General features: G+C 41.0%; 1 protein-coding gene and 1 long non-coding RNA gene across 2 annotated transcripts in view; one reads left to right on the plus strand and one right to left on the minus strand.

Moving 5' to 3' along the window:
- The first annotated feature begins 22,719 nt into the window (after nucleotides 1-22,719).
- On the plus strand, nucleotides 22,720-37,595 carry LOC123334728. The gene is made up of 3 exons (XR_006552801.2): nucleotides 22,720-23,133; nucleotides 30,571-30,733; nucleotides 36,127-37,595. It is a non-coding gene; the product is annotated as an uncharacterized LOC123334728 (long non-coding RNA).
- Nucleotides 37,596-50,162: 12,567 nt separating this feature from the next.
- The window catches only part of LOC123334611 (neuropeptide S receptor-like), a 29,855-nt gene continuing 7,928 nt past the window's right edge, over nucleotides 50,163-72,089 (minus strand). The window contains exon 2 of the mRNA XM_044946374.2: nucleotides 50,163-50,465. Coding sequence (XP_044802309.1) covers nucleotides 50,163-50,465 — 303 coding nt within the window. The remainder of the gene's footprint in view (nucleotides 50,466-72,089) is intronic.

Consider the following 72,089-nt stretch of genomic DNA (forward strand, 5'->3'; position numbering starts at 1 on the left):
TTATCATTCATACTTTAACAAATACATGAGCTAATATTTCTCTTCTTTGTCATTTATCTACGACTTCTCTTTTCTGCCCAAGAACTGTTAATTCCTCACTCTTTATTGTCACCTTTATTGGCAGTTAGTACAAAAAAGTAGTTTGTGGCTACTTTTCACAAAATAACAGCCCCGTATTACAAGTGTGCATGTGTATGTACGGACAGATACACAAAAAGACATCTAACAGAAATGTGACTGCTGGGCTTGTAGCTAACCTCAGGCCACTGGTTTAGTGATGTTTCTGTACACTACCCTTAAAGGAGGGTGAGCCCAGTCCAGCCTCAGTGAAATTAAAACCCATGAAATGTCATAGATCTCTGGTATGGACACCAGAATAGCCCAGAAGTGACCCTAAGATTCTGTCACAGATCAACTGAAGAGCTTCACCTGGGGATTCTCACTGAGTTGCCTGGATGAGATGCACCGGTGTGACGACAGTCTGTTTCCTCAGGTCAAGAGGCGGGGCTACACCTGGCAACTGGCTTTCCTAAGCAACAGACCTCTACACCATACTGGCCCGTACTCAGGTGGTCCTTTTCCTGCCACTGACCATGCCCTTCCTCCAACTGATAAACTTGCCTATCTCTTCATAAATAAGTTCAGTTCACTTCAGTCGCTCAGTCGTGTCCGACTGTTTGCAACCCCATGAACCGCAGCACACCAGGCCTCCCTGTCCATCACTAACTGCCGGAGTTCACCCAAACTCATGTCATTGAGTTGGTGATGCCATCCAACTATCTCATCCTCTGTCATCCCCTTCTCCTCCTGCCCTCAATCTTTCCCAGTATCAGGGTCTTTTCAAATGTGTCAGCTCTTTGCATCAGGTGGCCAAAGTATTGGAGTTTCAGCTTCAACATCAGTCCTTCCAATGAACACCGAGGACTGATCTCCTTTAGGATGGACTGGTTGGATCTCCTTGCAGTCCAAGGGACTCTCAAGAGTCTTCTCCAATACCACAGTTCAAAAGCATCAATTCTTTGGTGCTCAGCTTTCTTTATAGTCCAATTCTCACATCCATACATGACCACTGAAAAAACCATAGCCTTGACTAGATGGTCCTTTGTTGGCAAAGTAATGTCTCTGCTTTTGAATATGCTATCTAGGTTGGTCATAACTTTCCTTCCAAGGAGTAAGCGTCTTTTAATTTCATGGCTGCAATCACCATCTGCAGTGATTTTGGAGCCCAGAAAAATAAAGTCAGCCACTGATAAATAAGAAAGGTGAGCAACTGGGGAAGCTGGATCCCTCCCCTGGAATGTACCCTGTGGCCAGTCCCAGCACTCCCTAGGGTAAGACATTAGAGAAATGTGCTGTTTTTCCTATCCTTGCTATGCAAGTTACATTAAAAACTCTTTCTTTTACCCATAACCAGTGAGGTGAACTCCGTCCTGAGCCCAATAACATGATAGGCTTTCAGTGTCAACTGTGAATTCTGGAAACTGAGAATCCAAAGTGTTACATGTTTCTATTATGACACTACAATGCCCGCATGTTATCCTATACCCACTCCTTGCACATTCTATTCCCCTTACAATCCCTGCCTCCATTGGCCACCGGGAAAACTTCTGCTGGGACTTCAAGATCTGTCTGTGTGGAACTTACTCTTGTCCCCTGGCCTACATACAAAAAGTAGAGACAATCATCACCCATTCCTCTGTGTAATCAAAATGGCAACAGACCTAGGCAGTTCTCAGTACTGGGGCATTGGACTGACCCACCCTGGGAGCCAGAGATTTACAGATATTTAGTTTCTATGTACAGTTACTTTTTTTTTTATTACATAAGTAATATACAATGTTAAAAAATTTGAAAGTGTCAAAAAGGAAAATATGACCCACAGACAAACACTTTCTAACATTTTGTTGGTACTTTTTCAGATTTTAATAGAAATGGCCTGATGTAGTAACAGTTTCTTGAAACCTACTTTATTAATAGGCAGACATGGTAGACAGGAATCAAGACCATCCCCGAGAAAAAGAAATGCAAAAAGCAAAATGGCTGTCTGAGGACACCTTACAAATAGCTGTGAAAAGAAGAAAAGCAAAAAGCAAAGGAGAAAAGGAAAGATATAAGCATCTGAATGCAGAGTTCCAAAGAATAGCAAGGAGAGATAAGAAAGCTTTCCTCAGCAATCAATGCAAAGAAATAGAGGAACACAATAGAATGGGAAAGACTAGAAATCTCTTCAAGAAAGTTAGAGATACCAAGGGAACATTTCATGCAAAGATGGGCTCAATAAGGACAGAAATGGTAAGGACCTAACAGAAGCAGAAGATATTAAGAAGAGGTGGGAAGAATACACAAAAGAACTGAACAAAAAAGATCTTCACAACCCAAATAATCACAATGGTGTGATCACTCACCTAGAGCCAGACATTCTGGAATGTGAAGTCAAGTGGGCCTTAGGAAGCATCACTATGAACAAAGCTAGTGGAGGTGATGGAATTCCAGTTGAGCTATTTCAAATCCTAAAAGATGATGCTGTGAAAGTGCTGCACTCAATATGCCAGAAAATTTGGAAAACTCAGCAGTGGCCACAGGACTGGAAAAGGTCAGTTTTCATTCCAATCCCAAAGAAAGGCAATGCCAAAGAATGCTCAAACTACCGCACAATTGCACTCATCTCACACGCTAGTAAAGTGATGCTCAAAATTCTCCAAGCCAGGCTTCAGCAATACGTGAACCGTGAACTTCCAGATGTTCAAGCTGGTTTTAGAAAAGGCAGAGGAACCAGAGATCAAATTGCCAACGTCTGCTGGATCATCAAAAAAGCAAGAGAGTTCCAGAAAAACATCTATTTCTGCTTTATTGACTATGCCAAAGCCTTTGACTGTGTGGATCACAATAAACTGTGAAAAATTCTGAAAGAGATGGGAATACCAGACCACCTGATTTGCCTCTTGAGAAACCTGTAGGCAGGTCAGGAAGCAATAGTCAGAATTGGGCATGGAATAACAGACTGTTTCCAAATAGGAAAAGGAGTACATCAAGGCTGTATATTGTCACCCTGCTTATTTAACTTATATACAGAGTACATCATGAGAAACGCTGGGCTGGAGGAAGCACAAGCTAGAATCAAGATTGCCGGGAGAAATATCAATAACCTCAGATATGCAGATGACGCCATCCTTATGGCAGAAAGTGAAGAAGAACTAAAGAGCCTCTTGATGAAAGTGAAAGAAGAGAGTGGAAAAGTTGGCTTAAAGCTCAACATTCAGAAAGCTAAGATCATAGCATACGGTCCCATCACTTCATGGCAAATAGATGGGGAAACAGTGACTGACTTTATTTTTCTGGGCTCCAAAATCACTGCAGATGGTGACTGTAGCCATGATATTAAAAGACACTAACTCCTTGGAAGGAAAGTTATGACCAACTTAGACAGCATATTCAAAAGCAGAGACATTACAGTGTCAACAAAGGTCTGTCTAGTCAAGGCTATGGTTTTTCCAGTGGTCGTGTATGGATGTGAGAGTTGGACTATAAAGAAATTGAGTGCAGGAGAATTGATGCTTTTGAACTGTGGTGTTGGAGAAGACTCTTGAGAGTCCGTTAGACTGCAAAGAGATCCAACCAGTCCATCCTAAAGGAGATCAGTCCTGGGTATTCATTGGAAGGACTGATGCTAAAGCTGAAACTCCAGTACTTTGGCCACCTGATGCGAAGAGCTAACTCACTGGAAAAGACCCTGATGCTGGGAAAGATTGCGGGTAGGAGGAGAAGGGGACAACAGAGGATGAGATGGTTGGATGGCATCACCAACTCAATGGACATGGATTTGGGTCAACTCTGGGAGTTGGTGATGGACAGGGAGGCTTGGCATGCTGCGATTCAATGGGTTGCAAGAGTCGGACACAACTGAGTGACTGAACTGAACTGAACTGATAGTAGCTCATTGTTATTATTTTTTGCATTTACTTAATTCATGACATTAAACATTTAAAGTAGATGTAGTGGTGAACCTCATTTTCTTTTTGTGCCTTTCCTATTCACATATTTATGTTTATTTTTCTATGAAGTACATTTCTCTTTATTAATAATTTATAGGAAGTCCTTATTTAGTGAGTATATCAACTCTTTATCAGCTATGTAAATACTACTTAAATTGTAAATATTTAAATTGGTTTATAATTTTTTTATTTTAACTTTATAATTTAAATTTTGTTTTATATTTTTAAATTCAAAAATTATATTTTTAAATTTAAAATTAAAAATTTTTTAATTTCTTAATAACTTCTACCTTGATATCATACTTAAGAAAAATCTTTCTCCATCCCAATTTTTGACACTTTTTCCTAAAAATAATTTCATGTTTATACTGGAATTTTAAACTTATTTTAATCTTTATTTTAGTATGGTTTCCTCCTTCTTCCTTTCCTCTCTTAATTCCTCTAGCAGATGTCTTTCAGGCACCCATTCTGTTCAGGCAGTCAATTTCTTGGTGCTAAGGAAATAGCAATATACAAAGATGAAATAGTTCCTATCTATCTTCATGGAGTTAACATTCTAATAAGAAAAATGGATACTAAATGCAAAATCCAAATAATATAGATTACAATGTCACAGAGGGATAAGTTCTATAAAAAATATTAGGAGGGGTATTGATATTGAATGGAGTGGGGTGTGTCATATAAATAAGCCAAAGAGAGTCGCTGTATATTAGCTCTTAGGTTGCATGTTTCTTCATTGCAGGATGAGCTCTATTAGCTCAAAAGCCCACTGGCACCAAACTCAAGTTTTTATTACACTCAATTATTTTAAATATAGCCCAAAGAAACAGATTTTTAGCCACTGACAGCCATTGACAGACTGTGCCCAACATCTGTTAGCTTTACAGCCATAACTATAGGCATAGGCTATAAAGACCTCAAGCAGATGTCAGCTTCACAACTCCCTGACCCAGACTCCCGGCTATGCTGCAGAATGATATCATCTGGACTCATAAACCCCGATCTGATCCCACTCTCCCCTACTTTCCTCCCCTTCTGAGCAGTGATCCCTGTACCATAGCCAGTGGACAGTTTATGACTGTGAAGGACTTCCTCATGAAGCAGTCTTGTCAAAGGGGTATCTATTAAATAAGGCTTTTGTGTGTCATTGGCCCCTTGTGCTCTCATCTTTTTCATTGATTAGCCCTCAAATCCCTCAAGCCCTCTGCAGAGTGCTATTTTATTAATAGTTAGGAAGACCAAGGAAGAGCTCACCACGGAGGGAGCATTAAACAGAGACCAGGAATAGCTGTGGGGGAAGGTTTCAGGTTAGAGGGCAGAGTAAGTCAAGAGGGCCGCAGGCAGCACAGAGTAAATGACAATATGCTGGAACACACATCCTGTTCTGTTTATTCAGCCAGGTTTCTTTCCTCCTGTTCATTTCAAAAGCATTTTTATTATTTCCTAAAGTCCTAAGTATCTTTGATTTGGCCTTTCATTCTGTTTCTTCACTTCCCTGGTGGCTCAGATGGTAAAGCGTCTTTCTACAATGTGGGAGACCCGGGTTTGATCCCTGGGTTGGGAAGATCCCTTGGAGAAGGAAATGGCAATCCACTCCAGTACTATTGCCTGGAAAATCCCATGGACAGAGGAGCCTGGTAGGCTACAGTCCATGGGGTCGCAAAGAGTTGGACAGGACTGAGCGACTTCACGTTCACATTCTGTTCCTTCACTGAGTCTTAAGCCAATGCAGCCTCATTCCAAGATGAGCAGTTACATGTTACTTATTGTTTTCCTTCTGATGAATGTCTTGGAAAATATCAAGAATGTGTGTTTCCAGATGTGCTTTAAAATAGTATCTGCTAGTTTTAAAATTAGAAATTCAATTGGAGTCTTCATCTGAATTGCATGGAACTACAATTTTAATTGCAATCTTTACATTGTGGGGTTTCTGACCAGAAACATTGAATGGATTTTAAATTTTAAAAATGTCACTAAGTAAAATTCTGTAATTTTCTTCATATAAGTCACTACATTTAAAGTGTATTCATATGCATTTTGTGTTACAACTGCTATTGAAAATTCAAATTTTAGGTTTTTATTATATTTTTAATAGGTTATTGCTAGTATATAGAAAAGCTAATTGCTTTTTATATTTGTTGGTTTTATAATCAGCCATTTTAATTAAATCTCTTACTAAAACCAATGATTTTCTTGTGTTTCCTTCTAAAATAGTCACATCACTTGCAAATTGATAATTTCACTCATTTTTTCACTTATACCATTTAGTCTGTTGTCTTCTTATTGGGTTGCATTAGCTAAATTCCTTAGAGGGTTTCCTTTTAAATTACAGAGTCTTTATATGTATTCACTGATTTTTCTATCAAAGGTTGGTATATATTTTTTAAGATGTTTAGACTTTGTAAAGTTCAGGGATATACCTTTTCAGTGGGATACAATATAGTCTTTTATTCACGAGGAGATGGAAATTTTAGGACACACAGAGGCAAACAGAGTTCAGTCAATGGGTTTTGCTCCTCTATGCCCTCTCAATTTGGAGAAGGCGATGGCACCCCACTCCAGTACTCTTGCCTGGAAAATCCCATGGACGGAGGGGCCTGGTAGGCTGCAGTCCATGGGGTCGCTAGGAGTCGGACATTACTGAGCGACTTCACTTTCACTTTTCACTTTCCTGCATTGGAGAAGGAAATGACAACCCACTCCAGTGCTCTTGCCTGGAGAATCCCAGGAACAGGGAAGCCTGGTGGGCTGCCGTCTATGGGGTCTCACAGAGTCGGACACGACTCAAGCGGCTTAGCAGCAGCAGCAGCAGCTCTCTCAATTGGGAGTCTCCAGAAACCCCTGCGCTGCCACAACTCCCGGGCAGGTGAGACACTTGAATAGTCTGAACCCTGGGGCTGACAAGCCTCGTGGGGAGAAGATGATGTGCTCGGAGGGTTTTACTCAGACCTGAGCCTCCAATGGGAGAAATAGGTAATGGTTCTTGCAAAGGGTAGGGGTTAAGACACCTACCTTACTTGGTATTTGTTACAATCAATTAACCTACATTGACACACCATTCTCATCCAAAGTCCGTGGTTTACATTAAAGATCATTCTTGATGTACATTCTATGGGTTTTGATGAATGTGTATAATGATGTCTACCATTGCAGTATCATACAGAGTAGTTCCACTGACTTAAAACCCCCTACCCTCTGCCTGTTCATCCCTCCCTCTCTCCTAACCCCTGGCAACCACTGATCTTTTTACTCTTTCTAGTTTAATTTTAGAATAGAATTTTAAAATAGAATAGTTTTAGAATGGTTTTATCTTTTCCAACATGTCATATAGTTGAATTCATGCAATGTGTAGCCTTTTCAGATTGGCTTCTTTCACTTAGTAATATACATTTAAGTTTCTTCCATGTCTTTTTATAGCTTGATAGCTCATTTCTTTTAGCACCGGGTGGTATGCCATTGTATAAGGTGTTCCACAGTTTGCTTATTCATTCACCTACTGAGGGACATCTTGCTTGCTTTCAAGTTCTGGCAATTATGAATCAAGCTGTTGTAAAAATACAGGTGCTATTTTTTGGTATGGACATAAATTTTCAGCTCTCTTGGGTAAATACCAAGGAGTTCAGTTGCTGGACTGTGTGGTAAGAGTGTGTTTAGTTTTGTAAGAAACTACTCTAGTGTCATCAAAGTGGCTGTACCATTTTGCATTCCCACCAGCAATGAATGAGAGTTTCTGTTATTCCACATCCTCACTAATATTTGATATTGTCTGTGTTCTGGATTTTGACCATCCTAATAAGTGTGTAGCAGTATCTCATTGTTGTTTTAATTTACAATCCCATAATGACAAATGGGGAACATGCTTTTTTTCCATCTGTATATCTTCCTGAGTGAAGTGTCTATTCAGGTCTTTTGTCCATTTTTTAAATCAGGTTGTTTGTTTTCTTACTGTTAAGTTTTAAGAGTTCTTTGTATTTTGGTTAGCAGTCTTTTATAAGATCTTGTGGCCTATCTGTGGCTTGTCTTCCCATTCTCTTGACCGACTTTCTTTTTATTAACAAGCTAGTGCCAACAATTAGCTAGCATAGTGCACTGAACAATCTCTTCACTGGGTTTTGCCTACATTCTGGGGACAACTGTTCTCTTGACTGCATAAACAGTTCTGTATGAGGGTTCTGATTACAAGTACAGGTTTGGGGATGTGTTATTGGGCTTCCCAGGTGGCCACTAGTAGTAAAGAACCTGCCTGCCGATGCAGGAAACATAAGAGACACGCATTTGATCCCTGGGTCGGGAAGATCCCCTGGAGGAGGGCATGGCAACCCACTCCAGTATTCTTGCCTGGAGAATCCCATGGAGGGCTACAGTCCATAGGTTCGCAAAGAGTTGAATACGACTGAAGCAACTTAGCATTAACACAGGCATCCTGAGTTTAACTTGGTTCTACAGTCGTGTCTGACTCAGTCCATGGGGTCGCAAAGAGTCAGATACAACTGAACAACAGTTCATGCATGAGGTGTGTTACCTCGATAAATTAATCTCGCTGTTCTCAGTACCCTCCATAGCAAATGGAGATCAAACCAACACTCGTCCTAGGGTGGCTGTCAGGATGTGTTTTGCTGTGCTCAGTTGTGTCCCCATGGACTGTGTGACCCCATGGACTGTAGTCTGCCAGGCTCCTCTGTCCATGGGATTTTTCCAGGCTGTCAGGATAGAATGAGCCAATTCCAGTTGGGAATTTGGCACAGTTGATGGGACATAGAAAATTTTCCAAAAGTGTTATTATGGGTGTTATGTATTGTGATGTCTTTTTTTTGCCTTTGGTGTCTTAATTACTAAGTTTTACTCTTAGAAATATGTTTTCTTTTTAAAATATGAGTGATTTCAGGAATGGTAATGAAAGTTGTATCTACAGTTACCTTGGTGGCAGTCAGCATTCTACTGTTCTGAGAGCTCTGTTCAAAGGTTTTGGAGGTCCCTTCTTTTTTTTTGTTCCTTTTTAAAGTGAAATTTAAAGGGGCTTCCCTTATGGCTCAGGTGGTAAAAATCTGCCTGCAGTGCAGGAGAGTTGGGTTCCATCCCTGTGTCAGGAAGATCCCCTGGAGAAGGGAATGGTAACCCACTCCAGTAGTCTTGCCTGGAAAATTCCATGGACAGAGGAGCCTGGCAAGCTATGGTCTATAGGGTCGCAAAGAGTCAGACATGCCTGACTAACTGAGCTAAAGTGAAATTTAAATGGATTATTAATTTGGGCAGCTTGATAACACACGCTGTTTGTTACCACTAGACATTTCTCTCACCTAACCCCATGGGCAACACATACGGTGATTTGTGCTTAATTAGTTCTGCCCAATAAAATAAGGACTTCACTGCATATTATATTACTATCTAACTTTTCATATAATGATAATAATTACTTCCATTTATTGATTACTTACTGAAATGCTGACACTGTGCTAAGCACTTTGCATATGTACATTATCTCATTAATGTATGTATATTGTTATCACCGGAGAAGGCAGTGACACCCCACTCCAGTACTCTTGCCTGGAAAATCCCATGGACGGAGGAGCCTGGTAGGCTGCAGTCCATGGGGTCGCTAGGAGTCAGACACGACTGAGCAACTTCACTTTCACTTTTCACTTTCACTCATTGGAGAAGGAAATGGCAACCCACTCCAGTGTTCTTGCCTGGAGAATCCCAGGGACGGGGGAGCCTGGTGGGCTGCAGTCTATGGGGCTGCACAGAGTCGGACACAACTGAAGCGACTTAGCAGCAGCAGCAGCAGCTATGATGTGGCTCAGACGGTAAAGCGTCTGCCTGCAATGCGGATACTCGGGTTTGATCCCAGGGTTGGGAAGATCCCCTGGAGAAGGAAATGGCAACCCACTCCAGTACTCTTGCCTAGAAAATTTCATGGATGGAGGAGCCTAGTGGGCTACAGTCCACGGGGTCACAAAGAGTCAGACACGACTGAGCTACTTCACTATGATGCCACTATGTGCATACCACCACCAGATACCGAGTTGAGATTTCAAATCATTGCTCCAAAACCAGTTGGGTAAGGAAAACTTCAGAAAGGGAAAGTGAAAGTCACTCAGTCATGTCTGACTCTTTGTGACCCCACGGACTACAGTCCATGGAATTCTCTAGGCCAGAATACTGGAGTGAGCAGCCTTTCCCTTCTCTAGAGGATCTTCCAACCCAGGAATCGAACCCAGGTCTCCTGCATTGCAGGCAGATTCTTTACCAGCTGAGCCACAAGGGAAGTCCAAGAATACTGGAGTGGGTAGCCTACCCTTTCTCCAGCAGATCTTCCCAACCCAGGAATCGAACAGGGGTCTCCTGCATTGCAGGCAATTCTTTACCAACTGAGCTATCAGGGAAGCCTGAGGAAAACTTTGGGGGGTGGTTTAAAGAAATCCAGCTTTCTGGGTGCCCCATCCCACCCCAGACCTACTGAATCCGGCAGTCAACTTTCTGCCCCTTACTGAACTTATCGTATACCCACAAATGTTTTACACTTATCAGAGGAAAGAAACCTTCCAGATCCTGGGAGGAAAGAACAGATGTCAGGAAGTAAAGTTGTGTGGGCTTATTGGTAGAACTAAATGAGTTTATATCCAATTATGAACAAAGGCTGCCAAACTCTAAGGGAAAACTTACATAATATGTTTTCTTTCCCCAGAGTTCTCTGGTTTGTTTTTTCTGAATCTGTTTCTGTGGCAATATGGCTATACTTTTTAGAGGTTTTCCTTTATGCTAGTTATGCCACTTTCTCAGATCTAGTTATAGAAGGGGGTGAAAAGAAAGTCAACATTAACTATTCTTTTTGAGAAACCAGCCAGTAACTCAGGTTTTGATGACTCTGAGGGCAAAGGTCAAAGTGAATGTTCAATAGGTCTTTCTTGATAACAGCATATTCTTTAAAATAAAAGCCTAACTCCTCAGCGTGGGAGGTAGATGGGTTTTGGTTCAACCAGACAAGACAGATAAGTTTTCTCTCTGACATCTGTAGAAATTAAGTTACCTTCATCATGTTGTTGTAAAGTTGTTAGTTCATCAGTGGTTCTAAAGATAAAACAAGATAGGTTTAGGATCTGGCAAACTAAGAGCTATTCATGTTATTTCCTATGGTTATCATTATTATTGTTATAAATTATAACTAGTAAGAAATGTTGAATAGAATAAGTGAAAAACAAGTCTTTTTTTTTTTTTTTTTTTTTTTTTTGAGGAAACTGCAGTGCAGATTTGGAATGGAAATCCCAGTGATTCCTACTTCAAATGTCTGCTAAAGATAGATAATTACAAGCCACTTTGTTTTGTGCCATTTAGAAATTTGTGCCTCCTTCACCCTGAATATAAAAGGATGCTTTGTTCAAATCCTGGGGCGCTTGGAGTCTTCAGGGAGAGCCTGTCAGTGTGATGGATCTTCCTGTTCTGACAGGAGCTCCTATCTGCTGGATGGTATTTTGGATCAGGTCCTTAGGGAAAGGACCCTTCAGTCCCAGTGAAGGTCACAGTGATTATTACTGGGCAATGGGACATCATTCTGTTATTGTAAGTCATTGGAGTCAAATAAAAATTTCCTAGAAATAGTAACTGTGCTGTGAGTGGCTGGTCCAGAATTTCCGTGAGTTCTCCATTCAGGTGTAAATGAGGCGCTCAGCAGAGAATAACCCTTTTCTGCAAAGCAGCCTAGGGCAGCCTGTCCGGAGATTGCTATAGCGAGGACGGATGGATTCATTTTGACATAATGTGCTCTGAGTTTCCAGAGGGAACTGTGCTTTCCGCTCCCTTTGAAAATGTTAATTCAACTTCGGTGGGTGTGTTTGCAGTTTGGCTGGGAAAGGCCACTGTAAGACAGGTCAAATAATGGAATAAACACTTCTGGCTGAAATGCCCTTCCTTTCCTTTCCATCTGGCTGACTCTTCCTTACTTTAGACTCCAAGGAAGCATGATTTCTTACTGCACTGTAATTATCTGCAGCACCACTCCTGTATCTAACCAATCTCCAGCCCCATCAGTTCTTGTCTTTGGAATTACTCAATTCTACCCATTTTTGCCCATTCCCACTGTCTGGCTTCTAACTGCCATTATCTCTCATCTGATTTGTTTCAATTACCTTGTCTCTTATACTTGTCCTGCAATCCCATCTCTACCCTTGAAAATCTAATTATATCACAACCTTATTTAAGTCTCCTACATGCAGCTTGGGCTTCTGAGGAGGCACGGTGGTAAAGAATCTGCTGGCCAATGCAGAAGACACAAGAGACACAGCTTCGATCCCTGAATCAGAAGATCCCCTGGAGTAGAAAATGGCATACACTCCAGTGTTCTTGCCTGGAAAGTTCCATGGATAGAGGAGCCCGGCAGGCTATAGTCCATGGGGTTGTAAAGAATTGGACATGATGGAACACACACGCAAACATGCAACTTGCAAAACAACTGGAAAATCCAGATGAACCCAACAAACTAAGATAAAACAAAATTACAAGCATGCAAAATCTTGCCATCTAGATATGTTAGGGGAAGCACACTGATTGAAACCGCCCACCCTGGCCAGGCACCATAGTAACTATTTGCATGAGTTGTTTTATGACAGGAGATCCTGATAAGGAGTACGGAACTAATAAGCCACCACCAACCAGAAGAGTTTGGGAAAGGTCTAAAGGAGACACCATGTGTCCGTCCACTTCCCAGAATCCCTCTCGATAGCATCCATCTTGGCTGAGCAATGTGTGCGCCACCAGGAAAGACTCTGAATTAGAATGATTGGCCAAAGACCACCCAGAATCTAATCCCATCACCATAAAACCCGAGACTGTGAGCCACACAGCAGAGCAGTTCTCCTGGGTTCCCTTACCATACTGCTCTTCACCCAGGTGCCTTTCCCAATAAAATCTCTTGCTTTGTCAGCACATGTGTCTCCTCGGACAATTCATTTTCGAATGTTAGACAAGAGCCCAGTTTTGGGCCCTGGAAGGGGTCCTCCTTCCTGCAACAGATATAACAACTATTAACATTTAACTGCAGAAATTACTAGAATTTATTTTCTATTTACACACATATAATTTTTTCTAAAGTAGGATTAGACTGTAAACACATGCTTTTTTTTTTTTTCAACATGGCAACATATTGTAAACAAATAGGACAGGAGGAAGAGAACCAAGCATGGCTCTCTTGACATAAGAGAAACCATTTTTGGCTTAATCCATTTTCCATTCTAAGCCTAGCCACAAGGCTTGCCTTTGAACAGTTCTCAAGGTTAACAGTTCTCAAGATTAAGCATCTTAAGGGAACAAACAACTACTGTCGGGCAAAAGAATTTGCAATAGCAAAAATAATCTCTTACTCCCGGTCAGTTGCTCAGTGGTGTCTGACTCTGTGATACCTCGTGGTTTGTAGCCCACCAGGAGAAGTCCATGGAATTCTCCAGGCAAGAATACTGGAGTGGGTTGCCATTCCCTTCTCCAGAGGATTTTCTCAACCCAGGAACTGAACCCGAGTATCTGATCATTTGTTAAAGACTCCCAGTTCTGATTAGCAGTAAAGATTAGCCTGAAGTGCTCAACCACCAAATCAACTAAAACCTAATGGATGGTGATGTCAACATTTTCTGACCCTAGTGACCTCAATCCACTAAAGTTTGAACTCAGTGGCCCACCTAAGCCCCTTCTTGAATATGCATGTACGCTTAGCTAAAAACTTCCCCTATTTTGCTGTTAGAGAGACTCTGCTTTGGGAAAGAGCCCCGGTGTCCTCTTTACTTGCTGCAAGTAATAATAAATTCTTCCTTCTCCTGATCTTAGTTGTGTCTTTGGGTTTGACACCTACCAACAGGCAAATCCATTTTTTCGGGTAAAAATGCCACAGCTTCAGTTCAGTTCAGTTCAGTCGCTCAGTCGTGTTCAACTCTTCGCCACCCCATGAATTGCAGCACGCCAGGCCTCCCTGTCCATCACCAACTCCCAGAGTTTACTCAAACTCTTGTCCATCGAGTCAGTGATGCCATCCAGCCATCTCATCCTCTGTCGTCCCCTTCTCCTCCTGCCCCCAATCCCTCCCAGCATCAGAGTCTTTTCCAATGAGTCAACTCTTCGCATGAGGTGGCCAAAGTACTGGAGTTTCAGCTTTAGCATCATTCCTTCCAAAGAAATCCCAGGGCTGATCTCCTTCAAAATGGACTGGTTGGATCTCTTTGCAGTCCAAGGGACTCTCAAGAGTCTTCTCCAACACCACAGTTCAAAAGCATCAATTCTTTGGCACTCAGCTTTTTTCACAGTCCAACTCTCACATCCATACATGACCACTGGAAAAACCATAGCCTTGACTAGACAGACCTTTGTTGGCAAAGTAATGTCTCTGCCACAGCTTATTACCCTATAAATGGACTTGATCTACATTGTTCTATTTTGTTTCATCATAAATATAAATTATTGTTTATATAACCAATGCCACCATTGTTTTATTCTTATTCTATTTTTTTCACTTTGTAACTAACATTGTAAATTATATTCTTATTTAGAAACCATTACACATCCTTAAATAATTCTTTGGCAGAAATATTTCTACTCATAGAATTGTTGAGGTAAGGATATGTATGTTTATATATATTCTTTTTCTTGTATAATATGTGATGTATATTTTCAGTTTACAACCAAATGTAGAAATTATTTATGAAAGTGTATATTTTAATAATTTTAGGACTTCCATACATGACTTCTTCAATTTTAGGCCTTTGATTCTGCTCCAACTCTCCATTAGTTGTCAAATGTCTTTATATATATTTTTAAACATTCAATACTAATATGGCTTCACACCACTGTGAAACCAAGCAGAATCCTATGGGACTCTCCCAGGTACAAAGCCCCTATGTCCCCCATTTCTTGTTTGTAGGAAAAAAAAAGATTTAATCTCCTAGGCCTTCTCTGAGTTCCAAAGAGCAGAGTCAACTAGTTACTTAATAAGAGAAGAGAGGAAACAGAGAAAGGAAGGAAAAGCAGTCAAGAAACAACAGTTCAATGATGAAAGAGTCCTAGTTCCTCCTGAAGGATATACATAATAATCTGACATTTATCTTCAAGTTGTTCTGCAGGAACAAAGACTTTCCTACCCAGAAGGAGGATGGTGGTATATCCCTGACTGGTTGGAACCAGAAGGTTGCTGGTTAGGATTCCTGAAACACCACCCTGTTACCTCACCAGCAACAAGTCAGAAGGTCCATGAGCTGATCACCTATAATCCCCTCCCCTAATAATGTCTTTAAAAACCCTTGCTGAAAGTCATGGAGAGTTTGGGTCTTTTGAGCATGAGCTGCTTTTTCTCCTTGCTTGGTGCCTGCCATAAACACTGTACTTTGCTTCACCCCAACGTGGTGTCAGTAAATTGGCTTGGCTGTGAGGTAGGCAAGTGGATCCAAGTTCAGTTGGTAATAACTTGCCGGGGTCCAGCCCCAGCTGATCCAGGGTATTCGAAGGAGAGACGGCATAGGCGAGGGTCAGGAAACAACTGCTTAATTAAACGTTAATTAAGGAATAGAATAAGGATAGCTCAGTAGGAAAATTCAGTGGAGAAAAGAGGCTGAGTAGCTTGGTTTACACGGGGGACCAATAAAACTTCAAGACAAGAAGCTTGCACCACTTACGTAGGCCGCAGGCGTCCTTCCGTTCTCCCGAAGGAGAGGAGACACTGAGGCCTCCCCGGTCGGATCTTAGAAGCCCAGGCATAATTAGTAAGCATGGTGGGTTCCGCGCTCCAGATGGAGACTCAACCAGAGTGAGAGAGAGAGAGACATGGGGAGACCAGTCTTTCGAGGAACTGATCCCAATTCTTTATTTTCCATGGTCTACTTTTATACACTGAGATGTTATGCAAAAGTCACGCGGGGTCAGCAGTCCTGACTTTTATCAAAGTCAGGTGCTTCATACAAATGTATACAGAGGTCTTAGGGGTGTTACATCATCTTCTGGCCAGGGGGCCTGCTGACAATTTACGACCCTCTCCTTGTGACAGCGGTCAGTCAACCAGGACACTTATTTCTCCAGGGGTGATTATTCTTAAAACAGACGCCACCCAAATAAAGTTACATTCCTATAGGGTGAGGGTGTAGTGGGTTTTAGTTAAGGAAAGAATTTACTTAGCCTAAGGTCTAACGTGATTTATATCAAAGGTTAATACTTATTTCTTCTATATATTCATTAATGTGTATAAGGGCAGGGGATGTGGAGACTTAGCAGTAAACATCAGCTCAACAAATGAAAAACCCTTCACCAATACAATTTCTAATCAGCCCATTACACTTATACTAATAATTTTCTAACTTTTCTAAAGAACCTGTTTTTAGAAGGTTTAAAGCATCTTGTGCCTCTCATGGTTGGGAGGCTGTGAGCAATCACATGTGGCCGGACAAGCCTGTCAGGCAGGCTAGAGAACCTTCAGAGGAGTTTGTAGGTTAAAACACTCCTATCACGCCCAGGAATTATTATTAACTGGAGCTCTAAGTTAACTCCTTCTCCGAAAGAGGTGGTGGGGGACAGCCCCCCGTAAAGCCAGAGGTGTAGGTGAGAGCACAAAGTAGTAAAGTAGGCAGGCTCTGGTTATGGGGGTAGATACCCGAGGATTTCCAGGGGGACTCCTGAGGCTCGATCCCGCCTTTGCATATGTCGAGCCTCCTTCCTCATGACCTTTGCCATGGGTGGAGTGCCTCACGCCGGCCCCCAACAATAACTATATATCTGCATTTGTCATTTTGTTATATTCATACAAAAAAAGGTAACTTGGCAGCCTATGAATCCCTGAGCCCCCAAACAACCCCTTAAGATGATGGATGTCTTCTAATGATCTGATATTTGGTTTACTGTGGGTATTATAAGTAAACAATTTTGTCCTGCCTGAATCTTTGAGGGCTTTTCCTTTGACCTTTATAATTTTAGTGCCTGGTGCATAAAATAAATATTTGTTGAGTGAATGAATAAAAATGCTTTGCTAGGATGTTGAGTAGATGATGGTGGAGGTGGCGATGCTCCAGGTATGCTTTCAATTATTGTATCTAAAAATGATAAGCTCTTGAAACCTGCTTCCACAAGACTTTCTTGCCCTCCTTTGCAAGCGCAGGAAAGATTTCTTATAAGTTTGATTCTGCTTTTCTCTCATTGTTTCCCCCTTGTTTCTCTTCCAGGAACACCCTTGGATGTCTTTCATTCCTATTTCCTCTTACTTTGTTTTGACTTCTTATCCTTTCTTTTGGCATTCTAGAGGCTTCTCAAACCTGCCCTTCCAGTAATTGATGGGATTTTTCTGCACCATGAATTGGTCTTTTTTTGGTTGTCATTGCTGCAAGTGTTGTCTTAACAGCTCCATTCCCCACAATGGCTCCTTTCATGACATCTTCTTCCTTTCCTCTCCCTGCCTTTTTGTTTATGATGCTGCTTATGCCTTCTTACATCTTTGCATGACACTAAAACATTTCCTTGAAATATCTTTTTTCTATTCATTGAGGAGTATTTTTTTTAGAGACATCTTTTTCTTCTGAGCCTTCCAGATGTTTTTTTTTTTTTTTCTTGGTATAAATTATGCTTCTGCAGTTCCAAATTACTTGATGGATTTCTTCTTTTTCTCAAAAAAATAGCCAGATTTCTTTTCAGATTTAATGCTTAGAAGCAGATACAGTAAATGAATGACTCTCATTCCTGCTCTCTGCTCAGCATATGATGAACCAATAATGCATGTGTGCTAAGTCGCTTCAGTTGTGTCTGACTCTTTGTTACTCTATGGACTATTAGCCTGCCAGGCTTCTCTGTTCATGGGATTCTCCAGGCAACAATACTGGAGTGAGTTGCCATGCCCTCCTCCAAGGGATCTTCCCAGCCCAGGGATTGACCCCACATTTCTATGTCTCCTGCATTGGCAGACAGATTCTTTACCACTAGCATCACCTGGGAAGCCCAGACCAATAATCAACACCCTTTATTTCATTTGCAGGCCAGGTCAACATGCACAAACAGCTCCAGGCCAACTCCAGATTTCTGATGGGTCTTTATCCAAGGGAAGTCATCCCTCTCTTTCAGTTGCCTGATTCTTTAGGACTCTTAATTATGGTAGTTAGGTATGTACACCCCGCACATACACCCCCTCACATACCACATCCACATACATGCATATGCCAAATGCATACCACATACACACACACAAATATATACCACATACACACACTGCATATCACACATATATATTCACTCATTATATCAAGCACATACCATACAACACATCACACATGCCACTCATTAGACATACTACATGCTCACACATGCTGCACACATATACTGCACACCTCACATGCCACACACACACCACACAACTCCCACCCACTCCCAACATGGTCCATTATGAGGGGACTTCTCTCTGCTCATACAACCAGCTCCTCACTCATGGGACTGCACATGACATTATACCTTGAGTCTTCGCCTACCTTCTGCCCAATTTCCCCCTGGGACTTGTATTCTTTCTAGAGAGTAGTTAATGGGCTAAAGAGTCCATGCCCTGTTTGTCTCACAGCCCAACAGCTTCTAAGGATGAGCTTAGCTCAGGCCACAGGCAATGCCTCTGTCTCACATTTGTTGACAGTCTGTGTTTTATGTGGAGCAGAGAGCTCTTTGGCTTGGTGTGTCTCAGTGCAGCTCCATCTGCTTCATAAGTAGTGTCTTTTCCTCTTTGATTCTGATATTAGATTGTCTGTCAGTGATTGTTTTCAATAATAATGAGAGTTTTCATTTTTTCCCCACATTTTTAAAGTGAGAAATGGGACAGGTTGTATTGAAGACTGTTGTCCAGGCACAATCTCAAGTTGAAAGTCCATCTAGATTTTTTGCATAAGAAAAGATAGACAAAATCTGTCTGGCAGCAGTATGAGAATATATTTGGAATCCTTATTAAAGAATCAGGTATGGAATATACATTTATTTAGCAAGGTGCCAGCTGTATGAAAGAACCTTTTCTTGTTTCCCATAATATTTCTGAAACTTCTAAACAGTGCATACAGACAAAATATCATTATCCAAGGATAATGTGTTATCACTTTTTTCTTAGGGCAAATCTTTTCCAGGTCACCTGCTGCTTAACATAGCTATGAACAGTCTAGCATGCTAACCATCTGACTCCATTCTCCTAAGTCATGAGAGAGAAAATGGATTTGCAGTAAATTATGCCAGGCATCAGCATCTAAATAAAATGGAGAGTCCCCTCTCCTGCCCCTCCCCTGAGAGATGCAGGGGTGGGGATGATGTTTGCTTACCCAGCACATCTGCTCTGAGGGCCTTTCTCCTCACTCTAGCCCTCTGACAACCAACGAAATTACCTTCCCATTTTCCACTCATTGTACAAACACCCTCCTCAGTTATTGGGTATTGAGCACTCATTCACTCCTGGCATTGTCACCACATGCCATGAGCTCTGGTTAAACTTACAGAACAAACCCCATCCCCCACCATTCTCTGCTCTGTGCTGACCATGGACCCCTTCTCTCCAAGCCAGTAGGATGAGGAAAAGCATGGGATTCAAGATCAAACAAACCTGGATTCCAATTAAGCACCTTGCATCTATTGAGCACTTTGTTGAGCACGTGACTCCCCATTGCTCAAAGAGAGGTAACTGTGTCCCCTTGACTTTGCATGTCTCATGGCATTATAGAGAGAATGTGTGTAGAATGTGTGTAGAATGTGCATGTGAGTGAAATAAGGTCACATCTGCAATGTGCCTGGATATTATCTCCATTTTGCAAAACAGGAAATCTCAGAAGGATGCAGTGACTTTTCCCAAGGTTGTAAGGCCGTGAGGTGGCAGAGTTGGGTACTTTGCACTCTGTATTCATTAGGCTACAGCTACTTCCCCTCTGGTTCCCAGATTCACAAACACGGAGGTTCAGCAAAGATACCTACAAACACTCTGGGATAGAATACTATCCCAGTCCATAGTCATTCTACAAACTCCAGAACTCCCTGGAGTCTTCATCTTAGATCTAGGAGTGTCCTTAATTATGGAAAAGCTATTTCTAACTTTTTCTGAACCTCTGAGACTTGCATGAGGTATTCAGGGACTAAGGAATGGATAATTTCAGATCAGCCCAATCCCAGAAAACAGTCCTCTAACACAGAAGTCTTCAGGTGGGGTCTAGGGACACCTGAGGTCCCTTGAAACGTTTTTGGGAGGGGGGTCCTGCAAAGCCAAAACTATTTTTACAACAGTGCTGAAATGTTATTTGCTTTTTTACTCTTCCTCTTTCATGTGGTGTTTTCCAAAGTTACATGATGCCTGCCTCTGATTCTCTGACACCAACCAGGTATCCAATGATTGAACTCAGTTCTGACACTGACTGCCAGAGTTGGTGTGGACATCACAGATTAAGAATTCAGTCCCACAAGATTGCCCATTTCAGACGCATACCACAAACGGGGTGCCAGGTGACCCACACTTCTGCTCGGCTGGCTGCAGATTTGGGAGTTCCTACAACCTTCCCTTCCCCTTTTGACAATTCATTAGAACAACACAAAAAACACAAGATAACCCTTTACTTACGTCCACCAGTTTATTACAGAGCCTACAACTCTGGAAACAGAAGAGATGCACAGGGCAGTGGGCAGTGTGCACACACAGCGTCCATACCCTCTTTAGGAACACACCCTTCACCACTTTGATATGTTCACCAACCAGGGAGCTTCTCGAACCCCATTTAGGAGATTCAATGGATGTTTCATTGCATTCGTTACATTACATTAAATCATTGGTCATTGTTGATTGAACTCAATCTCCAGTCCCGCCAGAACTCAAGGGTGGAGCTGAAAGTTCCCACCCTCTAATCACAGGTTTGGTTCCTCTGGCAACCAGCTCCCATCCTGAAGCTATCTGGGGCCCTCCAAGAGTCACCTCATTAGTATAAACACAGGTACAGTTGGAAGGGGCTTCTTAGGAATAACAAAAAGTGCTTCTCTTACCTCTATCACTCAGGAAATTTCAGGAAGTTTAGGAACTCTGAGCCAAGGTGGAACAAAGGTCAATATATCTATTTCCTACTATACTACACATGTATAGCTGACTGATAAGAAACCAAGCAATCGTTTTTTTGTTTTGCAAAAAATAGTTACTTTCCATAATGCATGTAATTTCTGTTTATATTTTATTATTATTATTTGAAATAAATGGATAAAAATATTTTTTAATTCCTCAATTTTATTTTCTAAAACGGTAAATACTTCTAGAGATAAATTAACTCACGTAAACACAAGTTTTTTGGGAGCCTCAATATTATTTTAAAGTGTGTAAACTAAAAAATTTAAAACTTCTGCTCTAAAATGTGATGCCTGAATAATTCCCAGATAGATTTGCTCATCCATTGTGTTTATTCCTATGCTAATACTCCCCTAAAAGGCCACAGTGACCATTTAGAAGGCCAGGGGATTCCAGATCCTTTAACCGAGTGGGAGGGCAGGCATTTGACATGTTTGATGGGGAAGTCCAAGTTCTCCATGCAGGATGTGTCTTGATAAAAATGTCTTTGGTTCCAAAGCCCACACTTTCTGGATGAGCACTCTGATTACTCTCTGTTCCCTGATGAATAACTGCTCAGATAACCATTATAGACTCTGCAATCCCAGGATCTGAAAGTAATTTCTTCCTAAAATGAGACCCTGAGAACCTTATGGGGCCTCTGGGGATACATCTCATTTGGGGACACGACTCATTCAGAGCAGCCTTGGTCCAAATGGTACCTATACAGTGATTGTCTCTGAGGTTTCCAGGACTCTCATTTGGATTCTTTTTCTCCTCAGCTGCTTCTCAAATCCTCAGGCTTTTCATACTCTCTTATATCTCCCCGTTGTCTAACCTGCTTTCAGAAAAAAAATCTAAGAAATTCATTTATACTGAAGTATATGAAAAATGAAAGTGTTAGTCACTTAGTCATGTCCAACTCTTTGTGACCGCATGGACAGTAACCCACCAGGCTACAGTCTGTCTGTGGGATTCTCCAGGCAATAATACTGGAGTGGGTTGCCGTTCCCTTCTCCAGGGGATCTTCCCAACCCATGGACTGAACTCTAGTCTCCTGCATCTCCTGCATTGGCAGGAAGATTCTTTACCACTGAGCTACCTGAGAATCCCATATGACTGATAAGTCTTGCTATATATCTTCTCCCTGGAATTTTTATATTTTAACTAAATGAATGTGTCCTGACTTATAGGATTTTAGACATTAGAATGTGATAAAATGTTCTTGGTGGTGGGGATTTTCTGATATCTAGTAAAGCACACCAAGAAGGGCATTGTCTGGTCACTCTCCCTCTAAGAGAAGCAGCTGCAGGCTCTGAACACCCCAGTCTAGGCGGGAAGCAGACAAGAATAGTGCTAAGTTAGAGGGACAGAGGGCTTCCCTGGCAGCTCAGCTGGTAAAGAATCGCCTGCAATGCAGGAGACCCCGATTCAATTCCTGGGTTGTGAAGATCCCCTGGAGAAGGGATAGGCTACCCACTCCAGTATTCTTGGGCTTCCATGGTGGCTCAGATGGTAAAGAATCTGCCTGCAATGTGGGAGACCGTGGTTCAATTCCTGGGTTAGGAAGATCCCCTGGAAGAGGGCATGGCTAACCACTCCCGTATTCTTGCCTGGAGAATCGCCATGGACAGAGAAGTCTGGAGGGCTACAGTCCTTGGGGTTGCAAAGAGTTGGACATGACTGAGCGACTAAGCACACACACACAGAGGGAGAGAGGGGAATTAGGACCCTTAAGCTGTGATGCCCTCCTCCTAGAGCAAGACCCCCCAGTGCTGCTCTGTGTCCCCAGGAATTGTGTGGCAAGTGTGGAGAGGGGAGAAGTGAACGGTCTTAAGCATTTCAGTGGTAAAGGGAGGAAAGGGGGTGGGTCGGGAGAACTGTGCAGTATTTTTAAAGGATCCTGGTTAAATCATGACATCTAACATTTGTTTAGGACTCATGTATGAGACACAGTACTTAGCACTTTTCTTCCTGATCCCGTATAATTCATGTGCCGACCTCATGACAGAGGAGTTTCTTTCATCTTCATTTAACAGTTGAGGATATTGGAGCAGAAAGAAGTCAAGTAACCACCTTGTAAGATATCCCAACAGAAAACAGGTGAGCCAAGATTTGAACCAGAAACCCTGTCTCTGCAACCTGCTGTCAATAGATATGCTCATTTGCTCTTCTCAGATAAGGGTTAATGTAGGGAGATAGTGTTTTTGTGGCAATGATAAACTTTTCCAATAATCAGGTAAGACGCCTACAGTGTTGGGAGCCGCGTTAGGCATTACTGACAAAATGGAGGCACGGCCCCAGCCCCCTCTCCTCATTCCACAGGCATGGACCCGGGATGAAGGAGTTAGGCCTTGTAATTCTGACTTGTCTTTTCCTCTACTCGGCTGAGACTGAAAAGGAATATTAAGGTGCTTATTGTTCTTGAGAGGAGCATGAGAAGGCACAAAGCCTTCTGCATCTGTGAATAATTCATAAAGTTAATCATTGACATTTGTTTAAGGACTTTTACAAAAGAGTGTTCCAGGATGAGCACATAGGCCGCAGCTTGAGACCATGGGAGGGATTTCTATCTAAAGCCTATTTGTGAGGAAAATGTTTATGGCAAAGGAGTTTACCAAATTTAGGGCTTAGAAATAATTAAAATAGTTAGAAGTTAAAGATTTAGGGAATGTTGTAAAGTTAGCATATTTTACTATAGCTTATAGAAGTTAGGAATTTTTAGAGACACTATAGCTAGGAGCCTTTTTAAGAGATAGTGAGCTCAGGATGTTAGGGGCAAACAGGATTTAGGAAGATAAGTAGTAAACTGAGGAATGTAGCATGAATTACAATTTAATCACAAGTTAACTATAGGACACATTAGAGGAAGTAGATAATAGATAGTAAGGCTGATTCTGAGAGAATCACTGAAGCAGGAACTCTGTTTGAAGAGCAACAGTGATTTATGGACATAATAAATCTGGGTGAGGGGGGACTGAAAATGTCAAACCTCTGACCTAATGCTTTTGTAAAAGTATAAAAGAAAATCTTAAACTTGAAATAAATAGGCAGTCCAAGAAAACTGAGAGGCTGCCTCATTTTTCTCGCCGACACCGTCCATCTCTTCAGGTTGATTGCCTGGCTGCTGGAGCCGGACTCCGGCACTACAGAGTGTGTTGTTTGCCATCATTTTATATGTTGGTAAATACCATACAATCGCTTGTTTCCTCTCTGATGGATAAATGGCAATGCTTTTGTTATAATCATTTCATGGTTCAAGTAACAACACTCTCCACTGATAGAATTTAGAGCACAGTCTTCAATCTCAAGTATGTTCTCTGCTGAATGAGGCCTGAAGCACGTGTTGTGTTGTGCTCTGCTTAGTTGCTCAGTCATATCTGACTCTTTGTGACTCCATGGACTGTAGTCTGCCAGGTTCCTCTGTCCATGGCGATTCTCCAGGCAAGAACACTGGAATGGGTTGCCATGCCCTCCTCCGGGGTATCTTTGCAACTCAGGAATTGAACTGGGGTCTCCTGCATTGTGGAGCTACCAGGGAAACCAGAAGCATGTGCTACCCATTTGTAAACTAACACCTGAACAGCTCAATCCTGAATGCAATTTACCCACATCTAGCACCTCAACTCTGGAGGCCACCCACACCATCCCTCCTTCTCCAGGTTTTCTCCCTCATTCTGACTGTGGCTTCACTCAACTTTCTCTTGGAGGTATATTCTAGGATTGCTTCCACTAATGCCACTCCAGGCTGAATAACAAGCTTCCCCATCCCAGTGCTGTCCCTACCAGTGGTCTTCCCACATGGCTGCTCCAGCATCAGGGCACCGCTGGGGCTACAAAGATGAGCCCACCAAGGCTCTGGAGTAACAGCATAGTTGAGGCTACCTGCATTAGCAGACAACCTCCAAACACAGTCATTCAGGCAGCTTTGCTTTAAAGACCCTGCTGTGTCAACACAGCCTCCACACTCATTACTGAAAGTGGAGAGACAGACAGGGTAATCTTAAGGGGACATTTTCAGGACTTCAGCTTGGAGGTGACACAATCACTTCTGCTCACATTTCATTGAATTGAGCAAATTATAATACATGACCCCATCCTGAGGGAAGAATTATTTCTGCTACACATTTAAGATAAGGTCACACAGAATATTCTATAAGGCTGACTGACAACTCCTTTGTAGAGTCTCCAATAATTTTCTGAGTCTTTTAAATGCTTCATGGCATGAGCTACTTTATAACCCACTTGTGCTGCATTGGCTGTCAAAACAGGGATTTTCTTGGGAGAAGGACTTTTTGGACTCACATTCCCATGTGCTTATCCCATGAGAAATGTTGGCTTGGGACAGCATTGCCTTTACATGCTTGTGCGTCTTGATTTTACTAAAGTAGGTATTCTTTCTTTGCTGTCTTTCAAGCAGTCTGAATTATGAGGCCAACATATACCTCTGCTCTATTCTGAAGCATCAGCCAAGCAGAGAGGAACTTGCCACAACCATGACAACCAGGCTCCTCTCACTCATTTCCCCCATCAGTTTTCCTCAATTAATCTTCCTCCAGACAGAGGAAGCACAATAAGACTTGTCATTTGTGTTCATCTGCACACACATCTCTGCTGTGAATTGCACTGTACAATTTCTATGAACATGCAAGTGGTCTTACATCCTTCAAATAATGGTACGTCCTCGTTCATTTGGCTCCTGGTCTCTGTGGCACTTCTTGATGCATGGTTACACTCACTGGGTAGCCTGCTGCTGCTAAGTCACTTCAGTCGTGTCCGACTCTGTGCGACCCCATAGACGGCAGCCCACCAGGCTCCCCTGTCCCTGGGATTCTCCAGGCAAGAACACTGGAGTGGGTTGCCATTTCCTTCTCCAGTGCATGAAAGTGAAAAGTGAAAGTGAAGTCGCTCAGTCGTGTCCGACACTTTGCGATCCCATGGACTGCAGCCCACCAGGCTCCTCCGTCCGTGGGATTTTCCAGGCTAGAGTACTGGAGTGGGGTGCCATTGCCTTCTCCGACTGGGTAGCCTACCTGCCATCTAGTCTCGACCCCAGCTCTGCTTTACTCCTGAGGCTGGTCAGAACAGCTGACTGGATCTTGGATGGGGTACAACCCTGAGGAGCCTCACTTAGTCAGTTTTGGAGCTCATGTGCCAGCTAAGAATCACCTACTTCTCTTGGAGTTCATCTTCCAGGGAACCTATCACCTGTGGGAATTCTGAGGCAGTCGTGTGGATGCTGTAATATGCAGAAGTCCTTCTATGGGAGGAGTTTTATGACCACTTCTGAAGGGCACCATTGGATTGAATCCATTTCTATTAGGCGTTTACACCAAGATTTCCACAACTGCAGCCAAGCACTGACACATAGTCCAATTCCAGCATCATCACTAGTCTCTAAGAATCCACTCCTGCTAAGAACCATGTTTCATGTTATTCTCGCTCTTGTGTGGCTGTGTCTTGAATCCTGGCTGGTTCTGTGGCCCATACCTGAGCAATGAAGCATGGCAGAAGTGAAACATCAAAGCCTGGGCCATAGGAGTCCTTCCAGCTTCTACCTGGTGCTCCAGCTGCCACCCTCCAAGGAAGCTCTGAAAACACCCTTGTGAAGAAGAGAAGACACTGTCTTACAGTCCTTGATAAGCTCCCAGTGGTCCATCTGCATCAACATGTTAGTCACGCCAATCAAGACATTCCTAGCTGAGTCCCAGACTTTATGGAGTCCACACTGTGGACCTTGTTTTGTCATGCTTGATTTCTTGACTGTCAGAAACATGAGGGATGTTTTCAGTCACTGTCATTTGGTATTATTTGCCACCTAGGAATCAATGACAGAACAGAGGACCCTTGTTTATGTGAGTAATGTCCTTTGGAGTGTCCAGTGGGTTTGGTGCCTGCTGTGTGGTGCACAGTGGGTTTGAGATCCCATTTCCCAAGGCTGTCATATCTGGAGGGACCTGGAAGAAGGCCTGGGAGAGAGGGTTGGCTTCCCAGCCAGTGGGGAAACTTTTCATTTCCCAGTCACAGATGCTGCAGTCTCCCCAGTTCCCAGAGTCATTCAGGGAGTCCAGTTCTGTGCTTTAGTCCTGAAGCCTTGACCTCCTCAGAGATGTGAAAACACAGCACCTAAACTTTTGCATCTTTGTTCTCCCTGTATTCTGCAGTGCTTCCCAGGTGGCTCAGTGGTAAAGAATTCCCCTGCCAATGCAGGAGACCTGGGTTCAATCCCTGGGTTAGGAAGATCTCCTGAAGAAGGAAACGACAACCCACTCTAGCATTCTTGCCTGGGAAATCCCATGGACAGAGGAGCATGGTGGGCTATAGTCCATGCCATTGAAAAGAATCAGACATGACTGAGCGACTATAAAACAACAATAATAACAGACATTCTACAGGACTTCGGCTCCCATAGCCTTCCAGTCTAAGGATTTTCCCTTTATTTCTGGCACCTCAAAGTTTCACCTTCTGCCTTTAAGATAAGTTAGTAATTTTTTAAAATACATGTTTTTCTTCTAAAAGTTTTAATTTGGAGTGGGGGTAAAGGTGGGTTACAAAGGAGGAATTCCAGAGGTTGCTCCATCTGATGTTTTAATCTCACTTCCTTATCTTCTCTCTAGAATATTTTTGGGCATTTGCTCCCTACATCACAGGACTGTGTTAGCAAAACTGTGAATGTGCTAGCTCTTTTAAAAGATGTAAATTCATTCAGAAAAGTGAAACTATATCCTTGGTTTCTAGATGATTAAATTCATAGTTGTATTCTATTGATGCATAGGATGGTTCTGACAATTGAAATTCTGTTTCCTGTGGGGACCAGTGATGGTAGTTACTGATCAGGGAGGTACCTTTCTTGCCCAGTCTGGTCTTCTTTTTAACAGCCACTGAAGAGCTGTGTCCTTAAGATCATGACCACTCATAATCCATCTCTGCTGCAGATAACAGCTAATGGAGTCAGGCTGCTCATATGGATATGCTCCTAGATAATGTAGAGGTTTCCACCCCCCTCATTTATATTTTAATAAAACTAGCAGATAGGGCTTCAAGCTGTAACATTCAGTAAAATAATTAATATACTGAAATGTGGCCCTTTGACAGATGCTCAAATGAGTATAAGGCTATCAGGAAGAAAAAATGATCAGTCAGTCAGTTCAGTTGCTCAATCGTGTCTGACTCTTTGCGACCCCATGAATTGCAGCGCGCCAGGCCTCCCTGTCCATCACCAACTCCCGGAATTTACTCAAACTCATGTCCATCGAGTCAGTGATGCCATCCAGCCATCTCATCCTCTGTCGTCCCCTTCTCCTCCTGCCCCCAATCCCTCCCAGCATCAGGGCCTTTTCCAATGAGTCAGCTCTTTGCATGAGGTGGCTAAAGTATTGGAGTTTCAGCTTTAGCATCAATCCTTCCAATGAACACCCAAGACTGATCTCCTTTATAATGGACTGGTTGGATTTCCTTGCAGTCCAAAGGACTCTCAAGAGTCTTCTCCAATACCACAGTTCAAAAGCATGGAAGCAGAACTTAGATGATTACATAAGTCCTTTGAGAAATGAATAAAGGACCCAATCAGAACTAATTAATTCTTCTTATATCCATATGCTGTCTTCTGGCTTATATACTTAAAAACATCTCTGGTTCAGTTGTACCTCTGCTCAAAGACTTCAGTGATGACCCAGTGCCTTAATTTATTTCACCCCAACATCTAGAGCTGGTCTTGGGTCTCAGATGCTTCTGCAATCTGGTCTCAACCTACTCTTAGAACAGTGATTCTTAGCCTTGGGTGCATTTTTGAATCACTGGAGAGATTTATAAATTGTGGGTGCCTTCTCACATACACAACATTATAATGAACATGCATGCTAATTATATCATTATCTATATACTGTCATACCCATCAACCAACTTCACTGATGGAGTTGAGTTTTGAAGAGATCATTTTAGCTACAGGGTGAAACAAGACATTATAAGACAACAGAAGAAAATATGGCAAGGAACGTAAGTGAAAAAGTAGATTGGAGAAATTGGAGGGTTTCAGATGGGTATTCTTGGCCTCAGACAATTAATTAAATTAGTGTTACTTAAATATATACAATATGTTAGATCTGGTGGTTCTGAGTGAAAGGAGAAAAACGATGTATAAAAACTATGAAACAAATCATCCACCTTGACCTTGGGTACACAGTACAGTGGGTTAGATAATATAAACAAGCAGTTGTAACTGAAGTGGCATAAAGAACTACACAAAAGTTATAATGGGGAAATAAAGATCATATCATGTGGCAAATGTTTATGGAAAAATTAATAATAATACTGAGGTGTGGGTCCCACCCCAGAGGTGCTGATTTAAGTGGTCAGGATAGAACCAGGCATCAATGCTTTTGCAAAGTCCCCATTAACTGGAATGTTCAGCCAGTGACAAAGAATGTGCTGTATAGTCATATCCACACTTCTGGGCTGCTGTGGGGCAATGGAAGCAACACTGCCAAGAAGCCTGGGCTCAAGTCTCAGATTTCCTGGTAATGACAGCAGAGGAAAAATGCTAACATTTCTTGAGCAGGATCTGTGTTGGGCATTTCACGGACATATTCTCAGTGTTTCTCAACCCTGACTGCATATTAAAATCATCTGAGAACTTTGAAAAACTACTAATGCCTTGGTTTATAGCCAGATCAATTAAATAAAAACTTTGTATGAGTCAGGACATGATTTTTTTTTTTGTAAATGCTCTTGCAGTTGATTATCTGAAGGATGTTGAGAACCACTAGTTTTGGAGTTCATGAGGTGATTCTAGTGCATATATTTTTAAACCTACTCACACTTCTATGGAGCTCCTCTTATTCCCTAGCCAAGCAAGCCTGTTTGCCATACCCTGGAAACACGACTAAGGAGACCCACAGGCCAAGGAGAGCTTCTCAAATATCCAGCATCAGGCCAGATACAAAGATCTTTCTCTTACTGGCTAGAGGACTTACTTTCAAGCTTTTAGTCAGTCTTTGAGGCTCCAATCTAGGAAGTACAAAGGGCACATTAGTCACTAATAGTGGAATCGAGAAATAGGTAATTCACAGTGGTTTTCTCTCCTCTCTCTAAAGGCAGGTCATTGTATATTTTGTTTAAGGATCTTGAGGAGAGGGCCAAAATAACTAGGAATAGTTCTTTCTACACAAATTCACTAAAATTTTCAGGTTTGGTCAGAAAATAGCCTAGAAAGGTATTTCAAGTAGGAAAGGCTTTAGATACAGGGAATGAAACTTAAGAGGGCTCATGGAAGTTTTGGCTTGAGTTCATTAAGCCAAAAAGCACCTGAGTAGCTACAAAGCTAGTACAGATGATCTTAGTTTCCCTTGGCACCAAAGCAGGCAGTTTGCAGGAGCTCACTAGGACTTGGCAAACTTCAAGAATCTTTGGAAACACCAGGAAATCAGATACTTTTTAAGAACTTGCTTAGAAGCTACTGCTGATAATCTCCTGTTTGGCTTCTTATGTTTTTGCAAAACTGCCACTGGAGAAAGTGGTTTCTCCTTCTCAATTCTCTTTCAGATCTCATGTCTCTACCCCTCAGTGGCAGAATGTGACCCGGAAGCAAATGGGAAAAACAGTTCTGGGAAATGAAGACTTCTCCCCTGTGATGCAAAGCAAAATCTGGAGAGAGGGAGAGATGACATGGAATTAACAACAGACAGTCTGGCAAAATGAACTAAAGGTAAGTCAAGACAAGCTTATTTGGGGGAAGACTTAGAGGGAAAAAAAATACAAATAGATAAAAAAGAAATATCAAGAAAACATTTCTCTTGAAAGCAGAGGTATGTAGCCAGCAGGAAAGTGCCTCTGTGTGCTTGCCCCTGCAAGGCTCACAGAATGACTTTGTCGTGGCGAATTTGCCAGGGTCTATGGTTTAGTCCTCAGCATAGCAGGTCTACAAATTAGGCTTCCAGCCTGCACCCATCACCCCCGGACCTCACAGTTATCTGATAACAGTCTCTCTGAGAGACTTAAGTAGTCATTAGAAGGTAGTTTCATGATCATATAATCAGAACTAGAATTAGTGGCTGGTCTTGGAGACCCCTTCAAACCCTCCTAGACAAGTGTGTGATTAATATCTGCATCCACACTAGACTTCTATTCCACAGTGCCTGGGGCACTCTTTTGCTCACCACTCAATCCCTGGCACTTAACATAAGCCTGGTGCATGGTACTGTTCCATGAACTTTGATCGATTGAATGGATATATAATCGTGGTAACACCTGAGGACATATCCTTGATTCAAAGGACAGAACACCATGCTAGTGACCTGATTTAGCATGTCTCTCTTTTGACTAGTAGTACATTCCTAGTTCCATAGTTTCTCTCTTTGTATTAAAATATTTCAGATTGTCAGTCTCTTTAAATCTGTATATCTATATGAATACATGTGATATGATATGTGATATATAGACAAATAGGTATAATATATGTATGTATATATAACATATAGTATAATGTATCTTCATGCATTATAAACTATATTTCTGTGTATAGTAGAATATAACAATTACTATGCAAATTATATTATATAATTTATGTATATATTATATATAGTTACATATATACATAATATAATGTATATATCTAATATATATGCATGTATTATTACATATTATATTATCATATTATATATTTAGGGGATTGCATACCACTGAATAAACTATAGCATAGTAACTATTTCAGTGGGTCTAGAAGACTCCGCCTTTTCCCATTGTGGACTGGTTACATAAATTTAACTGTTAAAAGGAAAGCTTCTTTCCCTCTCTTTCATGTCTGGGGCTTGGGGCTTTGTGAATGCCCATAAGGATTTCCTACATGCAGATGCCGAGATGCTGTACTAAAGGCATGCTCCTCACCTGCGCTCTTCCAGCACAACCTGGGCAGGTGTCTTCCAGAAAATTCCATGTTCCCTTCTGTAGCTTGCCTTCCCTGCACTGACCTGCAGGCAGATGAGACCAAGCTCCTCAATGTCGCATTAATTCATGGGTTGATGATTGATGGAGGAAGATCAAAACTTCAACTCTAGATTGTTAAGCTAGGCTGACTAATAATTTTCTGAGGAGCAGGTATGGTGAAGAGTATTCTTTCCCACTTCCCTGGCTTTGCTTATGCTGTGCTCTTTGTATGGAATTCTGTGAGTTCCTCCTGCTACTCACTGCTTAATTCAGTTTAATTCTCTCTACTTTTCTGGGAGAGGTTCATGATGTTCCAAGGAGCCTTCCTAAACAACTCCGTCCTACTTTGTTCTCTTATTCTTATATACTATGTACATTTGGCCATACTGGTCAGTCATTTTAGTGCCAATAATTGATGTATTCCACTTACTTTTCCTGAATTCCTTCAACTTTGTATGTGATAATAAATTCTTCAGATAAAGGAATATGTCATATGTTGGGGAGTGTGAATATGCATTTCTCCACAGTGCTTAGCAGAGTGTTAGGACCTATAAATATTTTATATTCATTTTTATTTATTAATTTGTTCATCCTTGAACAAATATGTATCAAATGACTGATATTGAAGCTGAAGCTCCAATACTTTGGCCACCTGATGGGAAGAACTGACTCATTGGAAAAGACCCTGATGTTGGGAAAGATTGAAGTCAGGAGGAGAAGGGGATGACAGAAGATGAGATGGTTGGATGGTATCACTGACTCGATGGACATGAGTTTGAGCAAGCTCTGAGAGTTGGTGATGGACAAGGAAGCCTGGTATGCTGCAGTCCATGGGGTCACAAAGAATCAGACATGACTGAGTGATTGAACTGAATTGAAATTGAACAGATGACTACTCTGTGTCCAGTTCCTTTTCTGAGTTCTTATAAAACATAAATCTTTGCCCTATGTTTCAGGGAGTATACAATAAACAATAAACTCAATACATAAGTAAAGTATAGTATAGTAGAATATAACAATTGCTGTGCAAAAGAAGGAAAAATAGAACAGCGTAAAGGAAGTCTCAGGAATTCTGGTATTTAGGGCTGATTTGTTGCTGTTGTTCAGTTGTCAAGTCGTGTCTGACTCTTTGCGACCCCATGGACTGCAGCATGCCAGGCTTCCCTCACCATCTCCCAGAGTTTGCCCAAGTTCATGTCATTGAATTGGTGATGCCATCCAACCATCTTGTTCTCTGTTTCTCCCTTCTTCTGCCTTCAACCTAGGGCTGATGGGTTGTATTAATTAGAAGCCCACAAGAAACTGGTATTTAAGGAAAGATTTGAGGAACTTGAGGGAGTGAGCCATGCAGACATCTGGGGAAAGAGCTCTGTAAGCTGAAGGTATAGCATATGCAAGGGCCCTGAGGTAGGATTGTGTGGGGCATTTTTCAAGAGTAACAAGGGGTCATTTGTGCTGGAGCAGAGTGAATGCGGGAGATAGCAGTAGAAGAAGCCAGAGAGGTAATGTTACCTTAAAGGCCTTTGTAAAGCTTTTTGGATTTTGCTGCTGCTGCTAAGTCACTTGTCATGTCCAACTCTGTGCGACCCCATAGATGGCAGCCCATCAGGCTCCCCCATCCCTGGGATTCTCCAGACAAGAATACTGGAGTGGGTTGCCATTTCCTCCTCCAATGCATGAAAGTGAAAGGGAAGTCTCTCAGTCGTGTCCGACTCGTAGCAACCCCATGGACTGCAGCCCACCAGGCTCCTCCATCCATGGGATTTTCCAAGCAAGAGTACTGGAGTGGGGTGCCATTGCCTTCTCCTTTTGGATTTTACTCCTGGTGAAAATGGAAGTCATAGGAGGGATGTGAACAAAAGCATTGCCTGATATGATTTTTATTTCGAAAGGACCTTTCAAGATTGCAAAGTCAAGAGTACTCCAGAGACCAGGAAACTTTCTCTTTAAAGGGTCAGATAGTAAATACTTCAGGCTTTGTGGGCCATACAATCTGTCAAATCTGTTCATTTCTGTACCATTTTAGCACATAAGTAGCCATAGACAATATGTAGACCAATGGACTGTGTTGTAATAAAACTTTGTTTACAAAAACAAATGGTTGACAGAGTTTGACTTATGAAGTGTAGTTTTCCACCCTTGGCGTGGAGACAGCTATAGAAACAGGAAGACCTATCGGGAGGCTACTGAAGTAATCTCTGCAGGAGATGATGAAAGCTCAGAACAGAGTGGAAGCAATAGAGATGGCAAGAAGTGGTTGAATTATAAGGGTTTCCCAGGTGGCTCAGTGGTAAAGAATATGCCAATGCAGGAGACAAAGGAGACACTGTTTTGATCCCTGGGTCGGGAATATCCCCTGGAGGAGGAAATGGCACCCCATTCCAATATTCTTGCCTGGAAAATCCCATGGACAGAGGAGCCTGGAGGGTTACAGTCCATGTGGTTGCAAAGAGTCAGATATGTCTGAGTACACGCACACACACACACACACACACATTTATATACCACAGCAGATGATTTTCTGATGAATCGGATGTGTGGTGTAAGAAAAAGAGAGACGTCTAGGATGACTTCTTATTTGTTCTAAGCGACTGCAAAGATGTGCTGGCATCAATTGAGGCATGGAAAGCAGTGCATGGAGAAGAGCATTTTTAGACATGTCAGGTAAGTGGTTGGCAATACAAGTCAGAGCACTGGGAACTGGATTGGCCCAAAAAGTATGCTACAAGGACATATTTTAAATCCAAGTATTGATTGCTTGAACTTTGAGACAATGACCCAATTGTACCTAAAGCTAAGGAATTCAGAAGCATGCAATGACATTATTATGGAGGAAAAAGTTAATCGTAGATCATGTCCAGCCTTTGTGTAACAGTGATCACACTGTTACTGCTCAAGAAACAATAAGCCAAAGAAAGTTGAGTTAAAAGTCACTGAAAGTTGTAAAACTTCCATCAATTATTAAAATTAGAGACAGGCAACAATTCTTAATGTTAAAATCTTTGGCTGAGTTCACGTAGAGTGGAGCCAATAATATCTGAGCCAAAGACAGGGTTGCACAGGGCAGAGTTGCAGTGCCTGTCTGCATACTAAGTCACTCTGCTCTGGGGCTCCTCAATGCATGACCCCTTCAACAGATGCTTGGTGACTCTCAAGCCCCTTTAGGAGAAGATGACTACCTGCAACTCCAGGTTTCTTGTTCTTGAGTCCTTACACTGTGGAGTTACTATGGGGGAGGGCATTCAAAGACTTTCCCAGGACACTTACCCTCTCTGAGCTTTGTCATCCTCATCTGGAAAATGGGAATATTTATCTCACAAGGCTGGTATAAGGTTGAAAGAAATATTTTTAAACATCCTGAAAGTATATGCTCATACTCACCCTTCTCTTTGAATATCAGGAAACAAATGCAATGGCAGTTCATTTGATCTAAGCTCCCCTAAGTTGAATGGAATAGGCTAACTTATATCTTCATAAATTTTACTTTTGCCAGGCAGTGTTTTAATGTTTTTAATCTTCAAAGATATTCAGAAGGCTCCCAACTCTAGGACAGAGATATATTCTGCCTACTGTGATTCCAGGCATTAACCACCCAAAGTCCTAGTCCTGAGAAAAAAATCTCCCACTCCAAATAGAAGTCCCTGAGGATTAGAGACTCTGTCTTTGCCCCCTACCATTTGTTGTGAGGTTATCTTTCCAACATCTGGTTCTTTTAGTAAGAACTCAGCTTTTAGTTCCAATATCACATTCCAGGCAGTGTGCTTTAGGGAAAACTGAATCCCTAGGAGTGGGGCGTTTGACTTCAGTCTGAGCTCATCAGTAATTGCGGTTCTTGTTCACACTGATTAGTTCATGTGTGAGCATATAGACTGTTAGGTTGGTGAAGGGCATGTAGGGGTTTCCTAAGCACTGCTGGGAAGGGTGGCTTCCTACATTTCTTAGCTCCCTGACCAGGAATTGAACCCACACTCCCTGCATTGGAAAGCGAAGTGTTAACCACTGGACCTTCAGGGAAGTCCCTCTTTCCCCTGTTTAAAAGAGTATTCCTCTCCTTCCTGTGAGAGGACTTGCACGTGGCTTGCCATACTTGCGTATCTTGAATGGAAGTTCTTTGCTGATTCTGAATAAATCCTTTTTTTTTTTCTGGAGAAATAACTAGTAGTCCATTTGTTTTAGGTCAACAAAAGACAAAAGAAGAAGATGGCCACCAATTCAAGGAGAGAGGCCTCAAAAGAATCTAAACTTGCCAATATCTTCATCCAGGACCTGTAGCATTTAGAACTGTGAAAAAAAATTCTGTTAAGCCACCCAGTCTGTGGTAATTGTTATGGCAGCTCAAGCAAATGAATACAACATCCTATAACTAAGAGGAAGAACAAGGCTGAAGGAAGTGACTTCTATCATGTCAGAGACAGCATCCTTCGTGGCATTCCTGAATTGCTAAAGCAAAATCAAGCCCAAGGCTTATTCTGCTGCTGAAATTTGCATGACGAAAGCAAAATTGTCCCCTTTTTTGCTTTATTGTTTCAAATGTAACTTAAACAGTTGAACCAAATACATCACCGTGTCCTTGGTATCTGCAACTAACTGTAATGACATAATTAGTGCTTAATAATATTTGTTGAAAGACTAGAGGAAGGAATGAAAGAATAAGCCACAAACGGAACTGTAGTGTGTTGATCAGGGAAGCCCGGTGAGACAGCAAGCAACAGAGGAGGGAATCAATCTTATTATCACTATTATTACTACATTCCATTGGCCATTTTCCTTCCATATGGATGAGGACCCAGATAGTACCATTATTAAGCAAAACAGAGCTAATTGATAAAGGTGACCTGTACTCATTATGACAAAAGTTGTTTAATCAGCAGACATCTGAAGGTGTAAAAAAATCCCCTCAATTTCTACAACTGCAAATTTCTAATTAGAAGCACAAGACTGCTAGAGCCAGATCACTTCTGATCTCTTAAGCCCATCCAGATAGCTTCTTCATTTTAGAGTTGAGAAAACAGAAGGCTTAGTGAGGTGCAGTGCCTTTTCCAGGTTACATAGTGTGATGATCAAGGAGCAAAGGGAGAGAATAAAAAGAAACCCAATTTCTCTGAAGAAGAAGAAGATTTTCTGGGATAAGTGTTCATTCCTTTTAGTTAGATTATTCCCAGAGTGATAATGCAATACCTTCTTTTCCTGCTCAAGAGAAAGTGGTTTTCTTTACAAACATAGACCACCTCTTCTCAGAGTAGGGAACAATGATGGCATTGTGTAGCCACTGGAGGAATAATCTAAATGAAAGACACACACTTATTCAGATGTTAGCCAATCAGACAACTTTTAGTGGAATGAGTGAGTCATAAAGTAGTGAAATTTTGTAACTAAGTAGAAAAGAACACACAAATGTCAGAAAAAAATCCTTAAACACAACCCTTTAGTTCAGGAAACATGCTTAAATCTTAAGCAGTGTTTTGTGTTCTTATTACATTTTAGAAAAACTCTGACATTGTGGCAAGATGAAAGATGAGGTAGTAAGACGTGCTCTGATGCTCAGTTGTGTCCAACTCTTTCGACCCCATAGACTGTAGCCCACCAGGCTCCTCTGTCCATGGATTTCTCCAGGCAAAATGCTGGAGTGGGGTGCCATTTCCTCCTCCAGGGGATCTCCCCAACCCAGGGATTGAACCCATGTCTTTTACGACCTGTGTCTTTTACATCTCCTGCATTGGCAGGCAGCTTCTTTACCACTAGCGCCACCTAAGAAGACATTGTGTGCCAAGTTGCTGCAGTCGTGTCCAACTCTTTGCCATCCCATGGACTGTAGCCTGTCAGGCTCCTCTGTCCATGGGATTCACTAGGCAAGAATACTGGAATGGGTTGCCATGCTCTCCTCCAGGGGATCTTCTCACCCCAGAGATCAAACCTGAGTCTCTCATGTTTTCTGCATTGGGAGGTGGGTTCTTTACCACTAGAACCAGCCACCTGGGAAGTAGTAAGTCATTAAGTAAGTTGTAAAAAGAGAAATACTGAGAAGTTGACAGCAATAAAAAGGCATTAGATAATATAAAGAATGAATGTTTTGAAACAGCTCAAAGGAAAAGCAATTTTTAAGAGACTTTAGAAACGTTTAAAAGTAGAGTTTTACACTGCTAATCAAAATCAAATCAATCATTAGAAAAAGTTTTCAGAGTGAAGTAAGCCAGAAAGAAAAACACCAATACAGTATACTAACGCATATATATGGAATTTAGAAAGATGGTAACAGTAACCCTGTGTACGAGACAGCAAAAGAGACACTGATGTATAGAACGGTCTTATGGACTCAGTGGAAGAGGGAGAGGGTGGGAAGATTTGGGAGAATGGCATTGAAACATGTAAAATATCATGTATGAAACGAGTTGCCAGTCCAGGTTTGATGCACGATACTGGATGCTTGGGGCTGGTGCACTGGGACCACCCAGAGGGATGGTATGGGGAGGGAGGAGGGAGGAGGGTTCAGGATGGGGAACACATGTATACCTGTGGCGGATTCATTTTGATATTTGGCAAAACTAATACAATTATGTAAAGTTTAAAAATAAAATAAAATTTAAAAAAAAAAAAAAGAAAAAGTTTTCATAGTTCTTCCAAATATGGAAGAATAGGACCACTATATATAATTGGTGAGAGAAAAGGACCTTAGTTCCTAACATATGGATAGTGTTCCTGAACATAAGATCAGAACTAATGGAAGGTAATCAATATTCAGACAAAAATAAAATGAACTTAGAAATCGCTTTAATCTGCAGATCAAAAGAGCTTACTTGGCAAAAAGCAGAAGTGATACAACAGATCAATAAATAGATATAACCAGGTAAAAGTATGAATACTCAAAAGAAAAAAAATCTGATAAGCTATAAAGGAAGAAATTCCAGACTGACTTCATACTTCTCTGTAACATGAAATGCCAAGAGTCAATAGAGCAACATCTTTGGTGATCTGAGTTGTGAATTCAACATTTCCTCACCTATATTTTTATTTTTGGGAGGCAAGAGAAAGTCTTTTTCACTAATGCCAGGTTCTTGAGAATCCTATCCTGAAGTGGGAAAAAAATAAGCACTCAAAGTACTCCAGAAAACTGGGAGCTCTATCAAAATAAAGGAACCAAGAATGGGGAAGCCAACTATTGATAATCTTTGAAATATTCAAATATAGAAATACTTGTGGATAATTATTGCAAGTATAGTCACGAAGCAAAGGCATTTATGATAAATATATTTTTAAATGAGGTTTTATTAAAATGCTTAGTCCAGTGTGTGAAAAATGAATGCAATAAAAATTAAATAGATGCATTTAATATTAGTATTACATAGATAAAATTTAAGCAAGTTAATAAATGAAAGTAGAAAGATTGTGTTTGTCCATGTAATATTAAGCACTCAAACCTGTATTAAAGATATATTAAGAGACTTTAAGAACCAAGTAACAGATTGCTAAAATTTATAAAATAAATATTGATTAGAAGATACTGGGAGAAAATGAGAGAAAGTGTGAAAGTTTTTAACAGTGCTTTTAGTTACTCAGGACATAGTGAATAGGCAAGAAGTATATATATGGAGATACAGAAAATTTGAATATGATAATCAGAGAAAATTCAGAAAGATAAGTACAAAGAATATATTGAAAAACTAAATATACATATGGACAATGACCAGACTATATAAAAATGGACCTTTGGCCCACAACCTGCAGTGATCAACTCAGGAAGCCAACCTACTATCTATAGCAGCCTGTCTGGAAAACCAAGCAATAACTGCTATAGTGATTTGTCCCAAACAGCCAGCTCATGATTAAAAACCAACAGGTTCCCTAATTAATAACCATTTCTGCTTCCAACTTAGAACCAATTGAACAAAGCCAAATATGCAATGTTAACCAATCACATAGATGTAATGCTTCTAGTTAGCCTGCCTACTACTTCCTGTGCCAACAGCCTCCAATCAAGGCATACCTGGTCTTGTTTTTTTTTCCCATTACAAAGCACTCCCACTCTTTTGCTTATCTTTGAGTGTCTGCCAACACAAATGACAATGATTGACTCCTTTGCTATTGTAAGCTCTCAATACACAACCATTGCTTTTTTCTCATTTAGATGATTTTTTAAAATTTCCACAACTTTAATTATTATTAAATGAAATGAAATGAAATGAAAAATTTAAGTCTGAGAAATGAAATATTTCCTGCCATATCAATAAACAAGGATGTCACAATCATCAGCAATTCCAGCCCTCCAGTGTGAACTGTTGAGTCCTAAGGGCATTCAAGAAGAAGAATACCTGCTATCTGTGTATCTCAGTCATTAAGTTGTGTCCAACTTTTTGTGAACCCATGGACTGTAGCCTGCCAGGCTACAGCTCCTCTCTCCATGGGATTTTCCAGGCAAGAATACTGAAATGGGTTGCCATTTCCTTCTCCAGCCTGCTATCTAAGAGCCATTAGATTGCAGCCAGTCCCTATGGTGAGCCCCAAGGGAGCTCAGAATGTGAAAAACACAGGATACTGGCCCCAGGATAACTGAGATGCATATGAAAGGAATGATTTCAACAAGCTCAGACTCTTGCATCTTCCCCTACATAGAAGAGTGCTAAATTCCTTAACCTGGGATATCTGATTTTCTTTAATTAACAATAATCTTTTGATGTTAAGACTACCTGCTCTTTGTTGTAAAATTTCTATATAACCTGGCTCTCCCCTTCACCTCCTCAGAGCAGTTCTCTCAGGATTACTTGAGATGCTGTCTCTGGGCTTGAAGTCCTAAAAACTCCCACCAAATCAAACATAACTCTGAACTTTTAGGTTGTGACTACTTTTTTTAAGTTGACATGTCCTAATTTTTAGTATGTATCAAATATTTTTCAAAAGAGCAGGAATTCTTCTAAAAATACTCTCTGACTGCAAGGCAATACAATTAATTGTGAATTACAAAATGTTATAGAAAAATAGTCATCTGAAAATTAAAGATAAAAATAATTGAAACCTATGAAATAGTTATTTCATAGTGAAAGAGGAAATAAAAAAGCACTAAATATTTGGAAAATAAAACAGTAAGAATTAATTCATGAAATGTATGAATTTAGGGAAAAATTATCCAGTCTTAAGCATTTCTATTACAGAAGGGAAGGATTACAAATAATGTCATCAAGATGGCAACACGGATCATTCCTGACTACAGAAGAAGACCAACTAGCCACTGTCCATAGACAGGACATGATTATGAAAATGCCTGAACACAGAGGTGAGGTGAAATAGCCCCTTGAACCACAGAGATCAAGAAGGACCCTATTATAAGGGTAATGGGAAGAACTACACTCTGACTGCATTGCCCCTCCCCAGGCAAGCACAAGGCCACACCTGAGAGGGCCCGATTGGGCCTACAGTTTCTCCAGTGGGGAAGAAATATACCAAAGTGAGCATCCACTTCCCCCAATGTTGCAGGATGCTTCCCAGGATGCCCCCTATGATCTCACTCCTCAAGGATCACTGGAGAACTCTGTAGGGTTTGACTCCTGTGGATCAGAAACAAACAGAGAAGGAGGGTGGACCCAGAGCAACCAGTGCTCAGGTCTTGGCAGACCACATTTCTCTTCACACATGCATGAGAGCAAAGATCACAGATGGTGACCCCATTTGGCTAGGGAGCTTAGTCATTACTTTTGCCTGATTTGGGTTGCAGGATATAAAATCAACATACAGAAGCCAATTCCTTTTCTATACACTAACAATTATCTGAAAAAGATGTAAAGGAAACAACCCCATTTCAATAGCATTCAAAACAATAAAATGCTTATAAGTAAATTTAATGAAGGAGGTGAAAGATCTGCACACAGAAAGCTGTAAGATATTGATTAAAGAAGTTCAATAAGACACAAATGAATGGAAAGATAACCTCTTACATGGATTGGAAGATTTAATATTATTAAAATGTCCATACTACCCCAAACAATCAGTAGGTATAAGGCAATCTGCATCAATATTTCAAGGGTATTTTTTCATAGAAATAGAAAAAAATTCCTACAATTCACATCAAACCACAAAAGACCTCAGCCAAAAATAAATAAATATTATAAAGAAGAATACATGGTATATATACTCAATGAAATATTATTCAAACCTAAAGAGGAGATCCTCCATTATGACAATGCACAAATAAATCTTGAAGGCATTATGCTAAGTGAAAGGGCAGAGAAAGACAAACGCTGTATGTGGAAACTAAGAGAAAAAAAAACATGAACTCAAAGAAACAGAGGACAGATAGGTGGTTGTCAGGGGTGAGGACTGGGGGAAATGGGTGAAGATGGTCAAAGGGAACCAACTTCTATGTATAAGAAGAAGTAGTTCTGGGGATGTAATATACAACATGGTGACTGTCGTTAACAGTACTGTATTGTATATTTGAAAGTTGCTTAGAGAGTAGATTTTAAAATTTCTTGACATTCTTCCCCCCAAAAATGTAACTATGTGAGATGATGGTTGTTAACTGAACTTATTGTTATATATACATATCACACATCATTACTTTGAACGTGTTAAGCTTACTGAAAACAGTATAAAAAAGTAAATGAATGAGCAGAATTCAAATCATGAACTGAATATGAATGAAATGAACTGAGTATGCAACTCAGTGAAATCAGCTTTGTAAGTGGTCGTGAACTCTATGTATAACCTTGAACACCTCACTCTTCCTGGTCTCACCTCCCTTGCTAAACCTCTCGGTTTTCTCTGCTGTCAGATAATTAACAGGGAGCCTTTGAGGGTGGTACATTCCTTAGTTTATTAGTAAGTTGCTCTCCAGAAAGTGCTTTGAGGCAAAGCTAATTTCCACCAATGTGAGAAGATTTGGTCTTATCAGAAGAAAGTTATTTGAATATATGCCAAAAAATATATTTTCTGTCTTTCCTTGGTTGAACACTCAATGGGAGTTACTCTCATTAGCTCCCGTTCTTTATGGCCTTTGAATAAAACAGACATCAATAAAAAAGATGATAAATGAATAATAAATTTTAATTGGCACTTTGGCTTATAAAATACAAACAGTCATTAAATTCATACAGAAAATTGTTAAAATGGATGTGCTAAAAATTGCAGAATATGCCAAAATAGCAGCTTTAAGATCTTCTGGTTTTCTTATATTCTCAAGGCTAAATCCTACAATCAAAATTTCTAATGGAAGATATAGAGAATTAAGTGTTTTTTGAAGGGATCAGAAATGTGGAGAAGGAAGTGAATTGAAATATATGCGTGTAAAACTAAAAGAATTCTTCCATTCAAATGTAAATGATGTGTTCTTTGTTTTCACAAATACATGAGTGCTGCTATAGGGACTGTGGGGAAAAAGAAAGACAAGTAGATGTGGCTTCTTCTTTGATACGCTAGCTAGGAGGGAAGAAAATATTCCTTTTTATTTTTGAAATGATTTTTTAAAGTTTATTTATTTTTGGCTGTGCTGCATCTTCACTGCTACTTGGGCTTTTCTTCAGTTGTGGAGAGTTGGGGCTACTTCGCTAGTTGCGGCGGGCTTGTCTTTGCTGTGGCTTCTCTTGCTTCAGTGCACGGGCTCTCTCTAGGTCATGTGGACTTCAGTAGTACTGGAGGCACAGGAGCTCAGTAGCTGTGGCTCCTGGCCTTGGAGCACAGGCTCAATAGTTGTGAACTTAGTTGCTCCATAGCATGTGGGATCTTCCTGGACCAGGGATCAAACCTGTGTCTTCTGCATTGGCAGGCAGATTCTTTACTACTGAGCTACCAGGGAAGCCCTGCTCCTTTTTACAATAAGCAAATTAGATTTGAGTAGGTGTGGACTGAATGCTAACAGATGAACAGAGAGAATCCATGCCCTCAAGGAACATGCCCTGATGTTATTGCAAATAAATAAGGCTTCCGTTTGCAGGATCTTTGAAAAATAAGACGCAGTGTGGATCTGTGCTGGTGGCTTCTAGAAGGTTTGTCTCATGACATCATCAGCTTTTAGCCTGGGTGACCTAAAATTGCCAGAGGTCAAATTGCCAATAGCCGTTGGATCATAGAAAAAGCAAGAGAGTTCTAGAAAAAACATCTATTATTTCTGCTTTATTGACTACGCCAAAGCCTTTGACTGTGTGAACCACAACAAACTGTGGAAAATTCTTAAAGACATGGGAATACCAGACCACCTGACCTGCCTCCTGAGAAATCTGTATGCAAGTCAAGAAGCAACAGTTAGAACAGGACATGGAACAATGGATTGGTTCCAAATTGGGAAAGGAGTATGTCAAGGCTGTATTTTGTCACCCTGCTTATTTAGCTTATATGCAGAGTACATCATGGGAAATGCGGGCTGGAAGAAGCACAAGCTGGAATCAAGATTGCCAGGAAAAATATCAATAACCTCAGATATGCCAATGACACCACCCTCATGGCAGAAAGAGAAGAACTAAAGAGCCTCTTGATGAAAGTAAAAGAGGAGAGTGAAAAAGTTGGCTTAAAACTCAACATTCAGAAAATGAAGATCATGGCATCTGGTCCCATCATTTCAAGGCAAATAGATGGGGAAACAATGGAAACAGTGACAGACTTTATTTTGGGGGGCTCCAAAATCACTGCAGATGATGACTGCAGCCATGAAATTAAAAGACACTTGCTCCTTGGAAGAAAAGCTATGACCAACCTAGACAGCATATTATAAAGCAGAGACAGTACTTTGCCAACAAAGGTCTGTCTAGTCAAAGCTATGGATTTTCCTGTAGTCATGTATGGATGTGAGAGTTGCACTATAAAGAAAGCTGAGCGCCGAAGAACTGATGCTTTTGAACTGTGGTGTTAGAAAAGACTCTTGAGAGTCCCTTGGACTGCAAGGAGATCCAACCAGTCCATCCTAAAGGAAATCAGTCCTGAATATTCACTGGAAGGATTGATGCTGAAGCTGAAACTCCAATACTTTGGCTACCTGATGTGAAGAACTGACTCATTAGAAAAGACCCTAAAAAAAAAAAAAAAAAAAAAAAAAGAGTTGTAGAAAAGACCCTGATGCTGGGAGAGATTGTAAGCAGAGGAGAAGGGGACGACAGAGGATGTGATCGTTGCATAGCATCACTGACGCAATGGACATGAGTTTGAGCAAGTTCTGGGAGTTGGTGATGGACAGGGAAGCTTGGCATGCTGCAGTCCACGGGGTCACAAAGAGTCAGACATGACTGAGTGACTGAACTGAACTCAACTGAACTGAAGGCTTCTGTTTTCAGGATTTTTTAAAAATAAGACTCAGTGTGGATCAGTGTTGGTGGCTTCTGGAAGGTTTGTCACATGCCATTTTTCATCGTCTTTTAGCCTGGGTGACCTAAAAGGACATTGGCCAATTTGAAAGTGACAAAAGTGTCTTCCTTTGATGCACTAAGTTCATGTCTATAAATTTTCTTAAGTGAATAATAATGCTTGTCAGATTTAATTGTGAGAATATTCATTGTAGAATTGATGATAGTAGCCAAACATTGAGGACAGGGTTCTCTTATAACTCCACTGGTAAAGAATCTGCCTACAAGATTCTTTACAGAGACCTGGGTTTGATCCCTGGATCAGGAAGATCCCCTGGAGAAAGAAATGGCAACTCACTCCAGTATTCTTGCCTGGAGAATTTCATGGACAAAGGAGCCTGGTGGGTTATACAGTCCATGGTTCGCAAAGTGTCAGACATGACTGAGTGACTAACACTTTCACTTCTTTCATGTAAATAGACAACAATAGGAATTTATCTACTTAATGTACAGTCATTCAGTGGATCACTGCAGTGTTTGGACAACATGAAAAGTGCTACCTGCCAAGATATGAGGTCTGAAGAAGAAAGCATAGCATCTGGTAGAAGTATCTTCAAAGCAGGGAAATGGATGGTCGAACAGAGATGCACTGTCTAAACTTCTCTTTCTTGAAGGAAACTAAAGTACAGAAGACAAGCTATGCCTGAGACTGCTACTTACTTCTGTTCTCTCTTAGGAAGAGAAACGATTTTATTCTGGCCAATGGGTTAAAAACGAACAAAAAACCAAAAACATTTACGTCTTTATATTTTAGCTTCTCTTTAGTTAGAGATGGCAAATAAAATGCAAGCATAAATTAATGGGTGGGAATCCTAGGAATGCCAGCTAAGAGGACAGGTGGTGGGGCATGAGCCCTTCTTGTCCTTTCCACTCTCTGCTTTTCTGTTGACTGGAATCTGGGAATGAGGGCAGGAGTTCTAGCAGCCATCTTGAACCAACAACTGACCATGAGCCATATACCATGAGCTGACCTTGAGGCTGAACATTCTTTAATAGAGTAGAAATATAGAGAAGCCTGAGTTTCCAGTGATAAGGAAATAGAATATGAGCCCTGGACTGCCTACCTCCAGAATTCTTTACATAAGATGAAAATAAATCCTTGTAGACTTAAGCCACCTTTATCTGGGTTTTATAGATATTCAGCTGAATCTAATTCCAGCCGATTCACCAACTAAGTAAATCAGAGACCAAGTGGAAATCAAAAGGTTCCTCAAAGAATCACTGTAAATAGGAGGCTTTTGTCAGGAGAGTCATGATGGACAATATTATTTAATGAAGAATATTAATATTGCTTTTGGTTCAGTCACTCAGTCGTGTCCGATTCTTTGTGACCCCATGGACTGCAGCATGCCAGGCTTCCCTGACCATCACCAACTCCCAGAGCCTACTCAAACTCACGTCCATTGAGTTGGTGATGCCATCCAACCTTCTCATCCCCTGTCATCCCCTTCTCCTCCTGCCTTCAATCTTTCCCAGAATCAGGGTCTTTTCTAATGAGTCAGTTCTTCACATCAGGTAGCCAAAGTATCGGAGCTTCAGCTTCAGCATCAGTCCCCCCATTGAATATTCAGGATTGATTTCCTTTAGGATGGACTGGTTGGATCTCCTTGCTGTCCAAGGGACCTTCAAGAGTCTTCTCCAACACCACAGTTCAAAAGCATCACTTCTTCGGTGCTCAGCTTTCTTTAAAATCCAACTCTCACATCCATACATGACTATAGGAAAAACCATAGCTTTGACTAGACAGACCTTTGTTGGCAAAGTAATGTCCCTGCTTTATAATATGCTGTCTAGGTTGGTCATAGCTTTTCTTCCAAGGAGCAAATGTCTTTGAATTTCAAGGCTGCAGTCACCATCTGCAGTGATTTTGGAGTCCCCCAAAATAGTCTGTCACTGTTTCCATTGTTTCCCTATCTATTTGCCATGAAGTGATGGGACCAGATGCCATGATCTTAGTTTTCTGAATGTTGAGTTTCAAGCTGACTTTTCCATCCTCCCCTTTCACTTTCATCAAGAGGTTCTTTAGTTCTTCTCTTTCTGCCATAAGGGTGGTGTCATCTGCATATCTGAGGTTATTGATATTTCTCCTGGCAATCTTGATTCTAGCTTGTGCTTCCTCCAGCCCAGTGTTTCTCATGATATACTCTGCATGTAAGTTAAATAAGCAGAGTGACAAAATACAGCCTTGATGTACTCCTTTCCTGATATGCAACCAGTCTGTTGTTCCATGTCCAGTTCTAACTATTACTTCTTAACCTGCATACAGATTTCTCAGGAGACAGGTCAGATGGTCTGGTATTCCCATCTCTTTAAGAATTTTGAATATTTAAGAATATTGCCTTGCCCAATAATAATTGTTAGCATTTACTTTTCTCAATTAGAAGAGCCAGGTATAAAAATGTCTCTGAATTTTGTTTTCCAAATATGTCTGTCACTGATGATGTCAGTTGAATCTGATGATTTAAGAATATGTTTATGTGAAAAAATTTGGTCATCCTATGAACAACTTTGGAGAGTCAAAGACACCTGGTAGTAGCTGAAAGTTTTAAAAATATATTCAACTTTAATATATTTGCTTTGTTATAATGCAGTCTCTCTCTGTTGCCAGAAACATTTGGCAAAGTCTTTTAAACATAGAAAGTTAAGTTTCTGTGGATAATTTTTAAAGAAAATAAAAGAAAAGAGAGCTGAGTGCCTTGTAAGGGTCAGTCTGGCTTTTTTAAAAAGAAAGACTAGGGAAGGTGAGATGTTTATAAAAGAGAGCAAGAGTTCAGCAGAGATAGCAAGTGAGAACCAGAAGTGACAAGTAAAAATATAAAGTCCAGGAAATTTGAAGAAATCTTGGGGAAGCCATTAACATAGGATAGGAGACTCAAATCAAATTTACATGAATCACAAAGTGTAAGATCCTTCAGCTGATACTGGAGCAACATTTTCATATGTGCTACTGAAGACTCCGATATGTATTCTCAAATCCCTTACTACAGGATCTGAGATCATGGTGAAATGTGAGTGAAGAAAATTTTAACATCTTACATAAGAAGTTAGCCCATTCTCAGACCCTAGGCAAAGTTGCTCTCTCCAAGAATTCTTCACTTGAAATGCTCCTGATCTGACTCCTTGAGTTTTTCCATAGGGAATTAACAAATAAAAAACAGACTATCTAACACACTCATGAGAAATTAAGCCCAGGTAAACGCAGCAGACTATGGATTTCAGTAGAACACACAACTCTTCTTTTTGAAAATAGATGGTGAGATTTTAGTTGTTCATTCATTATTATTTTTGACAATGCTTTAAATTCTAAGCTGATATCCTTAACACCTCCTAAATTCTTACACTCTAAAAGAATATATGGTTTCATAGAATCTTGGTTACAGCACTGTAACTGAAAAAAAAATATGGTGAAAGTAAGTTATTATAACCTCATCTAAGAATTTTACATTTACTATCAACAGATGATTCTAATTACCCTTTACCTACCCTTTGCATGCATGCTATGTCACTCCAGTCATGTCTGACTTTTTGCAACCCTGTGGACTATAGCCTGCCCGGCTCCTCTGTCCTTGGGATTCTCCAGGCAAGAGTACTGGAGTGGGTTGCCATGCCCTTCTCCAGGGGATCTTCCTGACCCAGGGGTTGAGACTGCATTTCTTATGTCTCCTGGCAGGCAGTTTCTTTACCACTAGTGCTACCTGGGAAGCTACCTCCTACACTCTACTCCTAGTGAAAAATGGGGCTTCTCTTTATAGGAAAGATTGAAGGAGTTTCTTTCATCACAAGTCCCACTTTTGTTACTTGGGGGGCTCCTCTTCCATCTCCATATTTCTCAGTAGCACCCTTGTTTTTCACCCTGGTCACTGTAGCCCAACCTAAACAGATGGGCTTCCTATACTTTGTTAAAGAGGAAGAGGGGAATCAGAGGAAGAGGATATCAACAAGGTATGGCTAAGGTTTTCCTGTAAGTTACAGTGTCATATGTTTCATATATTGGAGTTTAAGACCAAATTCCCAGGAACTCTCATGGCCATTACTGCAACTGAGAGTACAGAACAGGTTGAAATGTACCTAACAGCCCTTCCTAACAGTCATCTACCATTGCTCCTTGTTAGCACTTAACACTTATAAAACCTTTTTTTTTTTTTGCATTTGCCCTCAGTAAGATTCAAATTAAAAGCATATGACAGCTATCTGGTTCCCATAGCTCAGGACTCCACAGCTGTCTTAGGCTGGACCATCCAGGAATCCTATCTGCCCACGCTCTTCTCTGGCCTGTGGAATAAAACTCCCTCGGTTGTGTTTTCCTTTTGAACATGAGCCCTACCAATTTGGACTCTACTCATCTATGTGGGGGTCTTTCTTTTGTAGATCATTTTTAAACGTGAGAATATTCCATCATTCTCCTTCTAGGTGTGATGCATTCACTTTTCACCGGTACTGGTGAAGTTGCTCAGTCATGTTCGACTCTTTGCGACCCCATGGACTGTAGTCCACCAGGCTCCCCCGTCCATGGAATTTTCCAGGCAAGAATACTGGAGTGGGTTGCCATTTTAAATCCACCCTTACGCATCTAAATCTAGCATATGATCCTTGTACTATGCCCAGCAGTGGTGTTACATGTCACTTACATTTCAAAAGCAATGCCCACAGATTTAAATTTGCCAAGTCCTTGAGACTTAACATTTATTACTGAGTAAAGATAATTCTGGTCCATTTTCTGGGGTATATTCTTTAAGCCCATCATATGGTATGATATGATAATATTACCTTAGTGAACCATGGAGGCTGCTGTGTACAGGGAAAGTAGAACCCTTTGGTAGCACTGACAATGGTATATTCAACTTTGTTGTTTAGAGAGTTATTTTTATAATGGAATCTTATAAATATTTAAATATGTTAAATTTGTTGGAAGAAAAATTCAGATTTGAGTTTTATATCCCTACAGAAATGATTCCCAAATCTGCAGCTGCGTTTTGGACTGGTAATACACCAGTTCTGTTGGTAAATTACTTGGCAGTGAGGAGCCATGGGAATTCTCAGCTCATTCCTCTCCTGCAGTTGCTTACCTGTGATGGCCAGCTGAGTCACGAAAAAGGTCATTCTCGACTTCCTCTTCCTCCTCCGTGTAGAGAACAGCACAATGGCATTTCCAACAATGGTGAAAACAAAGAGGACCCACAGAGTTATCAACTGCTCAGTCTGTGAAAAACAAAGCAACACAAAACCAGTGTGAGAACCCTAGTACTTTCCAGAAAGCAAGGCTCAGGCTTTGTTGTTGAAATGTCTTCCTCCTGGTCTCCTGTCCCCCGCCTGTCAAAGCTCTGCTCTCAAGAGAACAAAAACACAATGGTCCTTATTTACACTGGCAGCCGTGTAGATGGACGCAACCATTAAAAGGATCTATTTGGAAATATATGTAAGCAGACAAAATCATAGGCACAATATTCTTTGGCTAAGCAATTTTAAGCCTGTGTGAAAGAATTCTAGGTGTTAAAAAGAGCACTACAATCACAAAGATGTAGCTATTTATTGTAAGAAGAAATTTGAAATTGTTTAAAGATAACAGTATAGTTAAGTAAATAAAGCACTTCAATTCAGTGAACTATTATGTAGCTATTAACAGTGACAGACCTGAAGATTATGTGGCAACATTAAAAATGCTTATAATATACTGGTAAGTGGAAAACATAATAAAATTATATATTGGGTATGATTACAACTCTGCAAAATTATACATGTAGGAAAAGAACTGAAGTGTACTAAAATGTTAAGAGTAGTTATTTTAGGGTAGTGTGATTATGGGTTTTCTTACTCTTTTTCCTTTGACCGAATTGTATAATATAGGAATATTAAAATTCCACTGAGAAAATGTATAATTAGTAAAAGTGAAAAAAAGTAGGAATGCTACTCATTCAAAATGTCAAGTTCTTTATAAAAAGCTTTCCATTCTCCCTTTAATGGAACTTTCCAGCTATCTTAAGTCCAAAGCCCAGAAAAACAGAGGCAACAGGATGGGCTAGACACAGGGACTGGGGAGGGCTGGGCTGTGGGTGAGAACAGGGAGCCAAGGGGACCCAGAGGCAAGTCAGAGATCAGAAGCGAAGAGACTCCAGCTTCAAAATGTCTGGGCGGAATCCTGATAAGAATGTGCATGTCTAAGACCAGGATACAAAGTGTTCTTCCTATTTGGAGAAGTCAGTAAGAAGAGCCTGAAGAAGGGACTTCCCTGGCAGTAGAGTTGTTGAGACTTTGCCTTCCTGTGTGTGTGGTGCAGGTTTGATCCCTGGTTAGTGGGGCTAAGATCCTATATGCCTCGAGGCCAAAAAACCAAAACATGAAACAGAAGTGATATTGTAATAAATTCCATAAAAATTTTTAAAATGATCTACATAGAAAAAAATCTTATAAAAAAAGAAGAGCCTAAAGAAATCCCTTATAATGATAAAATTGTATGAGATAAAATTGTATCCTGGCCAGGCGAGAGGACCCAGCTGTTTGGTCAAACTCTAGTGTAAGGTGGTTGTTGTGAAGGTTAATGTCTACAATCACTCGACTTTAAATAAAGCAGATTACCCTACCTAATATGGGTGGATGTGGACTTCATCCAATAAGTTGAAAGCTCTAAGAGAAAAAGCTGAGGTTTCCCAGAGAAGAAGGAAGATTCCCTGAAGAATTCCTTGTAGAACATAAATATCAACCCTGAGTTTCCAGCCTGTTACCTCCTTTAAGAATTTCAGACTTGGAGTCCCCACAATCATGTGAGCAAATTTCTTAAAGTAAGTCTCCTCCTTTCTCTCTCTCTCTTTTTTTTTTTTTGAGTTTTTTTTTTTAATTTATTTTATTTTTAAACTTTACAAAATTGTATTAGTTTTGCCAAATATCTAAATGAATCCACCACAGGTATACATGTGTTCCCCATCCTGAACCCTCCTCCCTCCTCCCTCCCCATAGCATCCCTCTGGGTCGTCCCAGTGCACTAGCCCCAAGCATCCAGTATCGTGCATTGAACCTGGACTGGCAACTTGTTTCATACATGATATTTTACATGTTTCAATGCCATAACATATTAAATATTTATCTGGGCTTTCCTGGTGGTTCAGTGGTAAAGAATCCACCTGGCAGTGCAGGAGATGTTAGTGTGTTCCCTGAGTCAGGAAGATCCCCTGGAGGAGGAAATGGCAACCCACTCCAGTATTCTTGCCTGGGAAATCCCACGGACAGAGGAGCCTGGCATGCTACTGTCCATGGGATCGCAAAAGAATCGGACACAACTTAGCAACTAAACAACATATCTCTCTCTCTCTCTATCTTCTGTTTAATCTATCTATCTTTCTATTGGCTCTATTTTCTGTGGAGAACTCTGACTGAAACACTCCCTGAAAATCTGAGGCATCACAGCAGCACTTGCTCTTATACTATATTAATTTTAAATTACACAATAACAGACAAATCAATTCTTTAAAAACTATAATGAACCAGACAAAGCTCAGATCGCATTTGCCCACCACTTTCAATCATGATCAAGTCCCCTCTCTCAGAAGGTAAATATCCTTTCAATTACACTGTATATTCTTCTTATCCTTTGAAAAATACGTCATAAGCGCGCACACACACACATCCATGATAATTAAGTATCAAACTGATATTAACGTTCTCCATCTCACATGTACAGATGAGTTCTGAGGCCCTGGTAGAGGTCTGGGCCACAGAACGGTAGAAGTTAGGGAATGTTCCTTGTGGTGGTGCTAGGGGAAGGGTGGCCGCACAAGTGGAGTGTGAGGACCAGAGGGTAGACAATCTCTGCTGCTTTGAGGGGCACAGGTGACAATCCCTCACCTCCAACATGCTTACATCATCTCTCATTTGGAAGACAGTGTCTTTGCTCAGCACCAGGCTTCCTCATTTTTCTCTGGTCCTTTTCTGACCAGAAGGGATAACTTTTTCTGGATGACTCATTTCTCTACCAGCCTAAAACTGGTTGGCACAGAGAAAGCATTAGGAATGGAAACTAATTGTTATGAAAAGGGTTATTCTGAGTCTTTGTAAGAGAGTTCTATCCTTTGAGATCCATGGACAACTGTGCTGTCAGGAACAGATACAGCAGGGGAAGCCTTGATGGGCCGGGCTGACCTTCCCCAGTCAGCAGCTCGTGTGTAGGTAGTGAACATAAATACTTGGTTTGAACTTGGAAGACCTGCTTTTTATTTTTTTTCTTTATTTTTTTAAAATTTAAATTTATTTATTTTAATTGGAGGCTAATTACTTTACAATATTGTATTGGTTTTGCCATACATCAACATGAATCTGCCATGTGTGTACACGTGCTCCCCATCCTGAACCCCCCTCCCACTTCCCTCCCCGTACCATCCCTCTGGGTCATCGCAGTGCACCAGCCCCAAGCATCCTGTATCCTGCATCGAACCTGGACTGGTGATTCGTTTCTTATACGATATTAAACATGTTTCAATGCCATTCTCCCAAATCATCCCCCCCTCTCCCTCTCCCACAGAGTCCAAAAGAAGACCTGCTTTTTAAAACTGTAGAGCAACCTGGGGACCAATGCAAGAAAATAGGTGGCTTGGAAGTCTGAGCAGATCTTGTGGACACTATGATGTTGGCAGATGACACAGGAGATGCATCAGGCATCTATGTCCCCAATATGGTCCTAATGTCATTTGCTCTCTGGGAAGATGATGGCATCCTGGTAATGTACATAGTTCAGGAAAGATCAAGGAGCCCTTAGAACAGGTGGTGTGGCAGGCAGGGCCTGCAAAGTCCTTTCCAGCCCTGCTAAGAACACAAATGAGAGCTTTTCAAAGAATTTCTCCTATTTCTCTTAGGAGATCTTTTTCACCTGGAGAAATGTTTTGATGCCTTAAAAAAGTTCCTTGCTTTGAATTATAAAACACTGTACCATATCCAAAAAATTTTCTCCATTTAGGTGGAGGTTGAGGGTAGTTTATTTCCATACTTGTCCAGTACTAAGTCAATCTCTGTTGAACTCTTTCAGCCTCAGATGAAGAAGAAAAGGAATGTTAGAATGCTTGTGATTCTTTTTCATCAGATCAGAAATCCAGCTCTCCACAGTGAATGGGGAGAGAGTACATCTGGAAGCAGACAAAGAAGGAGGCCTGGCACTCTGCAAGGGACACCAGAGTGGCAGGAAGGCAGTGAATACAGGCTGTTTTCTCACCAAGTCCCTTGTCTTCACCAGCCCCTGCCCAGCTCCAGCCTCCCTTTAGCTAGGAGAAGGCAGCTGGCCATTATTCTCCTCCCTGGAGTCTGAGGCAATCAGTGAACTCCCCACAGAAATCCACCCTAGCCTCGGCCTCTGGACTGAGCCTTCCTGGGTGGGATTCCCTATGGGGCTGGCCTCCCTCCCTGATTCAACAGGATGACTCTTACTTCACGGGAGAGAGAGTGAATGAGCCTGTGGCCCTCTGCTCCGGCATCAGCGCCTCCACATCTTACAGAGACAACTTCCAACTTTCCAGCAAGTCGGCATCAACCTTCCCCATTTTCCACTTCTGACACAGAATTTTTCCCAAGTAAAATTACACTCTGAGGAACTTTTGGATGAGAATTAGAAAAGAGGAGAATTAAGTGAACCCAGGGTAATTTTGAACTAGAAGTCAAGGTTTTACCCAGAATCCACCTCTCTTCACACGCCCTTTTCCTGACATAACTAAGTGCCTATGGGAAGTACAGTTGTGCCACATCTCCAGAAAAATAACACTGAAGTGGGCAAATGATTTGCTTTTCACCAAGCATGCTGGGGATTATGCTGCTGATGCCAAGATGCGGATTTCCAGAAATCACTTTTCTCTTGTAGAGTAGCCACCGGACTCCCAGCGGACATGGGAGGGCTGCTTTTTTCTTCTTTGTACTTCAGGATCCTGCCCCAAGCAGCCAATCTCTTCAAAGTAGGCTTGGGGCTCAGAACTGCCCTGCTGGGAGCAGACAGTGACAAATACTGCAAATCAGATTATCCCATTTTGACGTTCCAGTGAATTGGAGGTCAGGTCTCAGGCGGGCTTGGAACAGTGAGTGCTGGCTCTGCAGCTGAGCCTCTGCTGAAGAATCTGCAGTAACCATGCTTTGGGCTGGCTGGCTCGGGGTGCTCTGTGAACGGGCCAGGGTCTATAATACTCTCCTTGGGATTAGATGACATCTGTGGGGTGGGTTGAGCAAATTCTGTGAAATCAAGTCTACTCCTTCTGCTTTGCAGTTTTCTATTGAAAGACAGTCTCACCTTAATTCATTGGCTTCAGGAAATTTCTAGATGGAAGAAGCTCCCTACTGTAATTTTCTAAGAGCTGTGTGTATTTATTTATTAATTCATTCAATATCAATGAATTGTGTATAGTACAAAGTGTTGACACTACAAAGCAGACTAAAACACGTAGACTGTATAAATGATACTGTTAAAATTAAATCCTGTGTGTGTCCTCAATTGTCCAAAGGTCATTAAGTATAAAAACAATTACACAGTTGTAGGATCATTTTATTCATAGCATTCTTAACCCACGCATGCACACACACCTAAACATACACACACATCCCAAGGTAATATGAAGATTTGGAAAACTACGACAATGGGAATTGGGGAAACAAGTTTAGAGGCATTTGAGCATCACAGTTCAGTGAGCCGTTTAGTAGAAGAGTGAGTAGGTTTTCAAACCTGCCTGATCTGGGATCAGATTCTTTACTGATTGCTGGATGTGTGACACATCAGTAAGTGATAACCTCTTTGAGCCTGTTTTCTCATTTATAAAAGGATGACAGAAATGAAATCTGTCTCAGGGTACTTGTGATGGATACAGATGATGATGAAAATGAAGATTTCTAGCTCAGTGTCTGATGCATAGTACACACAACATAAAAATTGGTTTATCTCCTTTTTAGGTTCAGTTCAGTTCAGGTCAGATCAGTGACTCAGTCGTGTCCAACTCTGCGACTCCATGAATTGCAGCACGCCAGGCCTCCCTGTCCATCACCAACTCCCGGAGTTCACTCAGACTCATGTCCATCGAGTCAGTGATGCCATCCAGCCATCTCATCCTCTGTCGTCCCCTTCTCCTCCTGCCCCCAATCCCTCCCAGCATCAGAGTCTTTTCCAATGAGTCAACTCTTCACATGAGGTGGCCAAAGTACTGGAGTTTCAGCTTTAGCATCATTCCTTCCAGTGAACACCCAGGACCGATATCCTTTAGGATGGACTGGTTGGATCTCCTTGCAGTCCAAGGGACTATCAAGAGTCTTCTCCAACTCCACAGTTCAAAAGTATTAATCCTTCTGCGCTCAGCTTTCTTCACAGTCCAACTTTCACATCCATACATGACCACTGGAAAAACCATAGCCTTGACTAGACGGACCTTTGTTGGCAAAGTAATGTCTCTGCTTTATAATATGCTATCTAGGTTGGTCATAACTTTCCTCCAAGGAGTAAGTGTCTTTTAATTTCTTGGCTGCAATCACCCTCTGCAGTGATTTTGGAGCCCTCCAAAACAAAGTCTGACACTGTTTCCACTGTTTCCCCATCTATTTGCCATGAAGTGATGGGATCAGATGCCATGATCTTTGTTTTCTGAATGTTGAGCTTTAAGCCAACTTTTTCACTCTCCTCTTTCACTTTCATCAAGAGGCTTTTTAGTTCTTCTTTGCTTTCTGCCATTAGGATGGTGTCATCTGCATATCTGAGGTTGATATTTCTCCCGGCCTATGGACTATATTTAGGTTTGGGCAGTGATTTATAAATAATCGACTACTTTTTAAGAATGATGCTTGAATTTACCCTCTTGATCCCACTTTCCATTCCAGTCTGAAATTTCACCCGAGCCTAATCTGCACTCCTTCCTCCACATGTAGTTTGTGAACAGTTTCAGAATATAGTTGGGGATTAAATGCCCCCTAGTGGTTATGTGAGGCAAAAATTCAAGCCAGATGCTTAATACAGAACAGAGGTAGTAAGTGAATTTGGAATTTTTCAATGACTATAGTGTGTTTTCAACTCAGTTACATAGTTATGGGCTTATGATTAATTAATTTGCTTTTAACCTAAAGTTAACGACACCATGAAGTGATGCCAGCTCCCAGCAGATCAGAAAATTGCAACGTTGGTTTAAGAGGGATGAATTGCAATATTCTCTTGATGATGCAGGTGCTGGCACAGGGCTGATACTTGGGATTTGACCCCATGGGATATGCTTCCAGAGTCAAAAGGATTTCCATGAGATCCGGCATTAAGTCTGGGTCACCATTCCAGACTGGCATTTTATCTTCCCTATAGAAAGAACTTGATAATACGGTCGATGACAAGGCCAAAGGTACTTATAAATATCACAAGAAAGAACATTATCCCAGGAAATATAGGCCATTTAGCTAAATGACTCTAGTTGAAACTAGATATGTCAGATTTGTCTGAAGAGGAAGACATGAGTTATCCAAACCCAAAGAATGATAATCTTCTTTTCCAGTGAAGTCCTGGAAGCTGAAAGCCAACAAAACATCCCTAAGGTATCTTTAGCAATCACGGGGTGAGTGGGAGCTAACACTGCTTGAGTGAATCCCATCATTAATCTAGCAGCTGACTGACTTCGCGTGTAATGTATGATAGGTACTCAGTAAGTGCTTGTTGGTGATTGCCATGTGCAATTGTTGCAGCCTGACTGATGAGATGACTCTGTGCTCAGTCTTACAGGTAAGGAAGTACGGGCTCAGAGAAGTTGCTACCTAGAGCACCTGGCTCCTAAGCAATGCAGCCGGAACGTGAACATGGCTTTGCTTGACGGAAAAGTCCATACCATGTTTACTGGTAGTGATTTTCTGCTTGAGTTTTGGGCCAGAGACAGTAAAGTTCCTCATTTATTTTCAATTTTCAGGTGGGAAGCAGATCTTCATTTTCCTTCTGACCCAAACTTGTCTGAAGCTGGGTTTCTGAAGCTGAATCAGCTTTACAACTGCCTCCCCGAGGACTGAGAGTAAGGTCAATGCTCAATATGTGTTTGTATGGATGAACCCTGGACTGACGTGTGGCTTCCGTACAACGGAAACTGTAAATATCTCACAAGATGCAGCTGCACCGTCTGCCCCAGGGAGTACAGGGCTTTCTCTACCCTTTACATGTTCATGGTTCATTTTTTGCTTCTTGTTATTTCTATGATGTTGAAGATGAATATCTCAAATGCAGGAAGTAGCAAATACATCATACTTCCCAAGAGAGGAAATGAAGTCTCAGCAAGGTTATGATTCAGACTCAGTTCTCAATCAGCAAACCAATAAGGTCTACAGTCCCGTCACTGAGACCCGTGTGCCCTTGTCATTCATAGCACCCAGGTTCTGAAGCCTACTCCAAGCCTCAGTAATTTGGCTTAGGTGGGTTGGAAATACCAAAAGCAGAGCTCTGAAAATATCCTGTTGCATTGAGGCTGAATCACTATGTAACACAGGGAGCACACAGTTTAAAGTGAGACAGGCAGGGCCCGACTACAAAGCTTTGGGTTCCCAAAGCTGCTTCATTAGACTTGGGGAATGAGATGCATTAAGAGGATCTGTAAGACCCTTGGGTAGTGACCATTTCTGAACAGTTGGAAACCTGTCACTCAGGAGCTTGTCCCAATTTTTCCCCAAGCCTCGCCCCACCTGCTGCTAAGGAAGCACTGCCAAGTGGTCAACAGGCAGCAAGGCAGTCAACCAGGAGGCGCAGGGTAGGACCCAGCTTGCTCACAAGTGCTCACCTTGGCTTCTTCCCCACAACCACTTGCTGCTGATGCCCCTTTTGAAAATCTGCATTTTCGCCATCCTGCCAGTAACCCAGCTTGGAGACACCCTCTGTGGAATTATTGTCATCACAACCACCTATCTACACTCACCTTTTCTAGCTGTTTTACCTAGACCACGGGGGATTCTGTCTTGGATTACTTCCAGGATAACTTTCATTGGTAATACTCCATTATGAAAAAAATAGCTACAAGAGTTTTTAATTCGTTGCTATTACAAAAAATCAGAAAATTACAAAAAGCTACATGTACATGTGGATGTTAATTTCAGTCTTATGTTCTTATAAGCCTTTTCATATCATTTTATCAGGGGTCTAGAATAGAAATGTCCATTGCATCCTCTTACTAACGCCTCGTGGGACCTGCTGGCAGGGGGCCTCCTGCCTGACGAATAGAGAATGTGAATGGGTTGGGAGGTCTTGTCACAGCCCAAGTCTGCTGAGGTTGATAGGAGGGCTGTCAGCCAAAATGGTCCCAAATAATTGGGTGCTCTGAATCGTCCTGTGCTCTCTCGTGTGGTATATAAAGGGGCAAGGCGTTTAGCCTGAAAGGAAAGCCTTGATATACCTATAGGTTGGTGTACAAATGACACTCAGCCCGGAATTGGGAAACTGTCCTTGAAATCATGTTGTTGTGATCATGGTTATATTGGTTCTCATTGTGCATAATCAAGCTCAACAAACATTTATTGAGAATCTAGCAGCAAAGTTCAACATAATTTGGGATCTTTACCACAGAAGTTTACCACAGGTCCACAGAAGTTCCGTAGTACCATAGACGGAAGGCTAGGACAAGGAGCTCCTAGTCTGATGGTAGAGGCATATATGTAAACAAAAATGTTCAATGTGAGCTACTATAATGGAAGTGCTGTGCAATCCCCAATAAAGGACATCTTGGAAGAAACTGAGGAGGGACTGGGATGGTTGACCAAAAGGTGTAACCTGGAGAAATTAAGGTGTGAGCTGGGTCTGAAAAATGAGCAGATGTAATCAAGCAAACAAGTAGGTTGCCTGGGAACAGTATGAGGAAAGGCAGATTGAAAAATTTTAGGTTAGTGAAGACAGACAGGGCCCATCCACAAACATTAGGTGTGGTCATAGAGCAGAGAAAGGCTTATAAGAAGATAGTAGACTTGTGTCCTAGAAACTATTTCAAAATTGGAGAAAGGTCCAATCTGGGTCTTCATCCTGAGTTAAAAGAACTTGCTACCAAAAGAAAAGATTCCTCTCTATCTGGACTCTTCTCCACTTATGTTCATTGCCCTGTCTCTTAATACCACATCATGGGTGAGAGAATTCAACTTTAGCTTCTTCAAACTGGGCTGAACAAAAAAGCAATTCTCTGCCTGACATTTATTTCTTAGTTTAGCTTCCAGGACACATTGTATAAGCTCTTTATACTCTGACCAGAAAGTGTTAGATATTGGTCTAGAGTATTTGATCATTACCGCCATGGGTCATATTTTGTGTTTAGCTAGCAATGTTAGCTGCTCACTGCCTAATTGTTCTCATTTCTGTCAGGCTTTGGTGCAGATCAGGACTGCCTTTGCATGACTGAGTGATGCAGTTTCCTGGTTACTAGTGAATTCTTGGATTTCACCAGAAGCAGAAATGCCCATGTCCCGCATTCATTTCAGTGTGAGTCCCTTCTTGTGAGTCATTCTTGGATCACAAAAGAACCTCCAGATTAATCACAAATAGGGTGTATTGGAAGCTCTGAGGCATTTAGATTCTGATATTCCATCCGAATTCCCACAGTATATCAGACAGCACATGCTAGAAATCATCTTAAAATCCACTGGGCTCCAAGTCCAGGTAGAAATTAATATTTGTTGAACAAACGAATGAAGTGTCTGCTCTGTACCAAGAACTGAGATTAACATTTAAATTGCTATTTGAGCTCCAGACCCTTGAAATATAGAAAACTAACATTTGGGTAAATTAGGTCCAAATCTCTACAATGTAGTAGAAACCAAAGGATTACTGTGTGATAAAAATACCAAGAAACTATTCTTTTGCATGATTGACAGATTAAAAAATAAGCCTGTGGTAATTTATTTTCTGTCTTGGAGGTGCTATTAAGTAGGGAAAAGTGTCTGAGGAACCTTCCCCCTGAGGGTTTATCTGAGCTCAGACCTTCAATCTGTGATACATTTAATCTGTTGTTTCCATAGTTTCCAGCCCATCCAAGAGGCTCAAACTCAAGCAGCAAGAAGAAATCTGGGGAAGTGAGCAAGTGAAAGAGCACAGGCAGATATGAGGATAATGCATGGAGCCGAACATCCTGGTAAGTGAGAAAGAGGCTGAGAAGGGCTCTGAATGACAATTCCAGGGAGATTGTCCTATATTACTTTTATTTTCTGTGCACCTGAATTGGGTGGTTGGTCAACAGAGTTTAAAAAGCTAATGAGTTAGTGTATACCCCGTGACAGCTGGTCATCCACCTTGGTTTCCGTTGTCCTTGCATTCCCTTGCCTGTCTCTTTGGCCTCCTGTGTTCTATCTGGCCCCCTACATGCAAGCCTCCCCAGCCCAGGATTGAACACTAGTCTCTCCACCTCTCATCAGTCACTTTATAGGCTCCCTGGGAACCTATCCAAGGTCGACAGATGCAGGCACTTGCCTGACTCCAAGCATCGCTCCCACTCCGCCTGAGCCTCTTGGATTTTGATGGAGTTGGCCACATCACCTTGGGCCTATGGCTCAGAAGCCCTAGTTCCCAGCAGTGGCCAGTGCCCTGGGCGGGCTTGGTCCTCCAACCCTGATGTCTGCTTCTGTCTAACCCACCTTCCTGCAGTTCTCAACATGGAAACCAAGTGCACTTTATGGGTCAGCCCTTCCCAATGATAGTAGGAAAACAACACAATTGGAAAATGGAGTTTTAAAGAAATAGATAATTCACAGGTTGCACACTTAATCCAGAAGTCACTGGATTAAGCAGTATATGGATTAAAATACCTATTGGGGTCAGAGTGGGAAAATATTCTAAGAGGAGCGATATGAGAGAGGGAAGAAAGAAATGAAATAGGAGAAGCACTGCATACAGTGATTATGTATACACTAAATTCCTGAATTCTGCTTTAGCTTTGCAAGTGTATAACCTTCATTACTAAAAGAGCAAATCGCACTTGCATCCACACAGTTCATTACTAGGGAGACACTGGCAGGTCCTCAGACCCTTCAGTGTGTGATCCTTGGGGGCCAATTCCTTACCTGGTACCTCCCCTCCCCCCATTTTGGCCAGCTTCTCTACCACAAAGGTGTCTGCTTTCAGATGACTTTTTCAGCCTCCCTTGTCATTTGTCTGCAGAGGAAACTGATTCTTTCACTTGCTTTCATGGAAATACAACGTGCAAAATATATTTGAGACATTGCATGGTGTATTATACATGATTATTTTGTCTTTTCTGATAATAAAAGTAATATGCGCTGTCAAAACTTAGTAAAATATTTTAAAAGTACAAAGACAAAGACAAATGCCCACCTTCCAGAGAAAATTTCTCATTCACTTTCCCACTTCTGGTATATTCCTTTCCATATTTTCTGGTTATTTAATATTTAAATATCTGTGCAACCTGGGTGTTCATTGAAAGGACTGATGTTGAAGCTGAAACTCCAATACTTCGGCCACCTGATGCGAAGAGCCGACTCATTGGAAAAGAACCTGATGCTGGGAAAGATTGAGGGCAGGAAGAAAAGGGGACGACAGAGGATGAGATGGTTGGATGGCATCACCGACTCGATGGACATGAGTTTGGGTGGACTCCGGGAGTTGGTGATGGACAGGGAGGCCTGGCGTGCTACGGTTCATGGGGTCGCAAAGAGTAGGACACGACTGAGCGACTGAACTGAACTGAACTGGAATATTTTATATATGCAGTTTATTGTGCTTAAAAATCTTTAGCATTGAATGAGGAACAATGATTATTATAGGTGCATAATATTCCTTAATATTCCATCTTATGGTTGCATTACAATTTTAATTTTCTGTTGTCAGATGTGTACTACATGAAATAGTTTAACACGTAAGACCATGTCAAAACTTTTCTTGAATATTTCTTTACTATTCTTAAGGTTTAATCCTGCAAGCAAATCTACCGAGTCAATATGTAAATATATTGTTTAGGCTTGCTGTGTATTACCAAATATGCAGCAAATTGTGTGCATTCCCTTAGTTGTCCGTATTTACTCTCCCACCAGTCTACAAGACTGTCATATGCTTTTGTAACATTGGTCTTTAATTTTCCCAGTTTGATATATTTCATATTATGTTTCATGGTTAAATTAGTATTATTCAGGCCACTAGCAAATAAAGCTTTTTATGCATTCTTTTAACTCTACATTTAATCTAAAATGCTTTTTATTTTCTTTGCCTGTTTTTGTCTATTATAAATACCACTTTTTCCTAAGAGCTTTTTATATATTAAGACCTTTAATCATGTTATATTTTTAGTATAATTATTAAATAATATATAATATGTAATATTATAAATATTTATATGTATATAAATGTTATATATTTATTTTCTTGAAAATACTTTCCTTAGTTTTTTGTTTCTGTTTAAATGTTTTGTTAGGCTTTGAAAGTTCTTGCTCCTCTGAAATCAGTCTAATAAGTATGCTTTTTTTCTGTCTATTTTGTAAAAACTTAGTTACAAAATCCAATTGAAATTGATCTTACAACTTTACATAAGGTAAGACTCACCACCCATTCACCCAATGCTCTAACTGCCAAAATATTCATTCCTTCTTACTATTTTTTGTAGTTTCTTTGTAGTGTTAAGTTCATATATGACTAAGGTTTTATGTTTAAAGCAAACTATTTGTTATTATGAACCTGTCCATTGCTGTGCTAATTCTAAAATGTTTTGCTTAATGCAGGTTTATATTTTTTGGTACCTGATGGAGAAAAATCCCTCTTCCTCATTAACATTTATGCTCAAATCTCTTAGCTTTACTTACCTTTTTAAAATTGAGCTTTTAAGTTATTTTGTCAAATTCAAACAATCACATTCAAGATTTGATTAAAGTTTTTTAACACTATAAAGAAACTGGGGAGAACCAACATCTTCACAAATTTTAGTTTTCCTGTCCTGGAGCACCACATGCCTTTTCATTTATTCAAATTTTGTTTTTTACATTTCACTAATGATTAGCATGGGCTTTCCTGGCGGTGCAGCGGTCAAGAATCCACCTGCTAATGCAGAAGACACAAGAGACCAGGGTTTGATCCCACTCTTGCCTGGAAAATCCCATGGACAGAGGAGCCTGGTGGGCTACAAGCCATGGGGTCTCAGAGAGTCAGACACGACTGAGCACACACACGCAGTGCAGTGTGGTACAAGAAGTTCTAATGCTTAGCATTGTGAATTATTGCTGTCCTAAATTTGACTAGTGCTTTCCAGTTTATAAAGTCTTCTAATAGTTTCTGTATGCTTGAATACCTTTAGCATTTTTATCCCAACCTGCGCCAAAAAAAAAAAAAAAAAAAAAAAAATCTCAGAAGGGACTGAACACATTGGAAAGGTAATCAAATTTATTCTTAATCAAAAGAATATCTTCTATAGGTATGGATTGCCAAGGGCAATGGTGCACAATACTAGATGAAAGAAAGGAAACTTCCACTTGGGTACTAACAGTGTTCCCTTTCATTTTTTATTAAATTAAGAGCTGTGAATAATTGTTCATAAGCAAACACTTGGGTTCAATACCTGCATGCAAATGGGATTCTGAGTGCTGTGGGGAAATCCTTCGTCCAGTGCAGAGCCTGGAACACCGCTGGCCGGGGTGAATCACAGCTCCTGCCCAGCAGAAGAGCAAGGCAAGGAGACTTAAAGAGCTGGAAGAAGAGGAGTCAAGGGGAATCTTATTCCCTGCTGCTGATGCTTTTTCAAGAAGTTCCAACAATCCTCTAGATCCTAAGTAACCTTTGCTATCTCATGTCCAGGATGCTCAGGAGAGTAGGGGTTTATTTAAATGAAACAAAGTTCTTTTAAAAAATGCAAATAACCTTGGAAGATCAAAGGCTGTGGGAGAGACACCCGAGGGAAGGAATTTGTTTACTCAGAATGGCTTTCATGCAAATACTTGGAATTGATTTATTGAGGGAAAAAAATTTGGGGGACAACAGGCAGACTAAGCAAAAGACGGAGAAAAAGAATTTTTTTAAAAGCAGAGCATGCAAATTCCATGTAGTGATAAAGAACCTGCCTGCCAATATGGAAACGTAAAAGACACAGGTTTGATCCCTGGGTCGGGAAGATCCCCTGCAGAAGGGAATGGCAACCATCTCTGGTATACTTGCCTGGAGTATTCCATGGACAGAGGAGCCTGGTGGGCTACAGCCCGTAGCATTACAGAGTCTGACATGACTAAAGCCACTTAGCACACACTGCATGCATGCCAAGTCCACACTGAATGCCGTGGTAAGGATGAGGGCAGGCAGAGGAGGTTGGGGAGGGAGAAATATGGTGTGTGAGAGAATGGGAAAGCTTAGTCTGGGTTCTTGTGAATCATGTCAAAGTTATGCTTGCTTGTTATTTCTCTACACCCACCTATTTCTTTTGGTAGGAGAACTATCAATGGAACTAAAAAGGAGAGATGTCCCGGGGAGTTTTTGTTTTATTTATCTTTAAGAAGGGAGAATAGTTTGGGTGGGGGGAGAGTGTGGGAGGATGGAGAATCTCAGTGGGTGGGGAGTTTGGGAGGATAAATCTGAGATGAAGGGTCTGTGAGGCTGGTCTTTGAGGAGAAGGGCATTAGCCCACCCTCACCCCTGAAACCCTCTGGGTTGGTAGGACCCTCCCAGGAGATTATTGAGTAGAATTCCATGATTACCCTCCTCCGGCTCCCATCCAAAATGTCACTTCTCACCTAAGACTTGGCTCCTTCCCTTCTTCACCAGCCTGAAGGGACATCGTTATTGTTTTGCTCTCACGGCTGGGCTGCCTGGATCCAGAGAAGCCGTGTGATGTACTCAGGGTAGCACAATATAGAATTGATTTGAGGCCCAAAGCCCATTTCTCACACTTTCCTTGCTTGTTTAAACTGTAAGGAAAGGATGTGATTCCTTGTGAGTCAGGGAAGAGAATAAAAATTCTCTTATTGAGCTGTCATGAAAAAAATGAGCTAATGTTTTAGGTAGTTTTTTGAACTAATGTTTTTAAAAGTGCCTTCAGATTTCTTTTTTCCCCATAAAATTACCTAAGTGAATAGCACTGTCATTATCTGAAATGTGAAGAATCATTCTGAAAAATTTAGGGCTCTTTTCTTTGGGAAGGAGGAGAAACTATCTCTTTCTTGGTTACCAGGAAACATACAGTCCTGTTTGAATCAATGTTTATAAAACTATTCAATCCTTTTGTAATCTAGATAACAGTAATCTAGACAATAGATAATAGTAGGATGAAAAACGTGAGCAGAGCCAGCCCCTGCCCCGCCCAAATGTAGAATAAATGAAATGTCTATTTGATTCTCTGTGGTCCACTTCCAAGGGCTTGGCTTCAGTAACCTGGATATATAGTTTTGTACTTGGTATTTGTATCACTTGGTCAAGTCTACGATTCAAAAATAAAAGAAAGCCCACTTTACAGTGGCTTAAACAAAGATTTTTTTCATACAATAAGAAAACTGAAGATACATAGCTGCTGTCCTGAACTCTTTGAAATTGCCTTAGCTTTTCTTTTCTGGTTGCAAAGTGGCTGCTGAAGCACCATGCATTGTGTCTGAATTCAAGGGAGGAAGGAAAATTCAAGCCATGTCTTTCTCCTTCTATCAAAGAAAAGTGGAATCTTTATCAGAAAACTAATACAATTATGTAAAGTTTAAAAATAAAATAAAATAAAAAAAATGATTTGCAAAAAAAAAAAAAAAAAAAAAAGAAATCTCATAGACTTCCAATTAAGTTTCTCAAACTGTGCTACTGTTTACTGCAAGGGAGACTAGGCTAGTGAGTATGTGGCTGGGAAAATGAGAAGAGGGTTGAGAATAACTTTGGGGTCAACCAAGTAACACTGCTATCTTCAGGAGCCTATTCAGGACCTCCTCCTTTCACCTCTGCCGTTGATTCGTCCGAAATTTTGTAACATCATCAATATTTCTCCCTAGTAGTAAATATTATATAGTAAAGTTGTTGTTTTTTTGGTCACTAAGTCATGTCTGACTCTTTGCGATCCAGTGGACTGTAGCCTGCTAGGCTTCTCTTTCCATGGGATTTCCTAGGCAAGAATACTGGAGTGGGTTGCTGTTTCCTTCTCCAGGGGATCTTCCTGGACCAGGGATCAAATCTGCATCTCCTGCATTGGCAGATGGGTTTTTTTAACCACTGGGCTACCAGGGAAGCTTGCATAGTAAAGACTCATACTAAATGGCTAATGGTTAATGTCTACTTGTAAAGCAGAAATAAGGAGAACCCTTGGAAAACATTCATAGAGCCATATCCTGGATTATTTGCCTATATTTATGCCAAGGAAAGTGCTAAGTCTATGATAGGGTTCATTCACTCTTTGAGACTCTCTGAGTGTCTTATTGAGGTGGCATGGCTGTTGACATTAGAGAAACTCTCTATAGAATAATTTTTTATTAAATAGTACTTAATACAGAGGAAAGTCATCCTTTGAATGTTAGCTTTGTAGTTTTGACAAACTTAACCATCATTGCAATCAAGATATAGACATTTCTGTCATTTAAAGGGAATCTCCAATGCCGTTTTGTAGTCAGCCTCTTCACAGCAACCACTGATTTGCTTTCTGTCCTTAGAGTTTTGCTTTCTCAACATCACGTAAATGAAATCATTACAGCATTTTAAATCTGGCTCCTTTCACTTAGCATAATGCATTTGAAATTCATCCATTTTGTTCTGTGTATCTATAAGCTTATTCCTTTTTATTGCCAAGTAATATTCCACCACAGACAACAGACTGGTCTCAAATAGGAAAAGGAGCATGTCAAGGCTGTATATTGTCACCCTGCTTATTTAACTTATATGCAGAGTACATCATGAGAAACGCTGGACTGGAAGAAGCACAAGCTGGAATCAAGATTGCCAGGAGAAATATCAACAAACTCAGATATGCAGATGACACCACCCTTATGCCAGAAAGTGAAGAGGAACTCAAAAGCCTCTTGATAAGAGTGAAAGAAGAGAGTGAAAAAGTTGGCTTCAAGCTCAACATTCAGAAAATGAAGATCATGGCATCTGGTTCCATCACTTAATGGGAAATAGATGGGGAAACTGTGGAAACAGTGTCAGACTTTATTTTTTGGGGCTCCAAAATCACTGCAGATGGTGACTGTAGCCATGAAATTAAAAGACGCTTACTCCTTGGAAGAAAAGTTATGACCAACCTAGATAGCATATTCTAAAGCAGGGACATTACTTTGCCAACAAAGGTCCATCTAGTCAAGGCTATGGTTTTTCCTGTGGTCATGTATGGATGTGAGAGTTGGACTGTGAAGAAAGCTGAGAGCCGAAGAATTGATGCATTTGAACTGTGGTGTTGGAGAAGACTCTTGAGAGTCCCTTGGACTGCAAGGAGATCCAACCAGTCCATTCTGAAGGAGATCAGCCCTGGGATTTCTTTGGAAGGAATGATGCTAAAGGTGAAACTCCAGTACTTTGGCCACCTCATGCGAAGAGTTGACTCATTGGAAAAGACTCTGATGCTGGGAGGCATTGGGGGCAGGAGGAGAAGGGGATGACAGAGGATGAGATGGCTGGATGGATGGCATTACCGACTTGATGGACGTGAGTCTGAGTGAACTCCAGGAGTTGGTGATGGACAGAAAGGCCTGGCGTCCTGTGATTCATGGGGTCGCAAAGAGTAGGACACGACTGAGTGACTGAGCTGAACTGAACTGAACTATCCATTTTCTAGCCACTGGACATTTGAGTTGCTTCCAATTTTTAGCAATTTAAGATAAAGCCACTGTAAGTATTGACATAGAGGCTTTTACATTATTTGTCTTGGACAAATACTCAGGAGTAGGATTTTGGACTTGTGTAATAAATGTATGTTTAACTTTATAAGAAAATGGCAAGAAGTTTCCCCAACTGTCTTTACCATTTTCTTTGCTGTCAGTAATGTCTGATGGTTCTAGTTGGTTGCTTCATATCTTTGCCAGTTCTTGATATCTTCAGTATATTTTTATTTTAGTCATTCTAACGAGTGTGTGATGGTATTTCATTGAGGTTTTAATTTGCATTTCACCAGAGACAAATGAGGTTAAGAATTTTTTCATGTGTTTAGTCACCATTTGGTGATATGTCTGTTTGAAACTTTGCTATTGTTTTACGTTGGGGTCTTTTTCTTTGTATTGAGCTTTAAGGATTATCTGTATCTTCTGGTTGAACATCATTTGTGATTTATAGATATTTTCTCCTAGTATGTGGTTAGCCTTTTTATTCTCTTCATAGCGTCTTTTAAATGATACAAGTTCTTAATGAAGTCCAATTTATCAAATTTTTCCTTTATGGACTGTACCACTATTGTTGTAAGTAAGAAATCATTGCCTCATCTAAGGTCACAAAGTGTGCCTTCTATGTTTTCTTTTTCTTTTATTTTAGGTTTTACACTTACATATATGATCCATTTGATGTTAATTTTTATGGGGTGTGAGGTTTGGGCAGGGGTTCCCTTTTTACACAGAATTATCTATTTGTTCCAGCAACAATTTTGATTTTCTCTATTGAGTTGTCTTTATATCTTTGTCAAAAATTAATTGACCAGATATGACTGGGTCTATTTCTAGACTGTTCATCCTGTTCCATTTCTGGAAGTGTATGCTTTTCTCAGTACCACACTATTGCTTTAGAGAAGGTCATAACCAGCCAGTGTGAGTTCCCTAGCTTTATTGTTTTTGAGACTTATTGTGGCTAGTCAATTTCCTTTGCCTTTCCACATACATTTTAGAATCAGCTTATCAATGTGAGCCCCTATGTCATCGTCATTCCTTGCCTCTGCCAATCTTCTCTGATTCCCTAAGCCCTGCATATGATCTGACAGAAAGTCCCACTGCTTCTTCCTGTCCACTCTCAGGCAATCCTTATCTTACTCAGTACTGACACCTCTCACTGGGTCATCATAACTGACTCTCTTTCCTCAATGTTCCCTCCCTACATCCCACCCAGTACTCTGCAGCCTGATTAATCTCTCTCATCACAGTTTTCACTGTTAGCATTTTTGATAATAAAACTCTAAAGATTTCTTATGGCCTATAAGGACAAAAAAAAAAATCCATATTGTTTAGTCTGAAGGTCCACCTGGGTCTTTTTTATCTCTTTAACTCTTTTATCTAAACTGAAAGCTTCCATTTACCTATCTTCAATGAAGATCAACTTGATTTTCTATGCAGAAATCCTTCTTTTTAATTTGTTTATACCTCCTTCTGTCATCCCTCCACTGTCTTTTCTTCTAAGTGACTGCCTTCTCTTCCCTTGCATCATAACTATTGGCTGAGTATACCTTTCCCCTGTTAGACAGAATTGTCTGACAATATGGTACCTGTTTTGTGCATCTTTGAAATCCCAGTACCTAAAGTAATACTCAGTCAAGCCCATCTGTGATTCTCAACTTCATAAAGGAGTACATGACATGGGAAGGAAAAGAATATAGTTTAAAAGATTATATTCTGAATTATATTTTGATTTGGGGATTTCCCAGGTGGCCCTAGTGATAAAGAACTCATCTGCCAACAAAGGAAACATAAGATACATGGGTTTGATCCCTGAGTCAGGAAGATCCCTTGGAAGAGGGCATGAAAACCCACTCTAGTATTCTTGCCTGGAGAACCGCCATGGACAAAGGAGCCTGGTGGGCTACAGTCCATAGGGTCACAAAGAGTTGGACACAATTAAAGCAATTTAGTATGCATGCATGACTTATTTTTAGGTATGATATTTAATTTATTTTCAAATTTAAATTAAATTGAGAAAAACTATTTATGTTTATCTATAGGTGTTAAAAATTTTAAAGGTTAAATAATCTTAGTAATATTTGTTGAATGAAAATATTAGTTTCCCAGCCCCTTAGGACAATGATAAATCCTCTTTGACTCCCTAGTCTCTAGTATAGGGCCCTACACAGTGAAAGCAGCTACAGTCTCAGTGTTCACAGGATAAATACCTTTTCTGCTTGAAGTGTCCAGAGGCAGCAGACAGGAACCATGTGTGACCACCTGATTGACATTCTAGTGGACAAGGCTGCTCCATTCACCCCACTGGAGCAGATTCTTCCTGTTGTCCACAGGTGATACTCTCTGCCCTCTGCACTTTGCAGAAGATCTCTGTGACTGAGCTTCTATAATCAGGCATCAGAACACATAAACAGAGAGCAGGAATGTGAACGCTAACACACTCTCCCAATACCCAGCTGGTGTTTTAGGGCTCAGAAGTGGATGGCTTTCCAGCCTCAGATATGGAAGCTGAGCTGGCAGCAAGGGAAGGGGAGCAGACAGAACCTGGATGTTGTTTGCTTTAGGTCTAATGATCTGGACTTCCCTGGTGACTCACATGGTAAAGAATCTGCCTGCAATGCGGGAGACGTGGGTTTGATCCCTGGATTGGAAAGATTCCCTGGAGAACGAACTGGCAACCCTCTCCAGTGTTCTTGCCTGGAGAATCCCAGGGTCAGAAGAGCCTGGCGGACTACAATCCTTGGGGTCACAAAGAGTTGGACGTGACCAAGAGACTAAAACACACACACACACATACACACACACACACCCCACCAATAGGGCTTCCTATGGTGTCAGTGAAAAAAAGTGAAATCATTCAGTCATGTCCAACTCTTTGTGACCCCATGGACAGTAGCCTACTACACTTCTCCATCTGTGTCAGGAGTTCCCCCAAATCATGGTGCCTTTAAGTTCAACCCAATGGCTTGGAGAATAAGGATTAAGACTCCATCTACTTCAATGTTTTCATGTGAATTTGCTGAGACCTTAGGAATAAACTTGTTACACAGATTGTTTCTCAATATGCTCTTTCATTCAATAAAACATGTTTTGATGATTTGTCTACCATGTTGTCAGGCACTGCCCCAGGGGTAG

The sequence above is a fragment of the Bubalus bubalis genome, chromosome 8, assembly GCF_019923935.1.
Source record: "Bubalus bubalis isolate 160015118507 breed Murrah chromosome 8, NDDB_SH_1, whole genome shotgun sequence".
NCBI classification, from domain to species: Eukaryota; Metazoa; Chordata; class Mammalia; order Artiodactyla; family Bovidae; genus Bubalus; species Bubalus bubalis.